The sequence below is a fragment of the Cucurbita pepo genome, unplaced genomic scaffold (assembly GCF_057944985.1).
Source record: "Cucurbita pepo subsp. pepo isolate OVF unplaced genomic scaffold, ASM5794498v1 scafford_17, whole genome shotgun sequence".
Lineage (NCBI taxonomy): Eukaryota > Viridiplantae > Streptophyta > Magnoliopsida > Cucurbitales > Cucurbitaceae > Cucurbita > Cucurbita pepo.
The window spans coordinates 43,485-115,573 of NW_028257922.1; the positions used below are offsets into that span (position 1 = coordinate 43,485).

At 33.8% G+C, this 72,089-nt stretch overlaps 1 non-coding gene and 3 pseudogenes across 1 annotated transcript; 1 reads left to right on the plus strand and 3 right to left on the minus strand.

Moving 5' to 3' along the window:
- Positions 1–16,746: 16,746 nt before the first annotated feature.
- LOC147785424 (exopolygalacturonase pseudogene) lies at positions 16,747–17,762 on the minus strand (annotated as a pseudogene).
- Positions 17,763–30,212: 12,450 nt separating this feature from the next.
- LOC147785425 (exopolygalacturonase pseudogene) lies at positions 30,213–31,667 on the minus strand (annotated as a pseudogene).
- Positions 31,668–46,596: 14,929 nt separating this feature from the next.
- On the plus strand, positions 46,597–46,670 carry TRNAT-AGU (transfer RNA threonine (anticodon AGU)). The gene has a single exon. It is a non-coding gene; the product is annotated as a tRNA-Thr (tRNA).
- A 15,675-nt stretch (positions 46,671–62,345) lies between these two features.
- LOC111807031 (exopolygalacturonase-like) lies at positions 62,346–64,033 on the minus strand (annotated as a pseudogene).
- Positions 64,034–72,089: the final 8,056 nt, after the last annotated feature.

Genomic DNA, 72,089 nt, shown 5'->3' on the forward strand with positions numbered 1-72,089 from the left:
AAGGCTCTACCTCACCTTTGCCCTACCTCAAAATCCTTCTAATGCAATGTCCCATCTGATATAGTTGTTTTGATTATCAATCGTGACCAAAATAAGTTAACAAATGTTCATATTATAATTTATGTCGATAGGTAATTAACATCGTTTATATTTCACTCGTACTAACCATGTCAAGCTTTAAAAAAAAAAAAAGTAATAATAATAATAATAATCCCAGATAAACAACATATAAAAAATATTTATTTATTTAAATATTAAAATCAAACTTTCAAATTTATGGATACATGAATTTTTTGCCTGACCAGTTGTAGCAAATATCATAATTATCGGTTTTATAGTTGAACATACAGACATTTTCCTCACTCATATGCCACGAACATAGCATACTTTCACAATTATCTCTATCTCTCTTATCTATGTAGACATTGAAGTAATGGAACGAGCTAGGCCATTGGAAGGAACAGTAAAACAATGTTGTGCCCCATAAATTTGGACGAAAACTGAAGTCGTAGCTGGCCAAAGGAGTCAGCATGTGGACTCCCAAGTCATCATTGCTTGATTTGCAGTGAACAGCGAGCTGATTTTTAGATTTTAGAGCATTTGTTATCTTGACCATAATCTTTGGGTTTTGGAGGAATGATCCTTCGATGGTAGTCACTTGGTTAGCAAAGAATAATGAAATTAAGAGAGAAAGTGCAAGTGTTGAAAATAAACTCATGTGGTTGAAATGGGAGAGAAAAAGAGATGGGTATGAACACATTTGTTTGTGCATGACTTGTTTCACTCTTTATAGTTGAAAAGGAGTGTAATGGAAGATAACCGTTGATCTGGTAATAACCCAAAAATAAATAAATAAATAAACTAACCCATTTGTTTGTATTTCTAATTCATTATTTTCTTTTTTGTAACATATGGTTTTGTGAGAAGAAGTTAGTTGAGTATTTTAGGATGGTAGTTATTGGGAGAGGGAAGGGATTAGTTATTATTAATTAATTCTTTTATTATTATTATTTTTTTTATTGTTGTTAAATAGTTTATAATAAAAATAGAACCGTGATTGATAACTATTATTTTTTAAATGGAAAAATATATGATTGAAACTGTTATTTCTCTCTAAAATTTTTAATTAAAAAAGTAAAACTATAATATGAAAATTAATTTTATGTTATGGTCGTTCGGGTCCTTCACCTAGACTAATTTCATAGTGTTTCATGACCTAGCCCAACGAGGCTTTTATCTGGTCATCATATGTAAGGACCGGTCTGACTCGATACAACAAAAAGGTGAGTAAACTTTCACGAAATAAAACAAACAGTATTTAAAACATAACATTACTTAAAACAAAACAGTGTTCATACATGAGTAATTAAAACACAACATAATAGTTAAAACACCGAATAAGGAACGAACACAAAATATTTCAAAACAAATGGGTTGAAGACGACGGGTGAGGCTTGTCTATGACACCTGCTTCGGAGAACGCTCCCAACCTCGACTAGCTCCTTATTACCTGAAAAAAAAAATGCAAAATAAGGAAGTAGTACAAGACTCAGCAAGTAGCCTACTTGTAGGCTCTTTATCGTGTCCTTGATAAGCTAGGACACCACACTCTTTCTTTTCTTGTTCTTGTTTCTTTTGTAAGTAATTAGGCCCGTTCTATTTCTGACTTGGAGTTATGTTAAGAATGAGAAATAGAATTGGGACAGAAAGTTACATCTTCATTAATATTCACAATGTTTAAATAGGATACAAGCTACCGACGAATACCTAAAATTAAGGGAAAATATTAACTAACTAAATCTTGAGAGTCAAATAAAATATACTACAAATCAAATCATAAAGTAAAAAAAATATTAATTAAAAATGTATAAGATATATTCCAACACTAATTATTATAATATATTCTCATAATATTATATCTTAATACTCCCCCTCAAGTTGGAGAGTGGCTGTCAATCACACCGAACTTGTCTTTCAAAAAATCGAACTGACTTCTTCCCAAATTTTTAGTGAAAATATCCGCCAATTGCATTTTAGTCGAAACATAACATGGTTTGATGATTCTAGCTTGTAATTTTCTTCGAACTATATGACAATCTATTTCTATGTGTTTCGTACGTTTATGAAAAACTGGATTGGCTGCTATCTGTAATGATGCTTGATTATCACAATACAATAATGCTGGTTCGGACAGTGGAACTTTCAAGTCTTGAAGAATGTATCTTAACCAAGCTAACTCTAAACAAGTATTTGTCACCGCTCGACACTCGGCTTCTGCTGATGATCTGGACACATTGGTTTGCTTTTTAGACTTCCAAGGAATAATTGAATTTCCAAGGAAAATGCAGAACCTAGAAATTAATGGTCTGGAAGTTCGACAACCGCCCCAGTCTGAATCGCAATATGCTTGTAATCTTAAGTTGATTTCAGGTGGTACTACAAGTCCTTGACCAGGAATACCTTTGATGTATCTCAGAACTCGAAGAGTTGCCTCCCAATGTGGTTTTCTTGGTTCATGCATAAATTGACTAAGCACACGAACTGAATACACTATGTCAGGCCTAGTAACGGATAAATATATTAATCTTCCAATCAACCGTCTGTATCTACTTGGATCATTCAACTTCTCCCCTTCTGTTAAAGAAAGTTTCAGATTATGCTCCATAGGAAATCTTTGTGGATGTGCTCCTGTAAGACCAGTGTCTTGAAAAATGTCTAGAGCATACTTCCTTTGAGAGATAAAAATTTCTTTTCTAGACCTAGAAAATTCAATGCCTATAATATATTACAAATTCCCTAAATCTTTGATAAGGAATTTCTCGAGTAAACAAGTCTTGAGATGTTGAATTTCTTTGAAAAATGTCTAGAGCATACTTGCTTGATCCTCTTAATTTCAAGTCCTTGAATCCTTTGGATCTTACATGGGGCGCTTGTTATTTTTGGAGCTAATTTCCTTTATTTTTTTTGGGCGTTACATCATATCTCATCACTTGGCTCCCCAAATCGTATTTATCAATCACAGTTTTATACATGATCCCAAGATGAATTGGTTAACTCTTTACTAGTCTCTATGTCGTACATCTACGTATCATGAATACATGATCCTAAGATGAATTGGTCCTCTCTTTCTTATAACATTTTCCATACTACACCAAACATAATTATTTCATTCATAAGCATCGTAAACAAAACCTTAAACCAAACCACCACGAAGAGATCCAGATCAGCTACATAGGGTTCATTTGAAATAGTTCTTACTTTCTTTCATTAAATGACACAACAATTTGATAACTATTTGACAAACCCCGTTTATTGTTCTTTATAATCCAAAATGGTTTAGAAATTTTGGAAACTCCTCGTTCTCAATTTGTTTAAAAAAATAATGACCCTTTAAATTGTTATTTTACCGTCTACGATCGAGTTGCGAAATGCCTTCTTAGGGTAAGTCCGTATTTCCCTCCTCTAATATGTCATTTCTCAAGGAAAATGTATGTATTATTACCTTATGACATGATGTAAAGTGCCTTTTGTATCATATATTTGTTTTATCATTTCCTTATATAAACCCAACATTTTCTATTAATTTCTCCCAAAGTTGGGAACTTAAATAAATGGGACTACTACCCCGTGACTGTCTTCTAATAACAATTGGTTGTGAACTTGATTCGATGGACCTCCCTGTACAATGTGTTAGCATTTTCAAATATTGTCACAGTCGTACATTTTCAACCATACAACGTCACGATTTTGTCACACTCATGGAAAATCTTTTTTTTGCCCGACTTTATGGGTACGATTTTGTCACACTCATGAAAAATCTTTTTTTTGCCTGACTTTATGGCTACATTAGACTTTAGACAAGGTTGGTCACTAACCAAACATGACTTATATAGAAACTAAACTTTGTTCAATCATACATGTAACAACTCTAACCGACTTGCCTCTACTCTAGGCCAAGCCTAAGGCTCTACCTCACCTTTACCCTACCTCAAAATCCTTCTAATGCAATGTCCCATCTGATATAGTTGTTTTGATTATCAATCGTGACCAAAATAAGTTAACAAATGTTCATATTATAATTTATGTCGATAGGTAATTAACATCGTTTATATTTCACTCGTACTAATCATGTCAAGCTTTAAAAAAAAAAAAAAAGTAATAATAATAATAATAATCCCAGATAAACAACATATAAAAAATATTTATTTATTTAAATATTAAAATCAAACTTTCAAATTTATGGATACATGAATTTTTTGCCTGACCAGTTGTAGCAAATATCATAATTATCGGTTTTATAGTTGAACATACAGACATTTTCCTCACTCATATGCCACGAACATAGCATACTTTCACAATTATCTCTATCTCTCTTATCTATGTAGACATTGAAGTAATGAAACGAGCTAGGCCATTGGAAGGAACAGTAAAACAATGTTGTGCCCCATAAATTTGGACGAAAACTGAAGTCGTAGCTGGCCAAAGGAGTCAGCATGTGGACTCCCAAGTCATCATTGCTTGATTTGCAGTGAACAGCGAGCTGATTTTTAGATTTTAGAGCATTTGTTATCTTGACCATAATCTTTGGGTTTTGGAGGAATGATCCTTCGATGGTAGTCACTTGGTTAGCAAAGAATAATGAAATTAAGAGAGAAAGTGCAAGTGTTGAAAATAAACTCATGTGGTTGAAATGGGAGAGAAAAAGAGATGGGTATGAACACATTTGTTTGTGCATGATTTGTTTCACTCTTTATAGTTGAAAAGGAGTGTAATGGAAGATAACCGTTGATCTGGTAATAACCCAAAAATAAATAAATAAATAAACTAACCCATTTGTTTGTATTTCTAATTCATTATTTTCTTTTTTGTAACATATGGTTTTGTGAGAAGAAGTTAGTTGAGTATTTTAGGGTGGTAGTTATTGGGAGAGGGAAGGGATTAGTTATTATTAATTAATTCTTTTATTATTATTATTATTTTTACTGTTGTTAAATAGTTTATAATAAAAATAGAACCGTGATTGATAACTGTTATTTTTTAAATGGAAAAATATATGATTGAAACTGTTATTTCTCTCTAAAATTTTTAATTAAAAAAGTAAAACTATAATATGAAAATTAATTTTATGTTATGGTCGTTCGGGTCCTTCACCTAGACTAATTTCATAGTGTTTCATGACCTAGCCCAACGAGGCTTTTATCTGGTCATCATATGTAAGGACCGGTCTGACTCGATACTCCAAAAAGGTGAGTAAACTTTCACGAAATAAAACAAACAGTATTTAAAACATAACATTACTTAAAACAAAACAGTGTTCATACATGAGTAATTAAAACACAACATAATGGTTAAAACACCGAATAAAGAACGAACACAAAATATTTCAAAACAAATGGGTTGAAGACGACGGGTGAGGCTTGTCTATGACACCTGCTTCGGAGTCCGCTCCCAACCTCGACTAGCTCCTTATTACCTGAAAAAAAAAATGCAAAATAAGGAAGGAGTACAAGACTCAGCAAGTAGCCTACTTGTAGGCTCTTTATCGTGTCCTTGATAAGCTAGGACACCACACTCTTTCTTTTCTTGTTCTTGTTTCTTTTGTAAGTAATTAGGCCCGTTCTATTTCTGACTTGGAGTTATGTTAAGAATGAGAAATAGAATTGGGACAGAAAGTTACATCTTCATTAATATTCACAATGTTTAAATAGGATACAAGCTACCGTCGAATACCTAAAATTAAGGGAAAATATTAACTAACTAAATCTTGAGAGTCAAATAAAATATACTACTAATCAAATCATAAAGTAAAAAAAATATTAATTAAGAATGTATAAGATATATTCCAACACTAATTATTATAATATATTCTCCTAATATTATATCTTAATACTCCCCCTCAAGTTGGAGAGTGGCTGTCAATCACACCGAACTTGTCTTTCAAAAAATCGAACTGACTTCTTCCCAAATTTTTAGTGAAAATATCCGCCAATTGCATTTTAGTCGAAACATAACATGGTTTGATGATTCTAGCTTGTAATTTTCTTCGAACTATATGACAATCTATTTCTATGTGTTTCGTACGTTTATGAAAAACTGGATTGGCTGCTATCTGTAATGATGCTTGATTATCACAATACAATAATGCTGGTTCGGACAGTGGAACTTTCAAGTCTTGAAGAATGTATCTTAACCAAGCTAACTCTAAACAAGTATTTGTCACCGCTCGACACTCGGCTTCTACTGATGATCTGGACACATTGGTTTGCTTTTTAGACTTCCAAGGAATAATTGAATTTCCAAGGAAAATGCAGAACCTAGAAATTAATGGTCTGGAAGTTCGACAACCGCCCCAGTCTGAATCGCAATATGCTTGTAATCTTAAGTTGATTTCAGGTGGTACTACAAGTCCTTGACCAGGAATACCTTTGATGTATCTCAGAACTCGAAGAGTTGCCTCCCAATGTGGTTTTCTTGGTTCATGCATAAATTGACTAAGCACACGAACTGAATACACTATGTCAGGCCTAGTAACGGATAAATATATTAATCTTCCAATCAACCGTCTGTATCTACTTGGATCATTCAACTTCTCCCCTTCTGTTAAAGAAAGTTTCAGATTATGCTCCATAGGAAATCTTTGTGGATGTGCTCCTGTAAGACCAGTGTCTTGAAAAATGTCTAGAGCATACTTCCTTTGAGAGATAAAAATTTCTTTTCTAGACCTAGAAAATTCAATGCCTATAATATATTACAAATTCCCTAAATCTTTGATAAGGAATTTCTCGAGTAAACAAGTCTTGAGATGTTGAATTTCTTTGAAAAATGTCTAGAGCATACTTGCTTGATCCTCTTAATTTCAAGTCCTTGAATCCTTTGGATCTTACATGGGGCGCTTGTTATTTTTGGAGCTAATTTCCTTTATTTTTTTTGGGCGTTACATCATATCTCATCACTTGGCTCCCCAAATCGTATTTATCAATCACAGTTTTATACATGATCCCAAGATGAATTGGTTAACTCTTTACTAGTCTCTATGTCGTACATCTACGTATCATGAATACATGATCCTAAGATGAATTGGTCCTCTCTTTCTTATAACATTTTCCATACTACACCAAACATAATTATTTCATTCATAAGCATCGTAAACAAAACCTTAAACCAAACCACCACGAAGAGATCCAGATCAGCTACATAGGGTTCATTTGAAATAGTTCTTACTTTCTTTCATTAAATGACACAACAATTTGATAACTATTTGACAAACCCCGTTTATTGTTCTTTATAATCCAAAATGGTTTAGAAATTTTGGAAACTCCTCGTTCTCAATTTGTTTAAAAAAATAATGACCCTTTAAATTGTTATTTTACCGTCTACGATCGAGTTGCGAAATGCCTTCTTAGGGTAAGTCCGTATTTCCCTCCTCTAATATGTCATTTCTCAAGGAAAATGTATGTATTATTACCTTATGACATGATGTAAAGTGCCTTTTGTATCATATATTTGTTTTATCATTTCCTTATATAAACCCAACATTTTCTATTAATTTCTCCCAAAGTTGGGAACTTAAATAAATGGGACTACTACCCCGTGACTGTCTTCTAATAACAATTGGTTGTGAACTTGATTCGATGGACCTCCCTGTACAATGTGTTAGCATTTTCAAATATTGTCACAGTCGTACATTTTCAACCATACAACGTCACGATTTTGTCACACTCATGAAAAATCTTTTTTTTGCCTGACTTTATGGCTACATTAGACTTTAGACAAGGTTGGTCACTAACCAAACATGACTTATATAGAAACTAAACTTTGTTCAATCATACATGTAACAACTCTAACCGACTTGCCTCTACTCTAGGCCAAGCCTAAGGCTCTACCTCACCTTTACCCTACCTCAAAATCCTTCTAATGCAATGTCCCATCTGATATAGTTGTTTTGATTATCAATCGTGACCAAAATAAGTTAACAAATGTTCATATTATAATTTATGTCGATAGGTAATTAACATCGTTTATATTTCACTCGTACTAATCATGTCAAGCTTTAAAAAAAAAAAAAAAGTAATAATAATAATAATAATCCCAGATAAACAACATATAAAAAATATTTATTTATTTAAATATTAAAATCAAACTTTCAAATTTATGGATACATGAATTTTTTGCCTGACCAGTTGTAGCAAATATCATAATTATCGGTTTTATAGTTGAACATACAGACATTTTCCTCACTCATATGCCACGAACATAGCATACTTTCACAATTATCTCTATCTCTCTTATCTATGTAGACATTGAAGTAATGAAACGAGCTAGGCCATTGGAAGGAACAGTAAAACAATGTTGTGCCCCATAAATTTGGACGAAAACTGAAGTCGTAGCTGGCCAAAGGAGTCAGCATGTGGACTCCCAAGTCATCATTGCTTGATTTGCAGTGAACAGCGAGCTGATTTTTAGATTTTAGAGCATTTGTTATCTTGACCATAATCTTTGGGTTTTGGAGGAATGATCCTTCGATGGTAGTCACTTGGTTAGCAAAGAATAATGAAATTAAGAGAGAAAGTGCAAGTGTTGAAAATAAACTCATGTGGTTGAAATGGGAGAGAAAAAGAGATGGGTATGAACACATTTGTTTGTGCATGATTTGTTTCACTCTTTATAGTTGAAAATGAGTGTAATGGAAGATAACCGTTGATCTGGTAATAACCCAAAAATAAATAAATAAATAAACTAACCCATTTGTTTGTATTTCTAATTCATTATTTTCTTTTTTGTAACATATGGTTTTGTGAGAAGAAGTTAGTTGAGTATTTTAGGGTGGTAGTTATTGGGAGAGGGAAGGGATTAGTTATTATTAATTAATTCTTTTATTATTATTTTTTTTTTACTGTTGTTAAATAGTTTATAATAAAAATAGAACCGTGATTGATAACTGTTATTTTTTAAATGGAAAAATATATGATTGAAACTGTTATTTCTCTCTAAAATTTTTAATTAAAAAAGTAAAACTATAATATGAAAATTAATTTTATGTTATGGTCGTTCGGGTCCTTCACCTAGACTAATTTCATAGTGTTTCATGACCTAGCCCAACGAGGCTTTTATCTGGTCATCATATGTAAGGACCGGTCTGACTCGATACTCCAAAAAGGTGAGTAAACTTTCACGAAATAAAACAAACAGTATTTAAAACATAACATTACTTAAAACAAAACAGTGTTCATACATGAGTAATTAAAACACAACATAATAGTTAAAACACCGAATAAGGAACGAACACAAAATATTTCAAAACAAATGGGTTGAAGACGACGGGTGAGGCTTGTCTATGACACCTGCTTCGGAGTCCGCTCCCAACCTCGACTAGCTCCTTATTACCTGAAAAAAAAAAATGCAAAATAAGGAAGGAGTACAAGACTCAGCAAGTAGCCTACTTGTAGGCTCTTTATCGTGTCCTTGATAAGCTAGGACACCACACTCTTTCTTTTCTGGTTCTTGTTTCTTTTGTAAGTAATTAGGCCCGTTCTATTTCTGACTTGGAGTTATGTTAAGAATGAGAAATAGAATTGGGACAGAAAGTTACATCTTCATTAATATTCACAATGTTTAAATAGGATACAAGCTACAGACGATTACCTAAAATTAAGGGAAAATATTAACTAACTAAATCTTGAGAGTCAAATAAAATATACTACTAATCAAATCATAAAGTAACAAAAATATTAATTAAGAATGTATAAGATATATTCCAACACTAATTATTATAATATATTCTCCTAATATTATATCTTAATACTCCCCCTCAAGTTAGAGAGTGTCTGTCAATCACACCGAACTTGTCTTTCAAAAATTCGAACTGACGTCTTCCCAATGTTTTAGTGAAAATATCTACAAATTGCATTTTAGTCGAAACATAACATGGTTTGATGATTACAGCTTGTAATTTTTCTCGAACTATATGACAATCTATTTCTATGTGTTTCGTACTTTCATGAATAACATGGTTTGATGATACTCAGCTTCTGCTGATGATCTGGACACATTGATTTGTTTTTTAGACTTCCAATGAATAATTGAATTTCCAAGGAAAATGCAGAACCAAGAAATTGATCATCTGGAAGTTCGACAACCGCCCCAGTCTGAATCACAATATGCTTGTAATCTTAAGTTGTTTTCAGATGGTAGTACAAGTTCTTGACTAGGAGTACCTTTGAGGTATCTCAGAACTCGAAGAGCTACCTCCCAATGTGGTTTTCTTGGTTCATGCATAAATTGACTAAGCATACGAACTGAATACACTATGTCAGGCCTAGCAATTGATAAATATGTTAATCTGCCAATCAACCGTTTGTATTTACTTGGATCATTCAACTTCTCCCCTTTTGTTAAAGAAAGTTTCAGATTTTGCTCCATAGGAAATCTTTCTGGACGTGCTCATGTTAGACCTGTGTCTTGAAAAATGTCTAGAGCATACTTTCTTTCGGAGATAAAAATTTCTTTTCTAGACCTAGAAAATTCAATGCCTAGAAAATATTTCAAATTCCCTAAATCTTTGATAAGGAATTTCTCGAGTAAACTAGTCTTGAGATGTTGAATTTCTTTGAGACCGAGTATGATTACGTTCCAAGGCTGCAATTTCATCATTCATAGCCTGCTGCCATAATGGGTCGCCAACTTCCTCATCATAGGTTTTAGGTTATGTCTGGACTGTAATAAGAGCTAGAAAACCACTTTGAGTAGGAGAAAAACGAGAGAATGAAAAGTAATCATGAAAGGGATACCTTGTGCCAGTGTTCAGAATTGAGCTAGAGGTTAAATGATTGGCTCCAGAAGACATCTCATTATCATTATAACAAGCTGGAGGCTGTTTTGTACGAGTAGAACGTCAGAGTGGAACTGATGTATCAGGTGGGATAAGATTAGAATTAGTGGGTGTATCTGGAGAAGGAATAGAAGGCGGAGGAGACAACGAGGTAGTAGGTGAAGGAATAGAAGGTGGGGGAGGACTAGAATGGATGTTTGAGTAGGATGAATCATGAAGTGGTAAAATGGGAGTTGAAGGAGCTAACGTCAAAGTTTGTGAAGCTGATGAAAAAGGAAAATCATCGTCACAAAATAGTTGGATTTTATGTCCTAAAACTCATAGTTTGTAAATAAAAACATATTCTATTTTCAATAAAGTTATCATTGATGTTTATTCAGTAAAGATTGTTATTGAATAAAGTGTATTTTACGATCGTTAATCTAAATCCAATAAACTAAGAATACTCTGGCTATAGTATGAGTACTTGAACTATATGTAGAGACATAAGAGTGGATCAAGTTCAAGTATATAGTCAAAATGATCTATAGTACAGGGATAAGGCTGAGTACCTTATCTTGGGGACACTATGGATGCGGTCCACTTTTGTATATGACATAAACAATGTGATCACTAAATTGTACATGCAGAGACATGTGAGTGGGGGCGTCCTATGCAATGAGTATTGCATAAGATCGGACCATGAAGAAAATCACTCTCACTTTATAATGTCGTTGAGACTTATTTACTTTTCATTCAATGACCTAGGTAACTCGATCTTAATTCTGAGCTAACCTTGAACTCCTATTTATTCGAAATTATCCTTAGATTGGCATGGGTGAGAGTGGCTCGAGTTCGCCAACTCAATAGGCTGGGGACGTGGGGTGCAAGATGGAATTCGCTCCTACCCACTTTTGGGGATAGAAGAGAGGTAGTTCCCTTAAGTACTAACTCCAGGTCTTAAACAAGGGGCCCCACCCTCTCATTGGCCTGAGAGGGATTCGGTGGTTGGATCATAAACCAATTTTTCATTAGAGGATCAATGGGACATAAGGAACAAGAAGTAACTTCAGGGGTAAAACGGTTAATTGACCCAGCTCTAGTTACCAACAATCTGTGAAGGATCGACTTACTAATCATGGTTATATCAAATGGACATAAATATATATATATATAGTGAGGGGAGTGCAACTACTAGGCTATAGTGGAGTGTCCTAGTAGTTAACGAGTGTTGGTTAACAAGGTTAATGAATTTAACCAGTTAATCTTGGATCGTTGGAGTCCATGATTTATAGGTCCATTAGGTCCCTCTGCTAGCTCATATCGGACTAAACCATAGAACAGGTGACGAGTGGGTTCGAAGTGTTCGAATTCAAATTAGGGAATATACGCTACATATATAAGATATATTTAACCGCATTTTTGTTTTATTTACGAATTAAACAAAAAGAGAGAATCTCAGATATTTAAATAAGATTTAAATATTTTAGTGAAATATGTGTCGGAATTGATTGGGATTGGGATTGGCATTTGAATTAATAATAAATATTAATTAAATAGTTTAATTAATCCTTTAATATAATAATTTCAAATTAGTTACCGAATTAAAATGAAGAAAGTCAAAATGTTGTCTTCACTAATGGAAAAATCGATGTTTGAGTCAATGGAATTTTGAGGTGTCAAAATTTGGTTTAACCAAACTTGCATGCTTGCCAAATAAACCCCCACAAATTTTAGTGTTATTTTTAGTGTGAAAATTTGGTGAGCTCAAACTTGCATGCTTGCCACATAATCCCAAACATTTGAGTGGAATATTGAGTGTCAAATTTGGCGATCTCAAATTTACATGAACATGCAAACATAACTCTATAAACAGAGTGATCAAGGTACATGGAACTTCTCCCTTCGAAAACCTTGAGAAAAACTCTCACAAACTCTCTCTTCATATATACTAAATCACTCCCAAGTTTAGTCACTCATCGGATTACACAATTCCATTCTAAGGCCGGAGAATAGTGGAGAAGACACTAGTGGTGGTTCGAAACTGATTCATGAGGAAAAAGGAATTTGAACTACAAAAGGTTAGTACTCAAATACCTTGAGTTTTAATACTTATGAACAAGCTAGTTATTTACTATAATTGATGTTCTAAGAGTTCCTAAGATCCAAATTGCTTCCGCATGTTTTATATTAACACCATCAATAACTTGTCGAGCTGGCTTGTATCGGAAAGTAGCACGCCCCAACCTTGGGCGATCTCATGGCCTGTGTGACGGGTTCGCCAGTTCACTCCTCCATGGACGACGAGCAGGCTGGCACTCACCATGTTCCTCACCTGGTACAAAGTTATATGTCGTAGCGCCTCATCCTCAGACGTCGGATACCGCTACGAAGGTTAAATCTTCTGCTCAGGTGTGTGTACCAAGATTGTTGAAACTCTAGAGCCTATAGAGTAAGTTGGTGGTTCCCTACTATGACATGGATGCGATAAGAGCCTATAAGTATGTTGCTTACTGAATATATTTATACTCATTCTTATTTACATTTCTTTTTCAGGTCTGTGAAGCTACCGATCGTGGTGATAGGGTTCTCGGGAGCTTAGAAGTCAGAGAGGAATTGTCAACTTGAGGCGTTTTTCTAGACTACGTACATATAGTTGTCACTTAATACATGTCATATTTGTTGGGATTTATGCCTTAAAGCCTCGTAATTAATTATTTAGGTTTTTAACAATAATTTTTATTATTTTATTTATAATTTAATTGTTATCCATGGTATGAAAATCCAAGGTTATTAATGTAATCTTGAACAGTATTTGGTTGACATACAAGAGGATCGTGTTCAAGTAATAACCTAAAGAGTCTATAGTATATGGATAAAGTTGGATGTCTTATCCTGGTAACACTATTGATATGACAGACTTTGTAATTGTTACAAATGATTTGATTCAAATCGTTCATGTGGAGACATGTAAGTGGGGGTACCCTATACAATGAGTTTGTATAAGACTGAACCAAGAAATGATTAATCTCTCTTTATAAATCCGTTAATTGAGAAGATTAATATTTCACACGATGATTATGTGCGAGTCGATCTTAATCCTGAGTGAGTTATGAACTCCTGCCTGTGAGGGCTTGTCCTTTAATTTACATGGGTGAGAATTGCCCTTTAGGCCGATTCAATATGCCTACCATTTTAGGGACTTGACCAAATAGGGAGTTTGGAACATAATATCATGAGATGAAATTCACTCCTTCCCATACGAGGAAACTAGATGAGTTGTTCTCTTAAGTACTTATTTCGGGACTTGAACAATGGGGCCCCACCCTCTCACTGGTCCGAGAGGGACTTAGTTTATGATTGGATCATAAACAAATTGTTTATTAGAGAATCAGTGGTATTTAAGTTGAAAAATGTAATTACAGGGGTAAAACGGACTTTTGACCCTGCTGTAGTTATGAACAACTCGTGAAGGATCGACTTGCTTGTAATGATTATATCAATGGACATAACTTGTCCTACAGTGCATAAGAGTGCAACTCTAGGTTTATAGTGGAGTGACCTACCGTTAATGAATGGAAATTGATTAATTAAAAAGTTTAATTAATTAATTTTGTATCATTGGAGCTTGTAATCGGTAGGTCCATAGGGTTTCCTTGCTAGCTCATAGTAACGCTAAAGGTTCAATTTATTTGAAAGAAAATTTGAAGGGTTCAAATTGGTATTTAATATATTAGATATATTAAATATAAATGAGAAAATAAATTTAATTTGAAATGTCAAACTAATATTGAATATATTAGATATATTAAATAAATTGAGAAAATATATTTAATTTGAAGGTTTCAAATTAATATTTAATATATTAAATATATAAAAAAAAAGAAAAATATATTTATTGTATGAGATACAATTAAATATTAAATCAATTAATGTATGATACATTAAATAAAAATATATTTAAAATTTGAATGAGATTTAAATTAATTAAATATATATTAGGATATCTTATAATATTTAAATATAGTTTGTATAAGGTATTATATCCTAGTAATATTAAATATGTAAATATATTATTGACAAAAATTCTTGAAGAGTCTCTATAAATAGACTCTCGGGTTGAGCCAAACACACCAATCTCTCACTCTTTCTCTCAAAAATGAAATTACATCTCGAGAAATTTCTCGAAACCGAGTACATCTTAGGAGGCATGAAACGGATTACATCTCCAGAAAAAAAAAAAAAAAAAAAAAAAAAAAAGCAAGAACCTCTTAAACCGATTTATGTAATGTTCCATGAACAAGATATGAACCAAATTTTTTAGTATGAATTTGACACCCAATGGCTCTAGCATTTGACATCTTTTGCAATATGACCACATTATTTACTCCTCATGAAGTGTTTCTAAGCAGGGAGATTATTCTTACCGATCAACATGAGTTGTTTTTAGCATATTTTGTCTTTACCCACATGTTTGTTAAGAAAATTTCAAGAGGTAGCCAAACATAATATTGTTCGAAACTAAACACTCTTAACTTTTGAGTCTTATGCTTGAAGCATCAAAGTAGGCAACATGATTTTTAGAGATAGTTTTCACTCCTAGGAGCAATTCAAAACAAGTAACTAATGTGACCATATCATTGAAGAGGCAAGAAATTGTGGGGGCCATTAGATGCCAAATTTGGATTCCCAAGGTCCAAATTTTAGGTATGAGATTACATCTTAGGAGGCATGTGAGTAAGGAAAAAGCATGCTACAAAAAATGGTGTTGGTTTGTGTGGATAGTTTTCACTCTTATAAGCAATTCAAGATAAGTTGGTAATGTAGGTATGTCATGGTAGATGCAGGGGAACGTCAAGGGTATCAGTTGCTAGTTGCTGAATCCAAATTTGAAATCGTGGTCCAAATCTTAGCAGGGAAACATTTGCCATTTCCAAATTGGTTAGTTCCTTTTTTTTTTCTTTTTCTTAAGATTTTATTCTAAACAATAAAATCAAAAGATTTAATTATGTAGTAAGGGTTGTTTGAGTTGAATAAATTTATGATCCAATTAATTGCGTTAGGTCTAAAAATATCTCAACTCGACCCAGCTAAACTCACGAACAACAAATATCTTAAGACTTGAAAACACGAAACATAGCATCATCGATCAAGACCAAATTCTGTTTTTATTTTCTCTCTTTTGTGATTTCTATTATTTTTTGGCCTTATTTACCATGGATTTGGGCAAATTTTGATGAGTTCTGGTACATTAAACTCCTAGAACATTTAGCTACTTTTGATATTTAATTTTTCTAGGACTATCGACATTTTTCCTATAACTAAACTTGGTCGGGATAAATAGGTAGATAATTCGATATTAAATGTAAATTCCTAAAATACATATTAATACTTGTCACTTAATTTTCTAATCTGAAAGCTAAATTTTAACAAGTCATATCCAAAAGTTGCAACCAAAATTAAACTATTGATGAAAAAGATAGATTTAAGGACACGACTTGTTGGATTACTCACCTCAAATTTTAATTCTTCTTTAACAATAAAGATGGATCTGTGCAATATGGGAAGTAGTTAGGAGATTAAATCTAACTCATCCATTCTGTCTAAAAGATTTCTAATGGTAATTGATTTGTTTAGGGTAACTAATTGAAAGAGTTAGATATTTTTGTTGGTTAAAGATTCTTTTCTTGAGTAATCGATTAGTTTTTTTTTTTAATAATGGTTGTTACAATTACATTGTCTTATTTCGAATTCAAAACTAGAACGAAAAAAACAAGACTTGGAACAATTTTATTATATAAGGTGGTGGTAATAAAAACATTAGGTTGTTCACGACACAAAGTCTCCTTCAAACAGTCGACCATCTTATTTATTTCGAAAAGTACAACAAAAGAAACTCAAAAGAATGAGAGTCAAATGGATAGAGGCGGTCTTCTTTTTTAATTAAGGTTGTCTATTATATTTGAAGTTCTATGGCAATGAACAATCCATTGGACAACATAAGGAGAGGAGCATATCTTGGGGTTCGGTCTTCCTGAAATGATAGGTTTCACATTCATGCATTGGGAAGAAATAGGACCTTTTATTCCATTGTAAGTGAGGTCAATGTTGCTTACTTTTACATCGTCACATGGTAAGTGACGGCTGCAAATAAGTTTGATTGCCAGCAGAGTTGCAGAACTTCCTCTAATGTTCTTGAAGCTCACTGTACTAATCTTAATTTTTGAAGGAATCTAAAAATTAAAATGAGACAACAAATGGTTTATTTGTTAAGTTATAATGAAAAAATGAATGAAAGGTTCGAGAATGCGATCCATACCTGCCGATTGCACTGATTCCACGGACAATACTCTTGGTCTATTAGAATAGGGTTGCTAACATTGACCATTATAATGTCCAAAAAGTGCATATTGGTGGCGGTGCTGCTAGCAGCAGAAGCTGGCCACGTTTTGATCCTAACACCATTAGTGGTGTTAATTAACGTGCAGTTCTTTACGATGACACCTTCAACAAGTTCTTCGTTAGTGTATCTTCCAAGACTTCCGATGCTTATTCCATGTCTTGGTCTGCACGTCACGTTGGTGACTTCAATTAGTTTGCTTCCATCTCCAAGAGAAATGCAATCATCTCCAATTGCAATTTTGGACTTTGTGATTGTGATCTTATTTGATGGACCGATGTGTATTCCATCAGAGTTTGGACTGTTTTCTGGTGTCATTATATTGATATTATTGATATTATATTTGATGGACTTTAAATTTGACGTGGGTATAGAGACTAAAAAGAAAAATGATTCTAGTTTTTTAGAACAATATTTTGTATACCAAAGGTACAAATACTTTTCGAAGTGGCTCTTGTAGCTTAGTTGGTTAGAGCGGTCATTTCGTATCCGAGCTTTAGGTTCTAGGTAGGCCAGCAAATACAGTATACAAATTATATGTTGCTCAATGGCCATTAGAGACAAAAAGTGAAGAAAATGAAAAATAAAAAGAAATATTTGACGTGGGTATAGAGACTAAAAAGAAAAATGATTCTAGTTTTTTAGGGGAACAATATTTTGTATACCAAAGGTACAAATACAGAAACTTGGAAGTAAAAGAATTTTCTTTCTAAGGGGAGCACTCAATCTATGTGTATCTACCTTTTCGGTTGAATTCTTGTCGAAAATTAAAATTCTTATTATAAAGCAAGTTTGAATAATTAATTTCAACTCGTGCCAATATCTAACTCATGGAAAAAAATAAGACCAATGGGCTGCATAGGAAGCGACACTCCCATTTCACTTTTACATCCATGCATGACCTAAAGATAAAAGGGAAGACCTCGACAAGATTAAAACCACGGAATGAAAATAATTTTAAGTTTGCATTACAAGGAAATCAATTGAATTCGAGGACGAATCCTCTTGAAGAATGGGAGAATGAACGAATAAGGTGTCTTAATTATGCCACAAAAACTTCTTGGTGGATAATAAGATTGTAGGGTAGGTGTTTAAATTTAGAGATGTTTTATAGTATTTTTTTCACTTTATAATATTATATTAAAATTCTAAGTTAAAATTAATTAATGGACGTTATGGTATTGATGGACAAGACATTTACAACATTTCAATAGACTATATATTACTTTAAAGGTTTATTTTCAAGGTTATAAATAGTCATTTATGTTATTAGTATGGTACAAAGATTTTGGATATTAGAATAAAAGTTGAATAGTATGCTTCTTTACCCATGAACTTGTTCTTTTGCATTTCTTGTGTTTAGATTTACGTGCTAGAGTTATGCAAGTAGGCTTGACTGAGTTATTCTGTGAAGCGATTTGAATCATGAGTTTATAAATGAGTTTTTTTGTTTTTTTTTCCTTTTTACTCTTTATCTTAATCATTGAGGTAATCGGTTCAAAAACTTTCTCTTGGATTGATTGCTTATCGTTTTGTGGTTTCTTGGATAATTTAGATCTAAACATCTTGTTCTTCAACAGTAATATTAGATCGAATTTCAAGAGTTTCATAACATATCTATTTCGTAATACAATTTTATTTGATTTGGGTTTACATTAAAAAGACAAATTAGTATTTTGCTTATTTTTCTCATTCATATAAATATGTCTTTTGGTTTGTATTTTATGATACACTAGCTTGGGTGTTTATTCGTTTGGTGATTTAAGAATTGGTATGTTTTTTGTTTCAAGTAGCTCTTGTAGCTCAGTTGGTTAGAGCACCCGTTTAGAGCATTATTGCCCTTTAGTACGTATTCTCCATGATTGTGAGCTAGTACATTGAATAGAATAGAGAATATTTCTTTCCGTCAACAAAAGAGGATCGTTCCCCAAATGTCCATTTACAACATGAACGTTATATGTCGTAGGTACCTGTTTATATGTTGAATTCTTGTAACAACTTGAACCCCAACAAAAGCTACAATTAACTTTATTATAATATAAGATTAAAGCCATTTTTCGATCTTGCTTCCACTATTGGTACAACAATTGGTATCATAGTTTTGTGGTTGTAGCATTTCGGCACACAACAAGTGGTATCAGAGCTTTGAAGGTTGTATTAACTTTATTATAATATAAGATTAAAGCCATTTTCGATCTTGCCTCCACTATTGGTACAACAATTGGTATCATAGTTTTGTGGAGCATTTCGGCACACAACAACTGGTATCAAAGCGTGGTTGTCGTATTTCGGGAATTCTAAAAGTTTTGACCCCCATCAACCATGAAACGTGCTCACAATCGTGTTATGTAGTATGCCATGTAATGTGGGTCATGTGAGACGCCATGTAATGTAAGAAACATATATGCGATGTTAGCACTACTTATGTAATGTCATGTTAGATATGTTAAGGGACCTCATGATGTATGTCACGTGCATCGAGATTCTTCCCCTTTATGTTACGAAAGAATGAAATACGATATTTATGTTTGTCATGATATCATGCGGGCCCTTTTCTATTCTGTGGTGTTCGGCTACGTGTAACACGTTGTGCTCGACCAAGTCAGGTCCAGGGGGTATGTTTACGAGGTCGCCTGGTGGGTCCATGTACACGTACATGGGTCGTGTGTGAAGGAGTACCACACACCCAACCCTACCCAGAATAGGAAAGCTGTGTGAAGGAGTACCACACACCCAACCCTACCCAGAATAGGAAAGCTCCCAAGGCTATGAAAAGTTTATGAAAAGTTTTATGAAAAGTCAAGGTCCCGCTCATATGATGCATGTGTTTGCATTCCTAACCCCAATAGTGGGTGACTTACTGATTATTTCATAAAATACTCAAGCCTCAAGCCACGTGTTACCTACATTTTTAGGTAAAGACCCTACATTTTTTTTTTCGGGTAAAGGCATGGCAACAATGTACGGTTGACCAAGCTTGAAGCTGAGAACACATGTAAATTGGAGATGGGATATTTTTAGGAGTTTACCCTTGGACTGTTTTACGTTACAGTATTGCTTTATTTAGATTTATTTTTAAATTCATTTAGCTTTATTTAGATTCATTTTTAAATTCAGTTATTTGAAGGTGGAGATGGGATATTTTTAGGAGGTAAGAGCTTTATTTAGATTCATTTTTAAATTCAGTTATTTGAACGTGGAGATGAGATATTTTTAGGAGGTAAGCCAATGTACGGAAGCTGAGAACCTTGGAGATGGGATATTTTTAGGAGTTTACAGCTGAGAACCTTGGAGATGGGATATTTTTAGGAGTTCACCATTCGATTGTTTTAAGTTACATTGATTTATTTTTAAATTCAGTTATTTGAAATTCTAATTCATTCTTAAATTCAGTTATCTGATAGTTTATTTTTGGAGATAAGGTTGTTTTGGAGCGGATTCATTTTTAAATTCATTTATTTGAAAGTTTATTTTTGGAGCGGATTCATTTTTAAATTCATTTATTTGAAAGTTTATTTTTAGAGTTAGGGTTGTTTCAAATTCAGTTATTTGAAAGTCTAGATTGATTCTTAAATTCAGTTATCTGAAAGTTTATTTTTGGAGATAAGGTTGTTTGGGAGCGGATTCATTTTTAAATTCAGTTATTAGAAAGTTTATTTTTAGAGATAAGGATGTTTTCATTTTTAAATTCAGTTATTTGAAAGTTTATTTTTAGAGATAAGGATGTTTTGGTTCGATTACGAAATAGAAGGTTATTTATGATGAGCTTACGCTTAATAAGTTATGTATGCATAAGTGACGTCACTAATTAGGTTAAAGAAAATTAGGGTCGTTACCGTTCTAAAAAAAGTTGACTCTTAAGGTTAAATTGGTAATCATCTCCACCGATTAAGCAAATTATGAACTTGTTGTAAATTGTCATAAATTTTTTTATTTAATTTAGTTATTAACTCGTTTTGGTTAAATAAAAATATTAATTTGGTTATTTAATCTTTAACCATTTTAATTAATATCTTATTTATTTTGGTTATTAATCCTCATTTAGTATATATATAACATTCATATTCTACCTCAATTATCCCTATATAAAGGGTTTGTCTAGGAGATTGAGGATATCGGAATTTGATTGAGTTTGTGTGTCACATTGTATTTTGAGTGACATTTTGGATAAACTTTTTTGTAAGAGACTTTGTAGCGTGAGAGTGAAGTATTCACTTGTAAACACTTTGATTATTAGTATACTTGTAAACACTTTGATTATTAGTGATTGGTGGCTATACGTGGATGTAGGGGAATTTCTTGTCTCTGAACCACATAAATCTTTGTCTTTTTGTTAAAATTTCATTAGTTGGTGTTGTGAGTACATTTGATCTTGCTTCCACTATTGGTACAACAATTGATATCATAGTTTTGTGGTTGTAGCATTTCGGCGCATAACAAATGGTATTAGAGCTTTGAAGATTGTATCATTTTTGTACAAGTGGTATCAAAGCCTGGTTGTGGTATTTGGGGTATTCTAAAAGTTTTGACCCCATCAACTACAAAACATGCTCACAATCGTGCTTATTTTCTTGAAAATCAATTTTCAAGAATTGTATTTTTCTACTTTCATCCAGATTACTTGTTACAAATGGCAGAGTCATCTGATATTAAATCAGGATGTGGATCGAGAATTTTGAGTTTTAATCTTGAAGTAGAAAAATTTGATGGAATCAATAATTTTGGTGTTTGGCGCAAAGTTACTGATTTGTTGGCCATGCAAGACCTTGATGCTTCTCTCGTAGCGAAGATGCCTGAAAACATAATGAAAACATGACAGACGCATAAGTATGTATGACTCAAATTTGATCTTGGTTATAACATATGTGAAGATGGAAAGCTCAAAGATTGGAATTGAGAGAAGTTCAATTGATCCAATTTTGGTTTCTAGAAGATGTAGATGGAAGATTTTCTGTACCAGAAAGATCTCCATGAATCTCTATTGGGGTGAAACCAAATATCATAACCACAGAGCAGCGAAAGCTCAAGGATCGGCAGGCCTTAGGGTTGATTTGGTTGACACTGTCAAAAAATGTGGCGTTTCACATTATCAAGGAGAAGATAATGTAAGTTCTATTGAAGGCGCTATTAAATAGGTACGAAAAACCGTTGAGTATGAACAAGGTGTATTTGATTCGAAGATTTTTCAATCTACAAATGTCTGAAGGTAGATCTGTTGTGGATCATATAAATGAATTCAATATGATTTTAAGTCAACTGAGTTCGGTGGAAATTAATTTTGAAGATTAAATTAAAGAACTGATTTTGATGTCCTCTTTACAGTTGTGGGATACTGTTGTTGTCGCAAACAACCGTTCCCAAATATCTAATAAGTTGAAGTTTAATTAAATTTGAGATTTAGTTCTCAGCGAAAGTATTTGAAAACGGAAAATTGGAGATTCGTAAGGCAATGCTCTTAGTGTTGATCAAAGGGGAAAAAGTAAATGAAAGAGCCCAAACAAACAAGGACGATGAAAATCAAAGAACCGAAAAAAATCTCCAAACATGCTAAACGTAACGTGTTGCAATAATTCTTATTGTGGACAGCTCGATTGAATCTTGGATTTTGGATTTAGGCGCATTATTCCATTCTACTCTAAGTAAGAAATTGTTTCAAAATTTCAAATCCGAATTTTTTTTTAAGGTGTATCTTGCCGACAAGAAAAACCTTGATGATTGAAATCAATGGAGATGTCTGCAAACAAACTCGAGTAAGAAATCAGGACATTAAAGAAGTTTAGATATATTTCTGGTCTCAAGAAGAATATAATCTCTATGGATTAGTTGGATAGCACATGTTATGCACCAGAATTTGGAAAAAGTTCGTGAAAGATTGTGAAGGGTTCCATGGTCAGCACATGACACAAAATTTGATATATATGTAGAGTGCATAAACATGGTTGTCGTAAAGTGGAATCATGAGGGATGATTAGATGGTGAGAACCTACAACTCTGAACCATGAAAGACTCAAGGAGTCAGGAATTATGAGAGTGGAGACTTGAGTCCCTACCAAGACCGCCTAACCACCCTTGAGACCTAGAAGGCCACCTAAGTACCTCAGGATGTAGAAGAAAGATTTCTAAACCGATAGTAGCTGGTATGGCGTTCAACTAGTTTCCACTCACCTTTCCACTCTTGTACGATACCATCAAGCGAGGTGTTACATTGGTTAGGATTGTGATACTCAGTGGTAGATTGACTATTCTGCATGGTGGGTCCATCCTATGGTAGAACATTGAACACGCAAGTAGTTAGAGGTTAACCTGCACATAAGATTCTTCCTATGTGAGGATTTCCTATGGGAGGATGTTGATCATGCAGGTTGTTGGGTTTTATGTCCTAAAACTCATAGTTTGTAAATAAAAACATATTCTATTTTCAATAAAGTTATCATTGATGTTTATTCAGTAAAGATTGTTATTGAATAAATTGTATTTTACTATCGTTAATCTAAATCGAATAAACTAAGAATACTCTAGCTATAGTATGATTACTTGAACTATATGTAGAAACATAAGAGTGGATCAAGTTCAAGTTTATAGTCAAAATAATCTATAGTACAAGAATAAGGCTGAGTACCTTATCTTGGGGACACTGTGGATGCGGCCCACTTTTGTATATGACATAACAATGTGATTACTAAATTGTACATGCGGAGACATGTGAGTGGTGGCGTCCTACGCAATGAGTATTGAATAAGATTGGACCATGAAGAAAATCACTCTCACTTTATAATGTCGTTTACTGTTGAGACTGATTTTCTTTTCATTCAATGACCTAGGTAACTCTATCTTAATCCTGAGCTAACCATGAACTTCTGTTTATTCGAAATTATCCTTAGAATTGCATGGGTGAGAGTGACTCGAGTTCGCCGACTCAATAGGTCTCCCATTTCAGGGGTAACACTAGGTGAATGGCTGGGGCGTGGGGTGCAAGATGGAATTCGCTCCTACCTACTTTTAGGGATAGAAGAGAGGTAGTTCCCTTAGGTACTGACTCTAGGTATTAAACAAGGGGCCCACCCTCGCATTGGCCTGAGAGGGATTCGGTTTACTAGTTTGACCACAAACCAATTGTTCATAAGAGGATCAGTGGGACATAAGAAACAAGAAGTAACTTCAGGGGTAAAACGGTTAATTGACCCAACTCTAGTTACGAACAACTTGTGAAGGATCGACTTACTAATCATAGTTATATCAAATGGACAAAAATATATCTATAGTGAGGGGAGTGCAACTACTAGGCTATAGTGGAGTGTCTTAGTAGTTAACGAGTGTTGGTTAACAAGGTTAATGAATTTAACCGGTTAATCTTGGATTGTTGGAGCTCATGATCTATAGGTCCATTAGGTCTCTCTACTAGCTCATATCGAACTAAACCATAGAACTGTGTGACGAGTGGGTTCGAAGTGTTCGAATTCAAATTAGGGAATATGCGCTACATATATACGATGTATTTAACCCTTTTTTTGTTTTATTTATGAATTAAATAAAAAAGAGAATCTGAGATATTTAAATAAGATTTAAATATTTTAATCAAATATGTGTCGAAATTGATTGGGATTGGGATTTGAATTAATATTAAATATTAATTAAATGGTTTAATTAATCATTTAATATTACTTAATTTGAAATTAATTATTCAAATTAATTGTTGAATTAAAATGAAGAAAGTAAGAAGGTTGGCTTCACTCCATGGAAGAATCCATGTTTGAGTTAGTGGAATTTTGGGATGTCAAAATTTGGTTTAACCAAACTTGCATGCTTGCCAAATAAACCCACAGACAAATTTAAATATTATTTTGAGTGTCAAAATTTGGTGAACTCAAACTTGCATGTTTGTCACATAATCCCAAACATTTGAGTGGAATATTGAGTGTCAAAATTTGGTGATCTCAAATTTGCATCAACATGCAAACATAACTCTATAAATAGAGTGATCAAGGTACATGAACTTCTCCCTTCCAAAAACCATGAGAAAAACTCTCACAAACTCTCTGTTCATATATACTAAATCCCTCCCAAGTTTAGTCACTCAACGGATTCCACAATCCCGTTCTAAGGTCGGAGAATAGTGGAGAAGACACTAGTGGTGGTTCGAAACCGATTCGTGAGGAAAAAGGAATTTAAACTACAAAAGGTTAGTACTAAAACACCTTGAGTTTTAATACTTATGAACATGCTAGTTATTTACTATAATTGATGTTCTAAGAGTGCCTAAGATCCAAATTGCTTTCTCATGTGTTATATTAACATCATCAATAACTTTTCGAGCTGGCTTGTATCGAAAAGTAGCACGCCCCAACCTTGGATGATCTCATGGCCTGTGCGACGGGTTTGCCAGTTCACTCCTCCATTGACGACAAGCAGGCTGACACTCACCATGTTCCTCACCTGGTACAAAGTTATATGTCGTAGCGCATCATCCTTAGATGTCGGATACCGCTATGAAGGTTAAATCTTCTGCCCAAATGTCTGTACCAAGACTGTGAAACTCTAGAGCCTATAGAGTAAGCTGGTGGTTCCCTACTCTGACATGGATGCGATAAGAGCCTATAAGTATGTTGCTTATTAAATATATTTATACTCATTCCTATTTACATTTCTTTTTCAGGTCCGTGAAGCTACAGATCGTGGCGATAGGGTTCTCGGGAGCTTAGAAGTCACAGAGGAATTGTCGACTTGAGGTGTTTTTGATATGAACCAAGAGACATCAATCATACAATATACTTCAATGTAGCATGAATTGAAACATCTTTTGATAATTTTGACAACCTAAGGCAAGAACACTTGATTGAGATTCGAATCACTCCACAAGCAAGATCGATCATGTCTAGCTTGAATGACTCTTGTTGATCAAATATCTCAAACACTTATTTGAGATTCGAATCACTCCACAAGCAAGATTGATCATGTCGAGCTTGAATGATTCTACATGCAATCTAAACTACATAGAATTGCAAAGAAACTTAGCCATTGGCTAAAGAGAAGCACAAATGCTTCTTTCTATATTTCCCAAGTCTACTTACAAATACAACATACATGGCTTTATATAGCCTCAAAATGAAACTATTAAAGACATTCCAAGAGTTGTAACATTCATACTTAATGGCGATAATTAACCATTATGTAATTGTAACCTAAAGTAAATTAAAAGTCTTAAATAACAATCAAACTTCATTCCTCTTCAATGTGGCATGAATTGCTTGATAATTTTGACAACATTTTCTTCACATCTTCATTGAAGTATATTGTATGATTGATGTCTCTCGGTTCATATCATTCTCCACTTCTTCAAGAGGATTCGTCCTCGAATCTATTTGTGCAACTTTGCTGCAAAAAAAAAAAAAAAAAAAAAAAAGATATGGAAATATAGACGACCTCGCAACACTCTCTCACGTGTATACACTCAAGAAATTTTAGGCCACTCTGTTTGCACTCATTTACACAAATGAAGCTCTCATTCTCACCTCTCAAATTTTTTTAGTAGAGCCCAGATTGGATTTTTTTATTTTGGGTCGATTAAAAACTATAAAGATAAAAACAAATTGAAAATAAACGCAAAGGAAACATATATCCAATCTTGAGCCTGAAGCTCTGATACCAAATGATATGATAAGGAATCAACTACAAGGGGAGTAAGATTCGGATTACCTTGTTGATCGAATATCTCAAGTCAAGAACACTTTTTTTGAGATTTGAATCACTCCACAAGCAAGATTGATCATGTCTAGCTTCAATGATTCTTGTTGATCAAATATCTCAAGACAAGAACACTTGATTGAGATTCGAATCACTCCACAAGCAAGATTGATCATGTCGAGCTTGAATGATTCTACATGCAACCTAAACTACATAGAGTTGCATAGAATGATATGAACCAAGAGACATCAATCATACAATAACTCTAAATTACTCTAAATTGCAACCCACCCAAAATTTACAACAATCAAACTTCATTCTTCTTCAATGTAGCATGAATTGAAAAATCTTTTGATAATTTTGACAACCTTCTCTTCATATCTTCATTGAAGTATATTGTATGATTGATGTCTCTTGGTTCATATCAGTTTTTCTAGACTACGTACATATAGTTGTCACTTAATACATGTCATATTTGTTGGAATTTATGCCCTAAAGCCTCGTAATTAATTATTTAGTTTTTAACAATAATTTTTATTAGTTTATTTGTAATTTAATTGTTATCCATGGTATGAAAATCCAAGGTTATTAATGTAATCTTGAACCGTATTTGGTTGACATACAAGAGGACCGTGTTCAAGTAATAACCTAAAAAGTCTATAGTATATGGATAAAGTTGGATGCCTTATCTTGGTAACACTATTGATACGACCCACTTTGTAATGGTTACAAATGATTTGATTCAAATCGTTCATATGGAGACATGTAAGTGGGGCTACCCTATACAATGAGTTTGTATAAGACTGAACAAATAAATGTTTAATCTCTCTTTATAAATCCGTTAATTGAGAAGATTAATATTTCACACAATGATCATATGCGAGTCGATCTTAATCCTGAGTGAGTTATGAACTCCTGCCAGTGAGGGCTTGTTCTTTAATTTACATGGGTGAGAATGGCTCTTTAGGCCGATTCAATGTGCCTACAATTTTAGGGACTTGACCAATCAGGGAGTTTGAAACATAATATCATGAGATGAAATTCACTCTTTTCCAGATGAGGAAACTAGATGAGTTGTTCTCTTAAGTACTGATTTCGGGACTTGAACAATGGGGCCCCACCCTCTCTCTGGCCCAAGAGGGACTTGGTTTATGATTGGATCATAAACAAATTGTTTATTAGAGAATTAGTGGTACTTAAGTTGAAAAATGTAATTACAGGGGTAAAACGGACTTTTGACCCAGCTACAATTATGAACAACTCGTGAAGGATCGACTTGCTTGTAATGATTTTATCAATGGAAATAACTTGTCCTACAGTACATAAGAGTGCAACTCTAGGTCTATAGTGGAGTGACCTATAGTTAATGAATGGAAATTGATTAATTAAAGAGTTTAATTAATTAATTTTGTATCACTGGAGCTTATAATCGGTAGGTCCATAAGGTTTTCTTGCTAGCTCATAACAACGTTAAAGGTTCAATTTATTTGAAAGAATATTTGAAGTGTTCAAATTGATATTTAAAATAATTAGATATATTAAATATAAAGGGGAAAATAAATTTAATTTGAAGTGTCAAACTAATATTTATATATTAGATATTAAATAAATTGAGAAAATATATTTAATTTGAAGGTTTCAAATTAATATTTAATATATTAAATATATTTAAAAAGACAAATATATTTATTATATATGATACCATTAAATATTAAATTATTATACATTAAATAAAAATATATTTGAAATTTGAATCAAGTTCAAATTAATTAAATATATATTAGGATATCTTATAATATTTAAATATAGTTTAGATGAGGTATTATATCATAATAATATTAAATATGTAAATATATTATTTGCAAACATTCTCCGAGTCATAACAGACCAATCTCTCCCCCTTTCTTTGGAGAATGAAATTACATCTGGAGAGATTTTTCCAAACGGATTACATCTTAGGAGACATGAACAGGATTACATCTCAAAAAAAAAAAAAAAAAAAAAAAACAAACAAAACAAAACAAGAACCCCTTAAACCGATTAGTGTAATGTCCCATGAACAGGATTTGAACCAAATTTTTTAGTATGAATTTGACACCCAATGGCTCCAGCATTTTTCGACATCTTTTGCAATATGACCATATTATTTACTCCTCATGAAGTGTTTCTAAGAAGGAAAATTATTCTTACGGATCAACATGAGTTGTTTTTAGCATATTTTGCTTTACCCACATGTTTGTTAAGACAATTTCAAGAGGTAGCCAAACATAATATTGTTCGTGGTCCAAATCTAGCATGGGTACCATTTGCCATTTCCAAATGGCTTAGTTCCCTTTTCTTTTTTTTTTTTTAAGATATTATTCTAAACATAAAAATCAAAAGATTTAATTATGTAATAAGGGTTGTTTGAGTTGAATAAATTTATGATCCAATTAACTTACTTAGGCCTCAAAGATATCTCAACTCGACCCAGCTAAACTCACGAACAACAAATATCTTAAGACTTGAAAACACAAAACATAGCATCATGGATTGAGACCAAGTTTTGTTTTTATTTTCTCTCTTTTGTGATTTATGTTGTTTGTTGGCCTTATTTAGCACGGATTTGGGCCAATTTTGATGAGTTCCTGTGCATTAAACTCCTAGAACATTTAGCTACTTTTGATATTTAATTTTTCTAGGACTATCGACATTTTTCCTAAAACTAAACTTGGTCGGGATAAATAGGTAGATAATTCAATATTAAATGTAAATTCCTAAAATACATATTAATACTTGTCACTTAATTTTCTAATCTGAAACCTAAATTTTTTGAAGTCATATCCAAAAGTTGCAACGAAAATTACATGATTGACGAAAAAGATAGATTTAAGGACACGACTTGCTAGATTAGTCACCTCTAATGTCAATTCTTCTTTAACGATAATGATGGATGTGTGCCATATGGGACGGATATAGTTAGGAGATTCGATCTAACTTATCGATTCTGTCTAAAAGATTTTTAATGGTAATTAATTTGTTTAGGGTAAACGGAAAGAGGAGTTAGATATTTTTGTTGGTTAAAGATTCTTTCCTTGAGTTATGGATTAGTTTTTTTTAATAATGGTTGTTACAGTTACATTGTCTTATTTCAAATTCAAATCTAGAACGAAAAATAAGACTGGAACCAGTTTATTATATAAGGTCGAGGTACTAAAAACATTAGGTTGTTCACGACACAAAGTCTCCTTCAAACATTCGACCATCTTATTTATTTCGAAAAGTACAACAAAAGAAACTCAAAAGAATGAGAGTCAAATGGATAGAGGCAGTCTACTTTTTTAATTAAGGCTGTCTATTATTTTGAAGTTGTATGGCAATGAACAATTCATGGGACAACATAAGAGAGGAGCATATCTTGGGGTTCTGTCTTAATGAAATGATAGGTTTCACATTCGTGCATTGGGAGGAAATAGGACCTTTTATTCCATTGTAAGTGAGGTCAATGTTGCTTACTTTTACATCGTCACATAGTAAGTGACGGCTGCAAATAAGTTTGATTGCCAGCGGAGTTGCAGAACTTCCTCTAATGTTCTTGAAGCTCACTATACTCATCTTAATTTTGTAAGGAATCTGAAAATTAAAATGAGACAACAAATGGTTTATTTGTGAACTTATAATGAAAAAATGAATCAAAGGTTTGAGAATGCGATCCATACCTACCGATTGCACTGATTCCACGGACAATACTCTTGGTCTATTAGAATAGGGTTGCTAACATTGACCATTATAATGTCCAAAAAGTGCATATTGGTGGCGGTGCCGCTAGCCGCAGAAGCTGGCCACGTTTTGATCCTAACACCATTAGTGGTGTTATTTATCGTGCAGTTCTTTACGATGACACCTTCAACAGGTTCTTCGTTAGTGTATCTTCCAAGACTTCCGATGTTTATTCCATGTCCTGGTCCGCACGTCACATTGGTGACTTCAATTAGTTTGCTTCAATCTCCAAGAGAAATGCAATCATCTCCAATTGCAATTTTGGACTTTGTGATTGTGATCTTATTTGATCGACCGATGTGTATTCCATCAGTGTTGGGATTGTTTTCTGGTGCCATTATATTGATATTATGGAATGTGAGGTTGTTGCAGCCGATGACATTGATATAGAAGTTCTTGCTATCAAGTGATGTTATTCTCTTAACGGTTGAATTGGTGATGAAGTTGAACCTCAAACTCTAAACATTTTGTATAATCAAATAATATTTTGTGAGAGTCGGTAATGATGCTAAAAATTTGAATAGAACCCAATAAAATTGAAAACTAAAAAAAAATTTACTTTTTCCCTGGATTGTTTAAAGATTATCCTCTAGAAAATGAAGAACATTGACCAAATCGTAAATGTCAGAACATTAGAGAAGACATGTAAGAGGCTCTTTCAAAAACAACAAGATGCATGAGATTGAGAAGGAAAGCTAAAGGAATATTACTTACAACCGGGAGTTGGGCACAATTTATGCATTTGTGGCAATTGTTCCTTTTCCAAGCTGCCTTTCCTTGGCCATCAAAAACTCCTTCACCTGATAATGTCAATCTATCAACACGTGTAAAAGTGATCCAATTATCTCCGGGAAGACTTTTTAGTGCCTGCAATGTTCCTCGAAGTTGAAAGTCAATTGGGCTATTACAAGGTCCTTCAAACTTCCCTTGCTTTACTCTAAATATCCCTCCTGGAATAAAAATTGCACTAGAACGATTGGACGTGCATGCATCCCTCCATGCATTTGCTAAAGCCGACATTTCACAACTAACAAAAACTTATAGCAAACAATTGATCAGCTCAACTAGTGATAATATTGATGTTCATATTATATATTTACCTTCATGATGTCAGTACCAGACACTATGTTACCATATCTTTTCAAAGAAAAAACAACATCGGCACTAGATTGAGCATCGACGGTAGGAGCTAACAATAGTAACATCAAAATTGTAGCGGCCAAGAAACTCGATTTGATCGTACTCATGAAGCCTTTGCTTTCTTTTCTTTTTTTATGTATATCGTTTGAAAACTAGTGAGAGACAATGATATTTCCTTTTAGATTTGGAACTTTTTATGTATTTAATACAAATTGAAAATAGGAATCAAATTGAGTTGTTTTTAGCATATTTTGTCTTTACCCACATGTTTGTTAAGAAAATTTCAAGAGGACGCCAAACATAATATTGTTCGAAACTAAACACGCTTAAAATCGTAGGCATATTATGGTAGGCATACGCTTAAAATGACTTGTATGACTATAATAAAGCAACAAAATCACTTGTCTCAAAGTATGGTATTGTAACACCCAAAAATGAAAGGAATTAGATCTAACAAGAATAAGCCGCCCATGTAAGACCCAAATGATCAAAAGGGGAGGAATTAAAGGATTAAGGAAGGATGATGATCTCAAGCAAGTCATTTTTATACCCTAACAAGTAATGTTAAGGTGTTTAAGACCTATGGAAAAAGGATTGGAAAGTAAAAGTAAGTGAAAAGGGCAAAAAGGTCATTTTACTAATTATTAAGGACCTTCCCGGATTTTTAGTTGCTTATCTAGAAAGAATTTAGAGATGCTCAAGAAAAAATGACCAACATGAGATAAATGATTTTTAGAAAAATTATGGATTTTTTAGGAAATATAATATTAAAATATTCGGAAGGCGGGAAATGACCCAAATACCCCTGGAAGAATGTATAATTACGAAAATGGCCATCTGATCAGAAACAGAGCATCTACAGTGACCATCTGAGAAATATCTCACGAAACTCAAATCCCAGCCGTTGGATCTTCCCCAAATTTGGATATGATCTAGAAGATGGACAGATCATCACATCAAACGGCTATTATGCAAAACCAAAGTCGGTGAGGCTCTGACTGGAGTAGATATTTCTGGCGGATTTTCCAGAAAATCTAACTGCCAATTCACGACGATTCTGGAGCTTTCAATGTCGGTTTAAGCTCGCCTATAAAGTCTGGAGTATGGGAAACAATATGGAATAAGACTCGAGCAAGGTCGAGCACCCATTCGAGAGTTATGAGAGTTTAGTTTGTGGGTCTCCTACTCTCGGGTTTCTTCCAAATTTGAGAGCAATTCTCCACCATTCCTCCTTAAACTTATTCCAATAGTTTCCAAACAAGATTACCCACAAGTTATATGAAGGAATTGAGAGCTGAAACGTCGTAGAACAAGATACCCATGATATCGGAAATCCGGCGTTTCGAGTGAGTTGCATACCGATAACGATTTCTGAAAATTAAGGTTCCACACTCAAAGACATTCCTCCAAATCAATTCCTATAGCTTGATGAAAGGATATTTAAGAGGTTCCATGAAGAAATCGGGCCTTGAAAACCCCTAGAATCGGCTACCCGATAAGAAATCCCCTATTTTAGCTCTGGCGAGGAAAATGATTTTGGACGAACTTTGGAGGCTAATATCTTAGGCTATGATCCAAGAAAATGTATGAAATCAATCTCAAGCTCTTCCTTGTAATAGGCTAATATCTTAGGCTATAATCCACGAAAAGGTATGAAATCAATCCCAAGCTCTTCCTTGTAATATCATCGTTAAGTTTCATGAAGAAATCGAGGGGATAAACGAAGAGATGGGGGCTGTGGAAGGCCACTTCCAGACGGCGGCGCAAAGGACGCGCGTCTTCTTCCTTTCCAGAGGAAGAAGACGATGACTTGGCCGGTTCAGTTGAACCGGCCAAGTAAGCCCAAAATTTGGTCTTCCCTCGGTGTTTTTCAATTTTAACCCCCTTCTAGGCTAGTTCTCATAATAAACCTTATGGTTCTAGAAACTAGACACAATAAGGAGTCTATAGAAGAAAAAGTGAAGTAATTCAAATACCGGAAGCTCAAGAACGGAGGTCCTGAACATCAACGATGAGGTACGTAGCCACCTTGGACTTTTCTTAAGAAATACTTGTAGGAATCGCTTGGATTTTCATATGAACCATAAACCAAGTATTACACAAGGATCTATGAAAAAAAAACTTAAAGAACCGTAAGTTAAGGAACATTAAAGTAACCCACTAAATGAGCCCGGATGCCTATGAAACTTTAATGATGAGCATATTATAGCATGTTTAGGTTATATGTGAAATTTAGTGGTCAATGGATAAGTATAAATAGGTAAACCAAGAAACGGGGCAAAATGACCATAATGCCCTTAAGGATCTCTACCTACGGTTCATGAGCTAGATGACCTCCAAATACTATGAAACTCTACAGTAGATCTTATTGTATGATGATTGATGAGGTGGTGAAGTTTGAAAGTCACTGGAACTCGTTAAGTACCAAAACCAAGACTTAGGGGTAAAATGACCATAATGCCCATAAGGAAGACTACCTACGGGTTAAGTCCTAAATGACCTCCCAACATTATGAAATGTTGTATGAATCTTTATCTCATGATGTTGTATAAGGTAATGAAGTTTGGGAATCATTGGGAAACGTTAGATAGCGAAACCAAGATATTGGAAAAAATGTACATCACGATCCACATTACTTTACCTCCTAGGATGACTAACGAGGTACCCATGAAATAAGAGATTCCCCCATAGGTATCCTTGGTTGCTAATAAGATTCTAAGTGTACAAGGTTCCGTTGGACTATTCCTAAGAAGAACCTTTAGGTTCCAACCTTGACCCAAGACGTTATGCATAAACCTAGGATCCCCAAGAGTACAAGGAAACACCTAGGTTAATGTAGATGGTATGCTTAACAAGTTGCTAGGATCCATGCTCGGAGTAACCATTATCTCCCATCACGAAGTGTACCACGAGATTCCTATTCCTCTTTAGGTGAGATGCCCTGCTATATGTACTACGAGTAGGTTGTCATGATGGACTTATTATTTTCCTCACCTAAATGAGATGCTCTGCAACACGATATGCTAGCAGGATGCCACGTTTGTGATAATGTCACCTATGCACTCATGGGGAGAAAACTAAGGGTTACTTTGAAAGTGTTTTCAGGACTAAAACACGATATATGACATGACAACCTCTAACGATTAGTTCCTGAAAACGAAACAAGAAGTCATATCCTAGCTCAAGGTCTAAATATGCTCCAAATCACCAACCATGTCCTATAAGGTTTATTTTATATGACATGAGAATAAGCTCAAGATTTCAAGTTGGTTGGAGCAAGTTTGGAATATAAGCTAAGATGGAACTTAAAGAAACGCCTAAAGAAAACATGTCAAGATTCAAGACCCTTCTAGAATCCTCTAAGGAGCCCATTATGAACTTATGACCTTCTAAAATAATTCATGCTAGTTATTACGATGGGTTCATATGATCACGAATGTATATAACGACTTCGCCTAAAGAAAATAAGAATCTTAGAAACTTATAAGATTAAGAACCAAGAACAAGTTATACAACCACCAAGACAAGAAGAATGTTAGGTACCACTCAAACATAAGGGACCAAAGTCCACAATACTCAAAATTCAAGAATGCTAGGTATTACTCTAAGCATGTCTAATTGTGGCCCATAACTCCCACCATGCGGTGCTTTCTAAGGAGGCTTTTTTCCTCCTCTAGGTGGGATGCCCTGCACCATGTTTGCTTTGCAGGATGTCACGTTTGGCCTCATTCCCCTCACCTAGATGAGATGCCCTACGCCATGTTATGATTTGCAGGATGCCATGTTCATGTATGCACCGATCACGAGACCTATATGGTCTATGTTATATTATGCGACCTTTATGGTCTATGCCATGTTCATGCATGCATCGATCACGTGACCTTTATGGTCTATGCCATGTTCATGCATGTATCGATCACGTGACCTTTATGGTATATCATGGGGAGAACCTATGGCCACAATGGAGCAAGAAGAGAGTAAGTTACCCTAGCCATGAATTAAGAATCTCCTAAGACCTCCCATGGTACGTCATGTGTATGACTTAGACTACGTTGCTTGGAATGTAAGAAGCCTTGAGCGTAGGTATTAAGACTGTGTCGCTTGGAATGTATGAAGCCTCAAACACAGGTTGACAAGTTTATGTCTAGTACCGTAAATCATAAGGGGAGTGTCTTGGAGAACGAATTAAGAAACATAACAAGAACTTACAACAAGAACAAGAATAAGAACAAGAAAAACAAAAAGTGTGGTACCCTAGCATATCAAGGACACGATTAAGAGCCTACAAGTAGGCTGCTTACTGAGTCTTGTACTCATTCTTTATTCTCCATTTTTTCAGGAAATAAGAAGCTGGTCAAGGTCGGGAGCGGACTCTGGAGCTGGTGCCATAGACAAACCTCACCCATCGTCCTTCTACCCTTTTGTGTCGTCCCTTAACTTGTGTTTTAACTGTTATGTTGTGTTTTAAAATACTTTGTATAAACTTTATTTTTGTTTGATATGTTTTAAGTTTTGGTTGTTTTATTTTGTTGAAAAATTTACCCGTCTTTTTAGAGTCATCGAGTCAGCCCGATCTTTACAGGTATGTCCCTAAAATGGTAGGTATATTGAATCGGCTAAAAGAGTCATTCTCACCCATGTAAATTAAAGGACAAGCTCTCACAGGCAGAAGTTCATAACTCACTCAGGATTAAGATCAAGTCGCATATGATCATTATGTGAAATATTAATCTTCTCAATTAACGGATTTATAAAGAAATTTTAAATATTTTTTGGTTCTGTCTTATACAAACTCATTGTATATGATACCCCCACTTACATATCTCCACATGAACGATTTGGATAAAATCATTTGTAACGTGTACAAAGTGAGCCGTATCAATAGTGATACCAGGATAAAGCACCCAACTTTATCCATATACTATAGACTCTTTAGGTTATTACTTGAACACGATTCTCTTGTATGCACCCAACTTTATCCATATACTATAGACTCTTTAGGTTATTACTTGAACACGATTCTCTGCTATGTCAACCACATATTGTTCGAGATTACATTAATAACCTTGATTTTCATACCATGGATAACAATTAAATTACAAATAAAATAATAAAAATTATAGTTAAAAAGTAAATAATTAATTAGGAGGCTTTATAGCATAAATCTTAACAATCTCCCACTTGCTCTATACCCAACACATTCTCTCACTTGCCCTAGAGAAGATGAGACATGTCTAGTAATCCTAGACATTCTAGATGACCCTCAAACACTTTAGCCTAGAGAGTCATTTTATATAAAACAAAATAATTATCATTAAAAGTCATTTTGGTCACAACCACGATGCTTTCTCTCTCAATTTTTATAGATTGATCTTTTAAATTTCCTTCATATTAGTCTTTGTATCACTATCATCACAATGAAAGTGACAAACTAAATCACATGTGAAACACCTTTCAAATGTTTAAGAAATTATTATAGTCATACCAGTCATTTTGTTGCTTTAAAAGTAAAAAATGTTCGGTATACTATACTTCACAATCTAAGGTAAAATTGATCTTAACCTAAATTTTCTAAATTTATGTAACTAGTGTATCACTTAAAGATCAAATCTTTAACTCCATACACAAAATAAAAAAATTCTCATTATCCAGGGATACTTTGAGAAAACTTTAATTTTTCCGGTCATACATTAGTTTAACTAATATAATTTAATTAACTATATATTTAAGGTTAATTCTCATCTATGCATTAATTATCTCCCACTCAGGAAAGATAATTAATTATACTCTCAACATTTGAGGTTACTTACGATACTCTTCCTCTTACTTTATATTTCAATGATCATTATCATTCTTTGAAGTCTTGCATCAAATATTTGACAATTTTGTCAACATAATATATATGAGACAATATTGACATTTATCCTTAAATCTCTATTTTTAGGAGATACAAAATTATTCCAAATCTATTTATGTTAGAGTGAAAGATCACATCAATTCATAAGGAGTAATATGTCTCCAGCCTAAAAAAAATTGAAAAAATTCACTCATCAATTAGTAATTTTCTTGTTTTCACAAGCTCATTACAATTTATTTAAAGTTATAGGTTATCAAACCTTCTATTATAGATTAAATTCATTTCAGAAATCAACTTTTACTCCTTTAGCAAATATTTTGCTTTTGAATTTTAATAATAAATCCATATAATAATATGTGCAGATGTATCCTCTTAGATTTCTTTTGACAAAAAGAATTCTAAATATTTATTTAACATATCTCATATATACAAAAATGAATTAGAGAATAATAATAGACTCTAGAATTACAACAGGAGAGAAAGTCTACTTCTAGCTACTTTCTCCCATTAAGTTCAACTCTTTGTCATGAATCCTGTTTTGAAGATCTATATCTTCTTATCTATACATAATTTTTCTTTTGTAGGTCAATTCATATCGTATGAGTTTAACCTCATCAAGAATATCTACAAATCTCTGGATTTTATGACTTTAAAATATTTATCCTTCGTCATCATCCCTCATAACTATTTTGAGGGTAATAAGTCCTTAAATTGGTCATCTAACATGACAATTTGAATTTTAGTAGGATTGAATCATCTCATAATTTCCCCACTACAATGAGACTTATTGAATTAATGACTAGGATCCACTTGACTCTCAAGCGAAATTAAATTGTTAACAACTTTGGTTAACTATTAAGGGCTCCACTTGGAACTATTTAATTAACACTATCTCACCTTATTATAAGTGTATGTCCTTCTATGAACTTCTTTAGAAAATTACATTTGTCATACCAATATGTTTTTCTATTTAGAATTAAATAAAGGACTATTTTGTTTCTCTTTAGGAGTAGCCTACAGTTAGGCATAATTTTGAACATATTTGTCTTAGCATATATGCTTGATTACAATTATTGAAGTGTTGTAAACTAAGTTTACTACATTTCCGTAATTCCAAAAATTGTCTCATAGACAATTTTGAAGGCAATCATGTTCACTGTGCAATCTCGATTGCAAATCCTAACAAGAGTTCAATAATAGTGTATAATTTTTTTTTAATACGTGACTATATCTAATATAGTATTGTTTTCTCCTCTTACATCACAATTTTACAAAATTGTATTATGTTGAGAGTTGGAAATAAATTCCACCTTCTATCAACTAATTTTAGTACACAATATTCTCGGACTATTGACAGATGTCCTTCTCGTACTATCAACTAAACCTTAAACCCTAAACCCTAATATTAAATGATTACATATATTCCATAACTAATTAAAACTAGAAAAAGAAAATATAAACTAACTAAATCTAGAGAATAAAATAAAATATACTACTCTTCAAATTTAAAATATCTAATATATATTCCCTAACTAATATATTCTTCAAATATTAAATGATTACCTATATTCCATAACTAATTCAAACTAGAAAGAAGTTGCACTAAATTCTAACATCTACATCATCAAGTATTTTTCAAGAATTACATATCAAGTGTAATGAAAAACAAATCTTGGTAGTAGATCTTATATCAGCTATAAGGGGTGTCATCTAGTCTCCACAAAAAATCTAGTAAATCAAATTTACTTTCATTTAGTTTTTTTTCCATAGAGTAATTTGGAAAATTTCTTTCACTATAAGCTAGGAACTATTTCCTACCAATAGCTTCAGTCATAAAATTTTTCTTGAATTTTATAATACTTAATTTCGAGATTATTTAAATAAAATTTAGCTTCCATGGATCTCAGGTTATGAACCAATAATGGAGACCATAGGATATGTTGACACATTTCCCTCTCTCATTTACTATAAATACTTTCTCAAGATTCACGTTGATATTTACTCATGCAAACACCTTCCATGGGGGGATGGTCTAAAAGCTGCCACGAGGTCCCACATGAATATCACGGTGTGAATCAATAATAGAGAACGTAGGATATCCTGACATGTGTCCTTAATATCTTTATATTGACCGATGTCCTTCTCCACCTAAGTATTTTGAAATAGGGTTTTCTATTACTCAGACAAATTAGACTAATCTCATTTATCTAAGTTTTCAATCTACCCTTTCATAACCCTCATGTTTGTTGGATTGCTTTTAATGTGAATTGCAAAGTTTTTAAACTATTAAAAAAAAACTAATCACATCGTGAGCTTGCTTAATGAAATTAAATAAAATTTGACTAATTCAACTCCCAAGTCGGTTCCGAGGTACAGGTGTTCCATTTCTGTCAGCTTAAATACCTCAGCCTAGCCAAAACCTTCCTTAGACAGAGTTTCCTTGTAGTCAATTTTTATTTAAAATTCATTCCTCTTTAATTAACTATTAATTACAAGATTAATGAATGAATTAAACTGCCTTTATGATCCTATTGAAAACTAATTCCCTTCCAGAATAATCTTAAAAATCTAGCATTTTAAACCCTTTAAAATTAAATTTAATAGATTACTCAAATTCTAATTATATTAGAACAAACCATAATCGTATTATGTAAATAGCATGCATTCAATTTAAGAAATAAATATCCTAAGTTAATTTTCAAGCATAACAATTATACTCAAATGCATATGGAAAATACATCCTAATTAAGAAATCATCTTATTTATATAAGAAAACAACCTAATAAAAAAAATTTCAAATATAACATTTATATTTAAAAAAAAACAATTAAAATGCATGATTATGCTTAACCTATAATGGGATTTTAAACTAAATGACGTACCAGATGTATTTAATCAATCAATTTAAAACATACATCATATGCATAATTAAATTAAAAAAAAAAATCAAAATTGACCCGCATGTGTAGCATATCTTAGAAATTGAAAATGAATTAAATTACAATAATTTAGATGGAAGACATATCTTGATTTTCAAGATCTTTTATGTTTGGAACAATTCCAAATTTAATAAAACTAGATTTTAAGATCTTTCCTATTGTAACCAATTCCAAATCTAATAAAATTAGGGTTCGAGATTTTTCCGATTGATGGTGTTAATATAACACATGAGGAAGCAATTTGTATCTTAGGCACTTTTAGAACATCAATTATAGTAAATAACTAGCATGTTCATAAGTATTAAAACTTAATGAGTTTGAATACTAACCTTTTATAGTTCAAATTCCTTTTTCCTCACGAACCGGTTTCGAACTACCACTAGTGGCTTCTCCACTATCCTCCGGCCTTAGGAGCTAGTTTCCTGGTAAAAAGAACAAATATGATTAGTCGCCCCTGAATCTAGTATCCAAGTTGAGTTGTCATATTCTACTAAAAATATTTCTACAACGAGTAAATCATATTTACCTTGTTGTGTCTTTTCGACTTTCTTCTCTGCAAGGTATTTTGGGCAATTTCTCTTCTAGTGCCCATTTTCGTTGCAATGGAAACATTTTCCTTTATCTTCTTTTTGAATCTTGTGTTTTCGGTTAGTAGGAATCTTATTTTTCCCTTTACCCTTCTTCTTCATCAAAACACTTTTTAGAAGTTGAAGGTCCAGACTTATTTTTGGAGGACGATCCTCGTAGTAATTTCTTTGAGATAACAACATTTGCTTCTCCTATTTGTTCCTTGTTCGTTAAGAGGGACTGATAAGTCTGTAGCTCATTGAGAAGAGCAGTCAAGTTATATTCTATTTTGTTCATTACCACATTGGTGCGGAACTGGAAGAAGCCCTTCGGAAGAGACATCATGATAAAACTGACTTGAATCTTCTCATCAATGATAGCTTCATTTTCTTCTGCCACATTGAAATGGACCATCATGTCCAGGACATGTTCTCTAATTGAGGTCCCTTCTTTCATACGGCAGTTGTAAATGTATTTTATGGCTTCATGTCTAAGGGAGAAGGACGGTTGTCCAAACATCCCTTTTAGAGATTCCATAATCTCTTTAGCAGTACCCATAACATCGTGTTTCTTAGCCAAAACATCAGATATGCTGGCTAGAATGTACACTCGGGCTTTGTCATTTGCCTTTATCCATCTGTCATACGCATCCCGAACTGTTCGGTTTGCATTTGAGCTGGGGTTTGGAGGACACTCCTTAGTTAAAACAAACCTTAAATCATCAATTACCAGTATTGTGTTTAGGTTTGATTTCCAAGTTGCGTAATTGTCGCCGTTTAATTTCTCAGAAGCGAGTAATTGTACTATTGAGTTTGTGATGCTGTGATATAAAGAAAATTCTATTAGTGATTTGAATTAATCCTGTTTAATCCAATCAATTTTAGCAAATGTAATGTACCCAAAAATTATTAATTTGCAACGATACTTTAGTGAGTTAGAGCAACTGCTACCGAGAGGCAGTCAATCACTCATTCACTAAACCAAGACATTCTTGACTTAAACACTAGTCCCAGAATAACTCTTGTTCCTATAGTGTTTTTAGTTATCGTTATTTTGGTCAAGAATATACTAACTCTTAGTAATTCTTCGTAAGTGTGACCGCCATTTTAAGACCTCAAAGATCGGTCTCAACAATGCTATCGAATGAAAAAGTCAAAGTTGGGAATGGATCTAAGAAATCCTATCCATTTCTGGAGTTTGCGTTGTTTCGACTCCCATGTTACGACCCTCCGAATGGATAGTTGCTCTAGGGCAAGATGCAGGCGGAACATGGGAATCTCACGGTGCAACCTAGTGGTGGAGACCATAGGACGTGTTGATATACTTCCTTCTCCCACTTACTATAAATACTTTCTCTATTCACTTTGTTATTGACTCATGCAAATACCTTTCGAATGGAGGACGCTCCCAGGGCGACACGAGGCCGAGCATGAATCTCACGGTGTGAATTTTTCAGAGAGCGTGAAAAGGAAAACAATGTATCTTATATACCTTTTTCCTCCCACTAAGTATTTTAGACAGTTGGGTATACTCATTACTTAAGTATATTCCGGCTAATTAAATATAACCTAAGTCTAGGTGATTTTTCCAAAACTTACATCACTCAAGCATGCTCATAAAACTGGGCTAACTAAGCTCAAGTACTGGTCCGATCTCTAGGTAGTAGGTGTTCCGTAAACCGTCAACTTAAGTACCTCCAGCCTTAGACAAGATCGTGCCAGGTGAGCTTTCTCGTAACCACAATTTTGTAAGACATCGACCTATTTTAACTTTTAAAATTGATCGTGCTCGGTTCTTAACCCTAAGTGAGCATGCACTTATCTTTATTATAGATTTAACGTCTATCTCGTTTTATGACGTTGAAAATAACCTATAACATGCATCTAACATGCTTTATATAACAATTATATAATCATCCATTCCATGCAATAATATAACAATTTATATCTATTACTCATGGAACCCTAAACATGCATACTATACATTATAACACTTATAACATACTTGGAATGCATGAAACATGCTTAGCCTATGGTGGGATTTTAAATCTATATGACATACTTTATGCATATACATTTTCTATTTAATTAAACCATACATTCATAATGCATAATTAATTAAACACGCTAAAGTGGATTGGTTTTGGCATTTTAAAACAAACAATTAACTAAATTATTACATTAATAATTAAAAACAACTTGAACCGCTCCCGAGGATCACAAACTTGAAAACTAATTCCCTTCTTGAATAATCTTAAAAATCTAGCATTTTAAACCCTTTAAAATTAAATTTAATAGATTACTCAAAATTCTAATCATATTAGAACAAATCATAATCATATTAGGTAAATATCATACATTCAATTTAAGAAATAAATATCCTAATTTAATTTCCAAGCATAACAATTATACTAGAATGCATAAAGAAAATACATCCTAATTAAGAAATCATCTTATTTCTATAAGAAAACAACCTAATAAAAAAATTTCAAATATAATATTTATATTTAAAAAAACAATTAAAATGCATGATTATGCTTAACCTATAATGAGATTTTAAACTAAATGACATACCAGATGCATTTATTCAATCAATTTAAAACATAGAACATATGCATAATTAAATTTAAAAAAAAAATCAAAATTGACCGGTATATCTGGCATATCCTAGAAATTGAAAATGAATTAAATTACAATAATTTAGATGGAAGACATATCTTGATGTTCAAGATCTTTTATGTTTGGAACAATTCAAAATTTAATAAAACTAGATTTTAAGATCTTTCCTATGGTAACCAATTCCAAATCTAATAAAATTAGGGTTCGAGATTTTGTCGATTGATGGTGTTAATATAACACATGCAGAAGCAATTTGGATCTTAGGCACTTTTAGAACATAAATTATAGTAAATAACTACCATGTTCATGAGTATTAAAACTTAATGAGTTTGAATACTAACCTTTTGTAGTTCAAATTCCTTTTTCCTCACGAACAGGTTTTGAACCACCACTAGTGTCTTCTCCACTATCCTACGGCCTTAGAACGGGATTGTGGAATCCGGTGCGTGACTAAACTTGGGAGGGATTTTGTATATATGAAGAGAGTGTTTGTGAGAGGTTTTTCTCAAGGTTTTTCACCAAGAAGAAGAAGACCTTCCATGTACCATGATCACTCTATTTAAAGAGTCATGTTTGCATGTTCATCCAAATTTGAGATCACCAAATTTTGACACTCAAAATTCCACTCAAATGTTTGGGATTATGTGGCAAGCATGCATGTTTGAGTTAACCAAATTTTGACACTCAAAATTCCACTCAAACGTGTGGGGTTATTTGGGAAGCATGCAAGTCTGGTTAAACCAAATTTTGACACCTCAAAATTCCACTAACATGGATTTTTCCATTAAATGAAGTCAACATTTTACATTTCTTCATTTTAATTCAACAATTAATTTGAATAATTAATTTCAAATTAAAGTAACCTTAAATGATTAATTAAACTATTTAATTAATATTTAATATTAATTCAAATGCCAATCCCAATCAATTCCGACACATAATTTGATTAAGATATTTAAATCTTATTTAAATATCTCAGATTCTCTCTTTTTGTTTAATTCCTAAATAAAACAAAAATGCGGTTAAATATATCGTATATATGTAGCGTATATTCCCTAATTTGAATTCGAACACTTCGAACTCACTCGTCACACTGTTCTATGGTTTAGTCCGATATGAGCTAGCAGAGGGACCTAATGGACCTATAGATCATGGGCTCCAACGATCCAAGATTAACCGGTTAAACTCATTAACCATGTTAACCAACACTCGTTAACTACTAGGACACTCCACTATAGACTAGTAGTTGCACTCCCCTCACTATAGATATATTTCTGTCCATTTGATATAACCATGATTAGTAAGTCGATCCTTCACAGGTTGTTCATAACTAGAGCTGGGTCAATTTACCGTTTTACCCCTAAAGTTACTTCTTGTTCCTTATGTCTCACTGATCCTCTAATGAACAATTGGTTTGTGGTCCAACAAGTAAACCAAATCCCTCTCAGGCCAATGAGAGGGTGGGGCCCCTTGTTCAATACCTGGAGTTAGTGCTTAAGGGAACTACCTCTCTTCTATCCCTGAAAGTTGGTAGGAGTGAATTCCATCTTGCACCCCTCGTCCTTAGCCATTCACCCAGTCTTACCCCTGAAATGGGAGGCCTATTGAGTCGGCGAACTAGAGCCACTCTCACCCATGCAAATCTAAGGATAATTCCGAATAAACAGGAGTTTATGGTTAGCTCAGGATTAAAACTGAGTTACCTAGCTTATCGAATGAAAAGAAAATCAGTCTCAACAGTAAACGACATTATAAAGTGAGAGTGGTTTTACAAAACAATATTACATATATCTTATATATGAGAAATCAATTACCCACTATACTACTTTTAATTCAAAATAAAAATCAACAGGCTCTATACCAATGGAAGGGAACGAACTCTTCAATGTTCCCCCAATCTTGTTCATTCGTTACATGAACTAGGCATATGTAAATATACATTTTGATTCTCGCTTCGAGTTTATCACATTGCTTGTAAAGTTTTAAACTCGCACAATTTTTTTTGTAACTGTTTTTTCTATTAGTTGTTCTTTCATTTTCATGCATTGCATAGTGTATTTGAGTCACTCTCAATCTTTCGATGCCTCAAAATTCGGGGTGTAACAAAATAGGTCTCTTAGGTATGTATTTCATAATACAATTTTACATACAATGTCTATCCTAGTCGTTTTTCTTTTTCCCTTTCATAAAGTTAACATGGAATAAAAAACCTAAGATTTAGTGTTCGAGTATTTGTTTGGTTGTCGTTTTAGTCTTCGATACGTATTTTTTTCAAGTGGCACTCGTAACTCAGTTAGTTAGAGCACTTGTTTCGTAAGCGAGAGATCTTGAGTTCAACTCTCAACAAGAGCATAAATAAATTCAATGTTGTTAGACTGAATTCTAAAATTTTACCAAAGCTTTAGGTTCTAGGTAAGATACATAATATGTATTTCAAATGATGATAGAGGGGAGAATGAATGAAATAAGGTGTCTTAATTATGCCACAAAAACTTCTTGGTGGATCATGAGTTTATAAACGAGTTTTTTCTTTTCTCTTTATCCTTATCGTTTTGGGGTTTCTTGGATAATATTAGATTGAATTCCAAGAGTTTCACAACATATCTATTTTATAATACAATTTTATTTGATTTGGGTTTACATTATAAAGACAAATTAGTATTTTGCTTATTTTTCTCATTCCTATAAATATGTCTCTTTGGTTTGTATTTTATGATACAATTCTATGTACAGTGTATTGTAGTAGTCTTTTCTGTTCTCTTCCCTAGTTGCTTGGGTGTTTATTAGTTTTGGCGATTCATGAATTAATATGTTTTTAGTTTCAAGTAGCTCTTGTAGCTCAGTTGGTTAGAGCACCCGTTTAGTAAGCGGGAGGTCTTGAGTTCAACTCTCAACAAGAGTATTATTGCCCTCTAGTATGTTTCCAATAGACCTTGCTCCCCACAATTGTGGGCAATTAGTTGTTTAGGTCTGGTTAGGTAGGCCAACAAACACAGTATACAAAAGGTACATATATGTTGCTCAATGGCCATTAGAGACAAAAAGTGAAGAAAATGAAAAATAAAAAGAAATATTTGACGTGGGTAGAGAGATTAAAAAGAAAGATGATTCTAGTTTTTTAGGAGAACAATGTTTTGTATACAAAAGGTACATATACAGAAACTTGGAAGTAAAAGAATTTTCTTTCCAAGGGGAGCACTCAAACTAAGTGTATCTACCATTTCAATTGAATTCTTGCAGAAAATTAAAATGCTTATTATAAAGCAAGTTTGAATAATTAATTTCAACTCGTGCCAATATCAAACTCATGGAAAAATATAAGACCAATGGGCTGCACAGGAAGCTGCACTCCCATTTCACTTTTACATCCATGCATGACCTAAAGATAAAAGGGAAGACCTCGACAAGATTAAAACCACGGAATGAAAATAATTTTAAGTTTGCATTACAAGGAAATCAATTGAATTCGATGACGAATCCTCTTGAAGAATGGGAGAATGAACGAATAATGTGTCTTAATTATGCCACAAAAACTTCTTGGTGGATAATAAGATTGTAGGTTACGTGTTTGAATTTAGAGATGTTTTATAGTATTTTTTTCACTTTAGAATATTATATTAAAATTTTAAGTTAAAATTAATTAAGGGTCGTTATGGTATTGATGGACAAGACATTTACAACATTTCAATAGACTATATATTACTTTAAAGGTTTATTTTCAAGGTTATAAATAGTCATTTATGTTATTATTATGGTACAAAGATTTTGGATATTAGAATGAAAGTTGAATAGTATGCTTCTTTACCCATGAACTTGTTCTTTTGCATTTCTTGTGTTTAGATTTACGTGCTAGAGTTATGCAAGTAGTCTTGACCGAGTTATTCTGTGAAGCGATTCGAATCATGAGTTTATAAATGAGTTTTTTTTCTTTTCTTTTTACTCTTTATCTTGATAATTGAGGTAATCGGTTCAAAAACTTTCTCTTGGATTGATTGCTTATCGTTTTGTGGTTTCTTGGATAATTTAGATCTAAACATCTTGTTCTTCAACAGTAATATTAGATCGAATTTCAAGAGTTTCATAACATATCTATTTCGTAATACAATTTTATTTGATTTGGGTTTACATTATAAAGACAAATTAGTATTTTGCTTATTTTTCTCATTCATATAAATATGTCTTTTGGTTTGTATTTTATGATACACTAGCTTGGGTGTTTATTCGTTTGGTGATTTAAGAATTGTTATGTTTTTTGTTTCAAGTAGCTCTAGTAGCTCAGTTGGTTAGAGCACCCGTTTAGAGCATTATTGCCATTTAGTACGTATTCTCCATGATTGTGAGCTAGTACATTAAATAGTATAGAGAATATTTCTTTCCGTCAACAAAAGAGGGTCGTTCCCCAAATGTCCATTTACAACATGAACGTTATATGTCGTAGGTACCTGTTTATATGTTGAATTCTTGTAACAACTTGAACCCCAACAAAAGCCACAATTAACTTTATTATAATATAAGATTAAAGCCATTTTCGATCTTGCTTCCACTATTGGTACAACAATTGGTATCATATTTTTGTGGAGCATTTCGGCACACAACAAGTGGAATAAAAGCGTGGTTGTCGTATTTCGGGAATTCTAAAAGTTTTGACCCCCATCAACCATGAAACCTGCTCACAATCGTGCTTATCTTCTTGAAAATCAATTTTCAAGAATTGTGTTTTTCTACTTTCATCCAAATTACTTGTTACAAATGGCAGAGTCTTCTGATATTAAATCAGAACGTGAATCGAGAATTTTGAGTTCTAATCTTGAAGTAGAAAATTTTGATGGAATCAATAATTTTTGTTTTTGGCAAGGCGAAGTTACTGATTTGCTAGCCATGCAAGACCTTCCTGCTTCTCTCGTAGAGGAGATGCCTGAAAACATGACAGACGCAGAATGAAAACATGACAGACCCATAATTATATATGACTCAAATTTGATCTTGGTTATAACATCTGTGAAGATGAAGCTCAAAGATTAGAATTGAGAAGTTTGATCAATCCGAGTTGGTTTCTAGAAGATGCAGATGGAAGATTTTCTGTACCAAAAAGATCTTCATGAATCCCTATAGGGGTGAAACAAAATATCATAACCACAGAGCAGTGAAAGCTCAAGGATCGGCAGGCCTTAGGGTTAATTTGGTTGACACTGTCCAAAAATGTGGCGTTTAACATTATCAAGGAGAAGACAACGTAAGTTCTATTGAAGGCGCTATTGAATAGGTACGAAAAACCGTTGGGTATGAACAAGGTGTATTTGATGAGGAGATTTTTCAATCTATAAATGTCTAAAGGTAGTTCCAGTTGTGGATCATATAATGAATTCAATATGAGTTTAAGTCAACTAAATTCAATGAAAATTAATTTTTGAAGATAGAAATTAAAGAACTGATTTTGATGTACTCTTTACCTGATTTGTGGGATACTATTGTTGTCGCAGTTCCCAAATCTCTTATAAGTTGAAGTTTTTTCTCGACCATGGTTTGATGATTCTAGCTTGTAATTTTTCTCGAACTATATGACAATCTATTTCTATGTGTTTCGTACATTTATGAAAAACTGGATTGGCTGCTATCTGTAATGATGCTTGATTATCACAATACAATAATGCTGGTTCGGACAGTGGAACTTTCAAGTCTTGAAGAATGTATCTTAACCAAGCTAACTCTAAACAAGTATTTGCCACAGCTCGACACTCGGCTTCTGCTGATGATCTGGACACATTGGTTTGCTTTTTAGACTTCCAAGGAATAATTGAATTTCCAAGGAAAATGCAGAACCTAGAAATTAATGGTCTGGAAGTTCAACAACCGCCCCAGTCTGAATCGCAATATGCTTGTAATCTTAAGTTGTTTTCAGATGGTAGTACAAGTCCTTGACCAGGAATACCTTTGATGTATCTCAGAACTCGAAGAGTTGCCTCCCAATGTGGTTTTCTTGGTTCATGCATAAATTGACTAAGCACACGAACTGAATACACTATGTCAGGCCTAGTAACGGATAAATATATTAATCTGTCAATCAACCATCTGTATTTACTTGGATCATTCAACTTCTCCCCTTCTGTTAAAAAAAGTTTCAGATTATGCTCCATAGGAAATCTTTCTGGATGTGCTCCTGTAAGACCTGTGTCTTGAAAAATGTGTAGAGCATACTTCCTTTGAGAGATAAAAATTTCTTTTCTAGACCTAGAAAATTCAATGCCTATAATATATTACAAATTCCCTAAATCTCTGATAAGGAATTTCTAGAGTAAACAAGTCTTGAGATGTTGAATTTCTTTGAAAAATGTCTAGAGCATACTTGCTTGATCCTCTTAATTTCAAGTTCTTGAATCCTTTGGATCTTACATGGGGCGCTTGTTATTTTTGGAGCTAATTTCCTTTATTTTTTTGGGGCGTTACATCATATCTCATCACTTGGCTCCCCAAATCGTATTTATCAATCACAGTTTTATACATGATCCCAAGATGAATTGGTTAACTCTTTACTAGTCTCTATGACGTACATCTACGTATCATGAATACATGATCCTAAGATGAATTGGTCCTCTCTTTCTTATAACATTTTCCATACTACACCAAACATAATTATTTCATTCATAAGCATCGTAAACAAAACCTTAAACCAAACCACCACGAAGAGATCCAGATCAGCTACATAGGGTTCATTTGAAATAGTTCTTACTTTCTTTCATTAAATGACACAACAATTTGATAACTATTTGACAAACCCCGTTTATTGTTCTTTATAATCCAAAATGGTTTAGAAATTTTGGAAACTCCTCGTTCTCAATTTGTTTAAAAAAATAATGACCCTTTAAATTGTTATTTTACCGTCTACGATCGAGTTGCGAAATGCCTTCTTAGGGTAAGTCCGTATTTCCCTCCTCTAATATGTCATTTCTCAAGGAAAATGTATGTATTATTACCTTATGACATGATGTAAAGTGCCTTTTGTATCATATATTTGTTTTATCATTTCCTTATATAAACCCAACATTTTCTATTAATTTCTCCCAAAGTTGGGAACTTAAATAAATGGGACTACTACCCCGTGACTGTCTTATAATAACAATTGGTTGTGAACTTGATTCGATGGACCTCCCTGTACATTGTGTTAGCATTTTCAAATATTGTCACAGTCGTACATTTTCAACCATACAACGTCACGATTTTGTCACACTCATGGAAAATATTTTTTTTTGCCTGACTTTATGGGTACATTAGACCTTAGACAAGGTTGGTCACTAACCGAACATGACTTATATAGAAACTAAACTTTGTTCAATCATACATGTAACAACTCTAACCGACTTGCCTCTACTCTAGGCCAAGCCTAAGGCTCTACCTCACCTTTACCCTACCTCAAAATCCTTCTAATGCAATGTCCCATCTGATATAGTAGTTTTGATTATCAATCGTGACCAAAATAAGTTAACAAATGTTTATATTATAATTTATGTCGATAGGTAATTAACATCGTTTATATTTCACTCGTACTAATCATGTCAAGCTTAAAAAAAAATAATAATAATAATAATAATCCCAGATAAACACCATATCAAAAATATTTATTTATTTAAATATTAAAATCAAATTTTCAAATTTATGGATACATGAATTTTTTGCCTGACCAGTTGTAGCAAATATCATAATTATCGGTTTTATAGTTGAACATACAGACATTTTCCTCACTCATATGCCACGAACATAGAATACTTTCACAATTATCTTTATCTCTCTTATCTATGTAGACATTGAAGTAATGAAACGAGCTAGGCCATTGGAAGGAACAGTAAAACAATGTTGTGCCCCATAAATTTGGACGAAAACTGAAATCGTAGCTGGCCAAAGGAGTCAGCATGTGGACTCCCAAGTCATCATTGCTTGATTTGCAGTGAACAGCGAGCTGATTTTTAGATTTTAGAGCATTTGTTATCTTGACCATAATCTTTGGGTTTTGGAGGAATGATCCTTCGATGGTAGTCACTTGGTTAGCAAAGAATAATGAAATTAAGAGAGAAAGTGCAAGTGTTGAAAATAAACTCATGTGGTTGAAATGGGAGAGAAAAAGAGATGGGTATGAACACATTTGTTTGTGCATGATTTGTTTCACTCTTTATAGTTGAAAAAGAGTGTAATGGAAGATAACAGTTGATGGTAATAACCCAAAAATAAATAAACTAACCCATTTGTTTGTATTTCTAATTCTTTCTTTTCTTTTTTGTAACATATGGTTTTGTGAGAAGAAGTTAGTTGAGTATTTTAGAGTGGTAGTTATTGGGAGAGGGAAGGGATTAGTTATTATTAATTAATTCTTTTATTTTTTTTATTTTTTTTACCGTCGTTAAATAGTTTATAATAAAAATAGAACCGTGATTGATAACTGTTATTTTTTAAATAAAAAAATATATGATTCAAACTGTTATTTCTCTCTAAAATTTTTAATTAAAAAAATAAAACTATAATATGAAAATTAATTTTATGTTATGGTCGTTCGGGTCCTTCACCTAGACTAATTTTCATAGTGTTTCATGACCTAGCCCAACGAGGCTTTTATCTGGTCATCATATGTAAGGACCGGTCTGACTCGATACTCCAAAAAGGTGAGTAAACTTTCACGAAATAAAACAAACAGTATTTAAAACATAACATTACGTAAAACAAAACAGTGTTCATACATGAGTAATTAAAACACAACATAATAGTTAAAACACCGAATAAGGAACGAACACAAAATATTTCAAAACAAATGGGCTGAAGATGACGTGTGAGGCTTGTCTATGACACCTGCTTCGGAGTCCGCTCCCAACCTCGACTAGCTCCTTATTACCTGAAAAAAAAAATGCAAAATAAGGAAGGAGTACAAGACTCAGCAAGTAGCCTACTTGTAGGCTCTTTATCGTGTCCTTGATATGCTAGGACACCACACTCTTTCTTTTCTTGTTCTTGTTTCTTTTGTAAGTACTTAGGCCCGTTCTATTTCTGACTTGGAGTTATGTTAAGAATGAGAAATAGAATTGGGATCGAAAGTGCAATCTTTATTAATATTCACAATGTTTAAATAGGATACAAGCTACCGACGAATACCTAAAATTAAGGGAAAATATTAACTAACTAAATCTTGAGAGTCAAATAAAATATACTACTAATCAAATCATAAAGTAAAAAAAATATTAATTAAGAATGTATAAGATATATTCCAACAATAATTATTATAATATATTCTCCTAATATTATATCTTAATACTCCCCCTCAAGTTGGAGAGTGTCTGTCAATCACACCGAACTTGTCTTTCAAAAATTCGAACTAACGTCTTCCCAATGTTTTAGTGAAAATATCTACTAATTGCATTTTAGTCGAAACATAACATGGTTTGATGATTACAGCTTGTAATTTTTCTCGAACTATATGACAATCTATTTCTATGTGTTTCGTACTTTCATGAATAACATGGTTTGATGATACTTAGCTTCTGCTGATGATCTGGACACATTGATTTGTTTTTTAGACTTCCAATGAATAATTGAATTTCCAAGGAAAATGCAGAACCAAAAAATTGATCATCTGGAAGTTCGACAACCGCCCCAGTCTGAATCACAATATGCTTGTAATCTTAAGTTGTTTTCAGATGGTAGTACAAGTTCTTGACTAGGAGTACCTTTGATGTATCTCAGAACTCGAAGAGCTACCTCCCAATGTGGTTTTCTTGGTTCATGCATAAATTGACTAAGCATACGAACTGAATACACTATGTCAGGCCTAGCAACTGATAAATATGTTAATCTGCCAATCAACCGTTTGTATTTACTTGGATCATTCAACTTCTCCCCTTTTGTTAAAGAAAGTTTCAGATTTTGGTCCATAGGAAATCTTTCTGGACGTGCTCCTGTTAGACCTGTGTCTTGAAAAATGTCTAGAGCATACTTCATTTGGGAGATAAAAATTTCTTTTCTAGACCTAGAAAATTCAATGCCTAGAAAATATTTCAAATTCCCTAAATCTTTGATAAGGAATTTCTCGAGTAAACTAGTCTTGAGATGTTGAATTTCTTTGAGACCGAGTATGATTACGTTCCAAGGCTTCAATTTCATCATTCATAGCCTGCTGCCATAATGGGTCGCCAACTGCCTCATCATAGGTTTTAGGTTCTGTCTGGGCTGTAATAAGAGCTAGAAAACCACGTTGAGTAGGAGAAAAACGAGAGAATGAAAAGTAATCATGAAAGGGATACCTGGTGCCAGTGTTCAGACTTGAGCTAGAGGTTAAATGATTGGCTCCAGAAGACATCTCATTATCATTATAACAAGCTGGAGGCTGTTTTGTACGAGTAGAACGTCAGAGTGGAACTGATGTATCAGGTGGGATAAGATTAGAATTAGTGGGTGTATCTGGAGAAGGAATAGAAGGCGGAGGAGACAACAAGGTAGTAGGTGAAGGAATAGAAGGTGGGGGAGGACTAGAATGGATGTTTGAGTAGGATGAATCATGAAGTGGTAAAATGGGAGTTGAAGGAGCTAACGTCAAAGTTTGTGAAGCTGATGAAAAAGGAAAATCATCGTCACAAAATTGAACATCACGACTGATAAAAAAAAATCTTAGATTGCATGTCACACAACTTGTAACCTTTGTGACCACAAGGATATCCTACAAAAACACAAGGAATTGCCCGAGGTTCAAATTTTTGCTTAGGGTGTGTACTACAGTTGCATAACACTTACAGCCAAAAACTTTAAGATGGTGAAATGTATGTGGTTCTTTGTATTGTGCTTCAAATGGTGTCTTGTTGGATAACAATGGTGATGGTGTTCTATTTATAAGATAAACAACAGTTAAAATGGTGTTCTATGTAGAGTGCATCTAACTTTAACTCGGCCTGATATTTCTTCTGCAGTTGGGGTTATGAGTCGGTACATGCAAAGTCCAAAGAAGCCTCATTTGGATGCAGCTCGACGGATCTTGAGATATGTCAAAGGTACAATCGACTATGATCTTTTGTACAAAAGAAAAAAAGGCTGCAAGCTAGTTACAGAATTGCCCTGCCACCGAACCTTGCCGTCGTGCACAATGTGTTTCACGTATCCATGCTGCAAAAGTACACTCCAGACCATACTCATGTAATCGAGCATGAGATGCTTCCCCTAAAGGAAGATCTGTTTTACGAGGAGAGCCTAGCAGAATTTTTGCTTGAGACACTAGGCGGTTGCGCAACAAAGATATTCCCTTGGTAAAGGTCTCATGGGGTAACTGTCGTGAGGAAGAGGCAACTTGGGAACGAGAAGAGGTTGTGAGGAAAGCTTATCCCGAACTCTTCCAAGAGATAGCTACTTTCGGGGACGAAAGTTTCTAAGGAGGGGAGAGTTTGTAACACAAAGAAAAAAAAGGGGGGGGGGGGGGGGGGGGCTAAGTCAACTGAGGGGCAAAAATGTCATTTTTCCCCTCCAGCCCTAATAGGGGTCCAAGGAGAACCCCGTCACACCCCCTGTAAAAGAAAAAAAGAGTTAGAGAGAAATTTGAGAGGAGTCAGCCGTGAAGTTTAACGGACCACCGTCGGAATCCACCTTCGGAAGAGACTTGTACAAGGATTGAGAGGTTAGTGAGGCCGACGCTCCGTCAAGACCCAAGAACATTTCGCGAGGTAAGGTTATGAACGACATTTCTCAGATCTGAGCTTTTCCTATGTGAATCGAGTCCTAAAATGCTGAAATATTCACCTAGGAACAACTCTATGCACGATCAGTGAAGAAGTTTGGCCAAGACCTCAACCCGAAGGCGGAGATCCGAGAATCGTCTGAGAACGGTGAGTGAACTTTCGACGCTCTTAACTCATCCGGTAGTCAAGAAAAAATTACAAAAAAATACTAGGATGTACCCTGTAACATGATCTAGAATTTTGCCTAAGAAATCATATTGATCCGATCTACAGATTGAAAGATATGAAAATCGGAAAAGGGGACTGTGTTACGGATTTCAGAGGACAGAGAAGAAAAAGAAAAAAAAAACAGAGGTCGGTCGGCGAGTGGCGAACGGTGGCGTGACAGGCGCCGGACACGCGTGGACCATCGGCTGAAGCAACGCAGCTCCAGCGAGGCGACAACACATGTCACTTGCAAAGCCGAGCCAAACCGCAAACGCGAGCCGAGCCGAGCCGAACCGGACCGGCCGACCCTGTTCAATTAAGATTCAAAGAGAGCCTACAAGTAGGTGTCTTACTGAGTATAATTTTTATACTCATCCTTGCTATATTTTCCTTTTTCAGGAGCACGAGGCGTCGATCAAGGGCGGGCGTGATGGAGACGGGGATTGTCACAGAGGAACGGGTTGTCCCAAGGCGTCAATCTAGTCTTTATTTTGTGTTTGGATACTTTCAAAATTTATTTTCTAACTGTCATGTGTTTTGTTGTTTGTCGTCCAAAAACTTTATTGGAATTTAAGGATTTTCTTTATTTCATATTTAAATCACTTTGTTCATTTGTGCGTTGTTGTAAGTCACGGTCCGTAGTAAAATATGGGGTTGCGACAGCATACAAACTACAATAAGAAATCAAGACATTAAAGAAGTTTAGATGTATTTCTGGTCTCAAGAAGAATATAAACTCTATTGATTAGTTGGATAGCACATGTTATGCACCAAAGTTTGGAAAAAGTTCGTGAAAGATTGTGAAGGGTTCCATGGTAGTAGCACATGACACAAAATATTAAATTTATACGCATAGTGCATAAACATGGTTGTTGTTAAGTGGAATCATGAGGGATGATTAGACGGTGAGAACCTACAACCCCGAACCATGAAAGACTCAAGGAGTCAGGAATTATGAGAGTGGAGACTTGAGTCCCTACCAAGACCGCCTAACCACCCTTGAGACCTAGAAGGCCACCTTAGTACCTCGGGATGTAGAAGAAAGATTTATAAACTGATATTAGCTGGTATGGCATTCAAGTAGTTTCCACTCACCTTTCCACTCTTGTACAATACCATCAAGCGAGGTGTTACATTGGTTAGGATTGTGATACTCAGTGGTAGATTGACTATTCTGCATGGTGGGTCCATCCTATGTTGATCATGCAGGTTGTTGGGTTTTATGTCCTAAAACTCATATTTTGTAAATAAAAACATATTCTATTTTCAATAAAGTTATCATTGATGTTTATTCAGTAAAGATTGTTATTGAATAAAGTGTATTTTACGATCGTTAATCTAAATCCAATAAACTAAGAATACTCTGGCTATAGTATGAGTACTTGAACTATATGTAGAGACATAAGAGTGGATCAAGTTCAAGTATATAGTCAAAATAATCTATAGTACAGGGATAAGGCTGAGTACCTTATCTTGGGGACATTATGGATGCGGTCCAGTTTTGTATATGACATAAACAATGTGATCACTAAATTGTACATGCGAAGACATGTGAGTGGGGGCGTCCTATGCAATAAGTATTGCATAAGATCGGACCATGAAGAAAATCACTCTCACTTTATAATGTCGTTTACTGTTGAGACTGATTTTCTTTTCATTCAATGACCTAGGTAACTCGATCTTAATTCTGAGCTAACCTTGAACTCCTGTTTATTCGAAATTATCCTTAGATTGGCATGGGTGAGAGTGGCTCGAGTTTGCCAACTCAATAGGCTGGGGACATGGGGTGCAAGATGGAATTCGCTCCTACCCACTTTTGGGGATAGAAGAGAGGTAGTTCCCTTAAGTACTAACTCCAGGTCTTAAACAAGGGGCCCCACCCTCTCATTGGCCTGAGAGGGATTCGATGGTTGGATCATAAACCAATTTTTCATTAGAGGATCAATGGGACATAAGGAACAAGAAGTAACTTCAGGGGTAAAACGGTTAATTGACCCAGCTCTAGTTACCAAGAACCTGTGAAGGATCGACTTACTAATCATGGTTATATCAAATGGACAGAAATATATATATAGTGAGGGGAGTGCAACTACTAGGCTATAGTGGAGTGTCCTAGTAGTTAACGAGTGTTGGTTAACAAGGTTAATGAAATTAACCAGTTAATCTTGGATCGTTGGAGTCCATGATTTATAGGTCCATTAGGTCCCTCTGCTAGCTCATATCGGACTAAACCATAGAACAGGTGACGAGTGGGTTCGAAGTGTTCGAATTCAAATTAGGGAATATACGCTACATATATACGATATATTTAACCGCATTTTTGTTTTATTTACGAGAATCTAAGATATTTAAATAAGATTTAAATATTTTAATGAAATATGTGTCCGAATTCATTGGGATTGGGATTGGCATTTGAATTAATAATAAATATTAATTAAATAATTTAATTAATCCTTTAATATAGTAATTTCAAATTAGTTATCGAATTAAAATGAAGAAAGTCAAAATGTTGTCTCCGCTAATGGAAAAATCCATGTTTGAGTAAATGGAATTTTGAGGTGTCAAAATTTGGTTTAACCAAACTTGCATGCTTGCCAAATAAACCCCACAAATTTTAGTGTTATTTTTAGTGTCAAAATTTGGTGAGCTCAAACTTGCATGCTTGCCACATAATCCCAAACATTTGAGTGGAATATTGAGTGTCAAATTTGGCGATCTCAAATTTACATGAACATGCAAACATAACTCTATAAACAGAGTGATCAAGGTACATGGAACTTCTCCCTTCGAAAAACCTTGAGAAAAACTCTCCCAAACATTTGCTTCCGCATGTTTTATATTAACATGATCAATAACTTGTCGAGCTGGCTTGTATCGGAAAGTAGCACGCCCCAACCTTGGGCGATCTCATGGCCTGTGCGACGGGTTCGCGAGTTCACTCCTCCATGGACGACGAGCAGGCTGGCACTCACCATGTTCCTCACCTGGTACAAAGTTATATGTCGTAGCGCCTCATCCTTAGACGTCGGATACCGCTACGAAGGTTAAATCTTCTGCCCAGGTGTGTGTACCAAGATTGTTGAAACTCTAGAGCCTATAGAGTAAGTTGGTGGTTCCCTACTATGACATGGATGCGATAAGAGCCTATAAGTATGTTACTTACTAAATATATTTATACTCATTCTTATTTACATTTCTTTTTCAGGTCTGTGAAGCTACCGATCGTGGCGATAGGGTTCTCGGGAGCTTAGAAGTCAGAGAGGAATTGTCGACTTGAGGCGTTTTTCTAAACTACGTACATATAGTTGTCACTTAATACATGTCATATTTGTTGGGATTTATGCCTTAAAGCCTCGTAATTAATTATTTAGGTTTTTAACAATAATTTTTATTATTTTATTTATAATTTAATTGTTATCCATGGTATGAAAATCCAAGGTTATTAATGTAATCTTGAACCGTATTTGGTTGACATACAAGAGGATCGTGTTCAAGTAATAACCTAAAAAATCTATAGTATATGGATAAAGTTGGATGCCTTATCTTGGTAACACTATTGATACGACCCACTTTGTAATGGTTACAAATGATTTGATTCAAATCGTTCATGTGGAGACATGTAAGTGGGGGTACCCTATACAATGAGTTTGTATAAGACTGAACCAAGAAATGATTAATCTCTCTTTATAAATCCGTTAATTGAGAAGATTAATATTTCACACGATGATTATATGCGAGTCGATCTTAATCCTGAGTGAGTTATGAACTCCTGCCTGTGAGGGCTTGTCCTTTAATTTACATGGGTGAGAATTGCCCTTTAGGCCGATTCAATATGCCTACCATTTTAGGGACTTGACCAAATAGGGAGTTTGGAACATAATATCATGAGATGAAATTCACTCCTTCCCATGCGAGGAAACTAGATGAGTTGTTCTCTTAAGTACTTATTTCGAGACTTGAACAATGGGGCCCCACCCTCTCACTAGTCCGAGAGGGACTTGGTTTATGATTGGATCATAAACAAATTGTTTATTAGAGAATCAGTGGTATTTAAGTTTAAAAATGTAATTACAGGGGTAAAACGGACTTTTGACCCTGCTGTAGTTATGAACAACTCGTGAAGGATCGAATTGCTTGTAATGATTATATCAATGGACATAACTTGTCCTACAGTGCATAAGAGTGCAACTCTAGGTTTATAGTGGAGTGACCTACCATTAATGAATGGAAATTGATTAATTAAAAAGTTTAATTAATTAATTTTGTATCATTGGAGCTTGTAATCGGTAGGTCCATAGGGTTTCCTTGCTAGCTCATAGTAACGCTAAAGGTTCAATTTATTTGAAAGAAAATTTGAAGGGTTCAAATTGGTATTTAATATATTAGATATATTAAATATAAAGGAGAAAATAAATTTAATTTGAAATGTCAAACTAATATTGAATATATTAGATATATTAAATAAATTGAGAAAATATATTTAATTTGAAGGTTTCAAATTAATATTTAATATATTAAATATATAAAAAAAGAAAAATATATTTATTGTAGGAGATACAATTAAATATTAAATCAATTAATGTATGATACATTAAATAAAAATATATTTAAAATTTGAATGAGATTTAAATTAATTAAATATATATTAGGATATCTTATAATATTTAAATATAGTTTGTATAAGGTATTATATCCTAGTAATATTAAATATGTAAATATATTATTGGCAAAAATTCTTGAAGAGTCTCTATAAATAGACTCTCGGGTTGAGCCAAACACACCAATCTCTCTCTCTTTCTCTCAAAAATGAAATTACATCTCGAGAAAATTCTCGAAACCGAGTACATCTTAGGAGGCATGAAACGGATTACATCTCCAGAAAAAAAAAAAAAAAAAAAAAAAAAAAAGCAAGAACCTCTTAAACCAATTTATGTAATGTTCCATGAACAAGATTTGAACCAAATTTTTTAGTATGAATTTGACACCCAATGACTCTAGCATTTTCCTGACATCTTTTGCAATATGACCACATTATTTACTCCTCATGAAGTGTTTCTAAGCAGGGAGATTATTCTTACCGATCAACATGAGTTGTTTTTAGCATATTTTGTCTTTACCCACATGTTTGTTAAGAAAATTTCAAGAGGTAGCAAAACATAATATTGTTTGAAACTAAACACGCTTAACTTTTGAGTCTTATGCTTGAAGCACCAAAGTAGGCAACATGATTTTTAGAGATAGTTTTCACTCCTAAGAGCAATTCAAAACAAGTAACTAATGTGACCATATCATTGAAGATGCAAGAAATTGTGGGGGCCATCAGATGCCAAATTTGGATTTCCAAGGTCCAAATTTTAGGTATGAGATTACATCTTAGGAGGCATGTGAGTAAGGAAAAAGCATGCTACAAAAAATGGTGTTGGTTTGTGTGGATAGTTTTCACTCTTATAAGCAATTCAAGATAAGTTGGTAATGTAGGTATGTCATGGTAGATGCAGGGGAACGTCAAGGGTATCAGTTGCTAGTTGCTGAATCCAAATTTGAAATCGTGGTCCAAATCGTGGTCCAAATTTTAGGTATGAGATTACATCTTAGGAGGCATGTGAGTAAGGAAAAAGCATTTGCCATTTCCAAATGGCTTAGTTCCCCTTTTTTTTTTTCTTTTTCTTAAGATTTTATTCTAAACAATAAAATCAAAAGATTTAATTATGTAGTAAGGGTTGTTTGAGTTGAATAAATTTATGATCCAATTAATTGCATTAGGTCTAAAAATATCTCAACTCGACCCAGCTAAACTCACGAACAACAAATATCTTAAGACTTGAAAACACGAAACATAGCATCATCGATCAAGACCAAATTCTGTTTTTATTTTCTCTCTTTTGTGATTTCTGTTATTTTTTGGCCTTATTTACCATGGATTTGGGCAAATTTTGATGAGTTCTGGTACATTAAACTCCTAGAACATTTAGCTACTTTTGATATTTAATTTTTCTAGGACTATCGACATTTTTCCTATAACTAAACTTGGTCGGGATAAATAGGTAGATAATTCGATATTAAATGTAAATTCCTATAATACATATTAATACTTGTCACTTAATTTTCTAATCTGAAAGCTAAATTTTAACAAGTCATATCCAAAAGTTGCAACCAAAATTACACCATTGACGAAAAAGATAGATTTAAGGACACGACTTGTTGGATTAGTCACCTCAAATTTTAATTCTTCTTTAACAATAATGATGGATCTGTGCAATATGGGAAGTAGTTAGGAGATTCAATCTAACTCATCCATTCTGTCTAAAAGATTTCTAATGGTAATTGATTTGTTTAGGGTAACTAATTGAAAGAGGAGTTAGATATTTTTGTTGGTTAAAGATTCTTTTCTTGAGTAATGGATTAGTTTTTTTTTAATAATGGTTGTTACAATTACATTGTCTTATTTCGAATTCAAAACTAGAACGAAAAAAAAAAAAAAAAAAAAAAAAAAAAAAAAAAAAAAAAACAAGACTTGGAACAATTTTATTATATAAGGTGGTGGTAATAAAAACATTAGGTTGTTCACCACACAAAGTCTCCTTCAAACAGTAGACCATCTTATTTATTTTGAAAAGTACAACAAAAGAAACTCAAAAGAATGAGAGTCAAATGGATGGAGGCGGTCTTCTTTTTTAATTAAGGTTGTCTATTATATTTGAAGTTCTATGGCAATGAACAATCCATTGGACAACATAAGGAGAGGAGCATATCTTGGGGTTCGGTCTTCCTGAAATGATAGGTTTCACATTCGTGCATTGGGAGGAAATAGGACCTTTTATTCCATTGTAAGTGAGGTCAATGTTGCTTACTTTTACATCGTCACATGGCAAGTGACGGCTGCAAATAAGTTTGTTTGCCTGCAGAGTTGCAGAACTTCCTCTAATGTTCTTGAAGCTCACTGTACTAATCTTAATTTTTGAAGGAATCTGAAAATTAAAATGAGACAACAAATGGTTTATTTGTTAAGTTATAATGAAAAAATGAATGAAAGGTTCGAGAATGCGATCCATACCTGCCGATTGCACTGATTCCACGGACAATACTCTTGGTCTATTATAATAGGGTTGCTAACATTGACCATTATAATGTCCAAAAAGTGCATATTGGTGGCGGTGCTGCTAGCAGCAGAAGTTGGCCACGTTTTGATCCTAACACCATTAGTGGTGTTAATTAACGTGCAGTTCTTTACGATGACACCTTCAACAAGTTCTTCGTTAGTGTATCTTCCAAGACTTCCGATGCTTATTCCATGTCCTGGTCTGCACGTCACGTTGGTGACTTCAATTAGTTTGCTTTCATCTCCAAGAGAAATGCAATCATCTCCAGTTGCAATTTTGGACTTTGTGATTGTGATCTTATTTGATGGACCGATGTGTATTCCATCAGAGTTTGGACTATTTTCTGGTGCCATTATATTGATATTATGGAATGTGAGGTTGTTGCAGCTGAGGACGTTGATATGGAAGTTCTTGCTATCAAGTGATGTTATTCTCTTAACGGTTGAATTGGTGATGAAGTTGAACCTCAAACTCTAAACATTTTGTATAATCAAATAATATTTTGTGACAGTGGGTAATGAAACTAAAAATTTGAAAAGAACCCAATAAAATTGAAAACTCAACAAAAAATTCACTTCTTCACTTGATTGTTAAAGATTATCCTCTAGAAAATGAAGAACATTTACCAAATCGTAAATGTCAGAACATTAGAGAAGACATGTAAGAGGCCCTTTCAAAAACAACAAGATGCATGAGATTGAGAAGGAAAGCTAAAGGTATATTACTTACAAGAGGGAGTTTGGACACAATTTATGCTTTGTGGCAATCATTCCTTTTCCAAGCTGCCTTTCCTTGGCCATCAAAAACTCCTTCACCTGATAATGTCAATCTATCAACACGTGCAAAAGTGATCCAATTATCTCCCTGAAGACTTTTTTGTGTCTGCAATGTTCCTCCAAGTTGAAAGTCAATTGGGCTATTACAAGGTCCTTCAAACTTCCCTTGCTTTACTTTAAATATCCCTTTCAGAATAAAAATTGCACTAGAACGATTGGACGTGCATGCATCCTTCCATGCATTTCCTAAAGCCTACATTTCACAAGTAACAAAAACTTATATCAAACAATTGATCAGCTCAACTAGTGATAATATTGATGTTCATATTGTATATTTACCTTCGTGATGTCAGTACCAGACACTATGTTACCATATCTTTTCAAAGGAAAAACAACATCGGCACTAGATTGAGCATCGACGGTAAGAGCTAACAATAGTAACATCAAAATTGTAGCAGCCAAGAAACTCGATTTGATCGTACTCATGAAGCCTGTGCTTTCTTTTCTTTTTTATGTATATGGTTTGAAAACTAGTGAGAGACAACGATATTTCGTTTTAGATTTGGAACTTTTTATTTATTTTATAAAACTTGAAAAATAGGAATAAGTTGGGATGGAACTAAAAAAAGTTATGGATCCATTTCCCTCTCTTAATCCAAACATAAATTGATAACTAAACGTTGTTTATGTAAGTTGTTCATTAATGGGTGTGTTGTAATATCTCTCTCACTAGCCTTTGAATGGTTGAATCTCAAAGAAACTGGGCATTGGCCAAACCCAACGAAGTACTAGCTTTGGGGCCACAAACATTTTTATTTATGACTACATTGGTTAGAGACTGTTTTCAACCTAAAATCGTTAGAAATAAGACTTGTACAAAAGGGGGAAAAAAAAAAGCAAGAACCCGTTAAACCGATTAGTGCAATGTCCCAGGAACAGGATATGAACCAAATTTTTTAGTATGAATTTGACACCCAGTGGCTCCAGCATTTTCCGACATCTTTTGCACTATGACCACATTATTTATTCCTCATAAAGTGTTTCAAAGAAGAGAGATTATTCTTACCGATCAACCTGAGTTGTTTTTAGCATGTTTTGCTTTACCCACATGTTTGTTAAGAAAATTTCAAGAGGTTGCCAAACATAATATTGTTCCAAACTAAACATGCTTAAAATGGTAGGCATATTATAGGCATATTATGGTAGGCATACGCATAAAATGACTTGTATGACTATAATAAAGCAACAAAATGGCTTGTCTCAAAGTATGGTATGTCCCTCAAATGGTAGGCATATTGAATGGGCTAAAAGAGTCATACTCACCCATGTAAATTAAAGGACAATCTCTCACATGTAGGAGTTCATAACTCACTCAGGATTAAGTTTGAGTCGCATATGATCATAATGTGAAATATTAATCTTCTCAATTAACGGATTTATATAGAAAGATTAAATATTTCTTGGTTCAGTCTTATACAAACTCATTGTATAGTATACTCCCACTTACATATCTCCACATGAACGATTTGGATCAAATCATTTGTAACCATTACAAAGTGAGCCATATCAATAGTGTTACCACGATAAAGCACCTAACTTTATTCATATACTATAGACTCTTTAGGTTATTACTTGAACACAATTCTCTTGTATGTCAACCACATACGGTTCAAGATTATATTAATAATGTTGGATTTTGATACCATGGATAACAATTAAATTACAAATAAAATAATAAAAATTATAGTTAAAAAGTAAATTAATTACCGGGCTTTAGGGCATAAATCCCAACAATCTCCCACTTACTCTATACCCAACATGTTCTCTCACTTGCCCTATTGAAGATGGGACATGTCTCGTAATTCTAGACATTCTAGATGACTCTCAAACACTTTAAACCTAGAGAGTCATTTTATATAAAACAAAATAATTATCATTAAAAGTCATTTTGGTCATTACCAATGATGCTTTCTCTCTCAATATCATTTTTTATAGATTGATCTTTTATAATTTCCTTAATATTAGTCTTTGTATCACTATCATCACAATGATAGTGACAAACTAAGTCACATGTGAAACACCTTCCAAATGTTTAAGAAATTATTATAGTCATACCAGTCATTTTGTTGCTTTAAAAGTAAAAATTGTTCCGTATACCATACTTCACAATCTAAGGTAAAATTGATCTTAACCTAAATTTTCTAAATTTATGTAACTAGTGTATCACTTAAAGATCAAATCTTTAACTCCATACACAATAAAAAAAAAACTAATCACATCGTGAGCTTGCTTAATGAAATTAAATAAAATTTGACTAATTCAACTCTCAAGTCGGTTCCGAGGTGTAGGTGTTCCATTTCTGTCAGCTTAAATACCTCAGCCTAGTCAGAACCAATGGGCTGCATAGGAAGCGGCACTCCCATTTCACTTTTACATCCATGCATGACCTAAAGATAAAAGGGAAGACCTCGACAAGATTAAAACCACGGAATGAAAATAATTTTAAGTTTGCATTACAAGGAAATCAATTGAATTCGAGGACGAATCCTCTTGAAGAATGGGAGAATGAACGAATAAGGTGTCTTAATTATGCCACAAAAACTTCTTGGTGGATAATAAGATTGTAGGGTACGTGTTTAAATTTAGAGATGTTTTATAGTATTTTTTTCACTTTAGAATATTATATTAAAATTCTAAGTTAAAATTAATTAATGGACGTTATGGTATTGATGGACAAGACATTTACAACATTTCAATGGACTATATATTACTTTAAAGGTTTATTTTGAAGGTTATAAATAGTCATTTATGTTATTAGTATGGTACAAAGATTTTGGATATTAGAATGAATGTTGAATAGTATGCTTCTTTACCCATGAACTTGTTCTTTTGCATTTCTTGTGTTTAGATTTACGTGCTAGAGTTATGCAAGTAGTCTTGACTGAGTTATTCTGTGAAGCGATTCGAATCATGAGTTTATAAATGAGTTTTTTTTTTTCTTTTTACTCTTTATCTTAATCATTGAGGTAATCGGTTCAAAAACTTTCTCTTGGATTGATTGCTTATCGTTTTGTGGTTTCTTGGATAATTTAGATGTAAACATCTTGTTCTTCAACAGTAATATTAGATCGAATTTCAAGAGTTTCATAACATATCTATTTCGTAATACAATTTTATTTGATTTGGGTTTACATTATAAAGACAAATGAGTATTTTGCTTATTTTTCTCATTCATATAAATATGTCTTTTGGTTTGTATTTTATGATACACTAGCTTGGGTGTTTATTCGTTTGGTGATTTAAGAATTGGTATGTTTTTTGTTTCAAGTAGCTCTTGTAGTTCAGTTGGTTAGAGCACCTGTTTAGAGCATTATTGCCCTTTAGTACGTATTCTCCATGATTGTGAGCTAGTACATTGAATAGAATAGAGAATATTTCTTTCCGTCAACAAAAGAGGATCGTTCCCCAAATGTCCATTTACAACATGAACGTTATATGTCGTAGGTACCTGTTTATATGTTGAATTCTTGTAACAACTTGAACCCCAACAAAAGCTACAATTAACTTTATTATAATATAAGATTAAAGCCATTTTCGATCTTGCTTCCACTATTGGTACAACAATTGGTATCATAGTTTTGTGGTTGTAGCATTTCGGCACACAACAAGTGGTATCAGAGCTTTGAAGGTTGTATTAACTTTATTATAATATAAGATTAAACCATTTTCGATCTTGCTTCCACTATTGGTACAACAATTGGTATCATAGTTTTGTGGTTGTACCATTTCGGCATACAACAAGTGGTATCAGAGCTTTGAAGGTTGTATTAACTTTATTATAATATAAGATTAAAGCCATTTTCGATCTTGCCTCCACTATTGGTACAACAATTGGTATCATAGTTTTGTGGAGCATTTCGGCACACAACAAGTGGTATCAAAGCGTGGTTGTCGTATTTCGGGAATTCTAAAAGTTTTGACACCCATCAACCATGAAACGTGCTCACAATCGTGTTATGTAGTATGCCATGTAATGTGGGTCATGTGAGACGCCATGTAATGTAAGAAACATATATGCGATGTTAGCACTACTTATGTAATGTCATGTTAGATATGTTAAGGGACCTCATGATGTATGTCACGTGCATCGGGATTCTTCCCCTTTATGTTACGAAAGAATGAAATACGATATTTATGTTTGTCATGATATCATGCGGGCCCTTTTCTGTTCTGTGGTGTTCGGCTACGTGTAACACGTTGTGCTCGACCAAGTCAGGTCCAGGGGGTATGTTTACGAGCTCGCCTGGTGGGTCCATGTACACGTACATGGGTCGTGTGTGAAGGAGTGCCACACACCCAACCCTACCCAGAATAGGAAAGCGCCCAAGGCTATGAAAAGTTTATGAAAAGTTAAGGTCCCGCTCATATGTTGCATGTGTTTGCATTCCTAACCCCAATAGTGGGTGACTTATTGAGTATTTCATAAAAATACTCAAGCCACGTGTTACCTACATTTTTTAGATAAAGACCCTACATTTTTTTAAGGCATGACAACAATGTACGGTTGACCCAGTTGACCAAGCTTGAAGCTGAGAACACCATGTAACTTGGAGATGGATATTTTTAAAAGTTTACGATTGGACTGTTTTAAGTTACAGTAGTATTGCTTTATTTAGATTCATTTTTAAATTGATTTAGCTTTATTTAGATTCATTTTTAAATTCAGTTATTTGAAGGTGGAGATGGGATATTTTTAGGAGGTAAGCCAATGTACGGTTGAGGAAGCTGAGAACCCATCAAAGTTGGAGATGGGATATTTTCAGGAGTTTACCATTCGATTGTTTTAAGTTACATTGATTTATTTTTAAATTCAGTTATTTGAAACTCTAATTCATTCTTAAATTCAGTTATCTGAAAGTTTATTTTTGGAGATAAGGTTGGTTTGGAGCGGATTCATTTTTAAATTCAGTTATTTGAAAGTTTATTTTTAGAGTTAAGGTTGTTTTAAATTCAGTTATTTGAAAGTCTAGATTCATTCTTAAATTCAGTTATCTGAAAGTAAATTCAGTTATCTGAAAGTAAATTCAGTTATCTGAAAGTATATTTTTGGAGATAAGGTTGTTTTTGGAGCGGATTCATTTTAAATCCAGTTATTTGAAAGTTTATTTTTAGAGATAAAGATGTTTTGGATCTATGAATGATTACGAACGAAATAGGAGTTATTTATGATGAGCTTACGCTTAATAAGTTATGTATGCATGAGTGACATCACTAGTTAGGTTAAAAGAAAATTAGGGTCGTTACCGTTGTTCTAAAAAAAAGTTAACTCTTAAGGTTAAATTGGTAATCATCTCCACGGATTAAGCAAATTATGAACTTGTTGTAAATTGTCATAAATTTTTTTATTTAATTTAGTTATTAACTCTCATCCCATGTATAGCCGTTTTGGTTAAATAAAAATATTAATTTGGTTATTTAATCTTTAACCATTTTAATTAATATCTTATTTATTTTGGTTATTAATCCTCATTTAGTATATATATAACATTCATATTGTGAGTCACATTGTATTTTGAGTGACATTTTGGAGAAACTTTTTGGTAAGAGACTTTGTAGCGTGAGAGTGAAGTATTCACTTGTAAACACTTTGATTATTAGTGATTGGTGGCTATACGTGGATGTAGGGGAATTTCTTGTCTCTGAACTACATAAATCTTTGTCTTTTTGTTTAAATTTCATTAGTTGGTGTTGTGAGTACATTTGATCTTGCTTCCACTATTGGTACAACAATTGATATCATAGTTTTGTGGTTGTAGCATTTCGGCGCACAACAAATGGTATCAGAGCTTTGAAGGTTGTATCATTTTTGTACAAGTGGTATCAAAGCCTGGTTGTGGTATTTGGGGTATTCTAAAAGTTTTGACCCCATCAACTACAAAACATGCTCACAATCGTGCTTATTTTCTTGAAAATCAATTTTCAAGAATTGTATTTTTCTACTTTCATCCAGATTACTTGTTACAAATGGCAGAGTCATCTGATATTAAATCAGGATGTGGATCGAGAATTTTGAGTTTTAATCTTGAAGTAGAAAAATTTGATGGAATCAATAATTTTGGTGTTTGGCACAAAGTTACTGATTTGTTGGCCATGCAAGACCTTGATGCTTCTCTCGTAACGGAGATGCCTGAAAACATAATGAAAACATGACAGACGCATAATTATGTATGACTCAAATTTGATCTTGGTTATAACATATGTGAAGATGGAAAGCTCAAAGATTGGAATTGAGAAGTTCAATTGATCCAATTTTGGTTTCTAGAAGATGTAGATGGAAGATTTTCTGTACCAGAAAGATCTCCATGAATCTCTATTGGGGTGAAACCGAATATCATAACCACAGAGCAGCGAAAGCTCAAGGATCGGCAGGCCTTAGGGTTGATTTGGTTGACACTGTCCAAAAATGTGGCGTTTCACATTATCAAGGAGAAGATAATGTAAGTTCTATTGAAGGCGCTATTAAATAGGTACGAAAAACCGTTGAGTATGAACAAGGTGTATTTGATTCGAAGATTTTTCAATCTACAAATGTCTGAAGGTAGATCTGTTGTGGATCATATAAATGAATTCAATATGATTTTAAGTCAACTGAGTTCGGTGGAAATTAATTTTGAAGATTAAATTAAAGAACTGATTTTGATGTCCTCTTTACAGTTGTGGGATACTGTTGTTGTCGCGAACAACCGTTCCCAAATATCTAATAAGTTGAAGTTTAATTAAATTTGAGATTTAGTTCTCAGCGAAAGTATTTGAAAACGGAAAATTAAATTGGAGATTCTTAAGGCAATGCTCTTAGTGTTGATAAAGGGGAAAAAGTAAATGAAAGAGCCCAAACAAACAAGGACGATGAAAATCAAAGAACCGAAAAAAATCTCCAAACATGCTAAACGTAACGTGTTGCAATAATTCTTATTGTGGACAGCTCGATTGAATCTTGGATTTTGGATTTAGGCGCATTATTCCATTCTACTCTGAGTAAGAAATTGTTTCAAAATTTCAAATCCGAATTTTTTTTTAAGGTGTATCTTGCCGACAACAAAAACCTTGATGATTGAAATGAATGGAGATGTCTGCAAACAAACTCAAGTAAGAAATCAGGACATTAAAGAAGTTTAGATATATTTCTGGTCTCAAGAAGAATATAATCTCTATGGATTAGTTGGATAGCACATGTTATGCACCAGAATTTGGAAAAAGTTTGTGAAAGATTGTGAAGGGTTCCATGGTCAGCACATGACACAAAATTTGATATATACGTAGAGTGCATAGACATGGTTGTCGTAAAGTGGAATCATGAGGGATGATTAGACGGTGAGAACCTACAACCCTGAACAATGAAAGACTCAAGGAGTCAGGAATTATGAGAGTGGAGACTTGAGTCCCTACCAAGACTGCCTAACCACCCTTGAGACCTAGAAGGCCACCTAAATACCTCAGGATGTAGAAGAAAGATTTCTAAACCGATAGTAGCTGGTATGGCGTTCAACTAGTTTCCACTCACCTTTCCACTCTTGTACGATACCATCAAGCGAGGTGTTACATTGGTTAGGATTGTGATACTCAGTGGTAGATTGACTATTCTGCATGGTGGGTCCATCCTATGGTAGAACATTGAACACGCAAGTAGTTAGAGGTTAACCTGCACATAAGATTCTTCCTATGGGAGGATTTCCTATGGGAGGATGTTGATCATGCAGGTTGTTGGGTTTTATGTCCTAAAACTCATAGTTTGTAAATAAAAACATATTCTATTTTCAATAAAGTTATCAAAAGATTGTTATTGAATAAATTGTATTTTACTATCGTTAATCTAAATCCAATAAACTAAGAATACTCTAGCTATAGTATGATTACTTGAACTATATGTAGAAACATAAGAGTGGATCAAGTTCAAGTATATAGTCAAAATGATCTATAGTACAGGGATAAGGCTGAGTATCTTATCTTGGGGACACTATGGATGCGGCCCACTTTTGTATATGACATAACAATGTGATCACTAAATTGTACATACGGAGACATGTGAGTGGAGGCGTCCTACGCAATGAGTATTGAATAAGATTGGACCATGAAGAAAATCACTCTCACTTTATAATGTTGTTTACTGTTGAGACTGATTTTCTTTTCATTCAATGACCTAGGTAACTCTATCTTAATCCTGAGCTAACCATGAACTCCTGTTTATTCGAAATTATCCTTAGAATTGCATGGGTGAGAGTGACTCGAGTTCGCCGACTCAATAGGTCTCCCATTTCAGAGGTAACACTAGGTGAATGGCTGGGGCGTGGGGTGCAAGATGGAGTTCGCTCCTACCTACTTTTAGGGATAGAAGAGAGGTAGTTCCCTTAGGTACTGACTCTAGGTATTAAACAAGGGGCCCACCCTTGCATTGGCCTGAGAGGGATTCGGTTTACTAGTTGGACCACAAACCAATTGTTCATAAGAGGATCAGTGGGACATAAGAAACAAGAAGTAACTTCAG